At 36.8% G+C, this 60,957-nt stretch overlaps 1 protein-coding gene across 2 annotated transcripts; it reads right to left on the minus strand.

The window, feature by feature from the left end:
- Nucleotides 1-5,786: 5,786 nt before the first annotated feature.
- LOC307056818 (zinc finger protein 33B-like) lies at nt 5,787-55,954 on the minus strand. Of its 2 annotated transcripts, XM_079709780.1 has the most exons (6): nt 55,845-55,954; nt 54,610-54,745; nt 39,961-40,105; nt 39,215-39,310; nt 13,543-13,647; nt 5,787-7,136 (listed from the first exon to the last, which is right to left on the minus strand). In XM_079709780.1, the coding sequence occupies exons 2-6, from the start codon at nt 54,622-54,624 to the stop codon at nt 6,997-6,999; spliced, it is 501 nt and encodes a 166-aa protein (XP_079565906.1). In that variant the 5' UTR covers nt 54,625-54,745; nt 55,845-55,954; the 3' UTR covers nt 5,787-6,996. The 2 variants fall into 2 exon arrangements, with proteins under 2 accessions (XP_079565906.1, XP_079565905.1); XM_079709779.1 differs by lacking the exons at nt 5,787-7,136; nt 13,543-13,647 and adding an exon at nt 28,081-28,131.
- Between the last annotated feature and the right edge of the window lie 5,003 nt (nt 55,955-60,957).

Consider the following 60,957-nt stretch of genomic DNA (forward strand, 5'->3'; position numbering starts at 1 on the left):
ATGTATCTATCATTATGGTATCACATAGAATAATAAACAGCTTCACCAATCAGGAAAAAATATTCTGTGCTTCATCTATCTAACCCTCCCAACGTCCCCCTAAAGGTCTTGCAAATACTTATCTTTTTACTATCTCTATAGTTTTGCCTCTTCCAAGGTCATATAATATGAATCATACATTGTACAGCCCTTTGAGACTGGCTTCTTTCACTAAGCAATATGCATTTAAGATTCCTCCATGACTTTTAGTGACTTAACACCTCGCTTCTTATCAGTGAATAATATTCCATTGTATAGATGTACCACAGTTTGCCTAACCATTCACCTACTGAAGCATATCGTGGTTACTTCCAATTTTGGAAATAAACCTGCTATAAATATTCGTATGCAGGCTTCTGTGTGAAACTAAATTTTCAAATAAGTTGAGTAATTACCCAGGAGAGCAATGGATGAATTGTATAAGACTAGGTTTACTTCTGTAAGACATTGCCAAAGTTTGCAAGTATCTTCAACCTCAATTTACAGTAAGAAATACATTTAAATTCATGATCCAATACAAACATTCGTTCAACATTTTTTTTTAAAGATTTGTTTTTGGCTGCGTAGGGTCTTACTTGCAGCACGTGGGATCTTCATTGAGGCACGCAGGATCTTAGGTTTCAGCGTGTGGGCTCTTCGTTGCGACGTGCAGGTTTTCTCTAGTTGTGGCGAGCAGGTTCCAGGGTGCATGGCCTCTGTAGTTGTGGTGCGTGAGTTCCAGAGCGTGTGAGGTCTGCTGTTTGTGGCACGCAACCTCTCTAGTTGAGGTGTACGAGCTCAGTAGTTGCGGCACGCAGGCTTAGTTGCCCCACGGCATGTGGGATCTCAGTTCCCCGACCAGGGATTGAACCCGTGTCCCCTGCACTGGAAGGCAGATTCTTTACCACTGGACCACCAGGGAATCCCCCCACTCATTGAATATTAACAATGTGCCAGTTTTAGGCACTGGATTCACAGTAGTGTGTAAAATAGATAAAACTCCCAGTTCTGATGGAGTTTATATTCTAGTGAGGGACTATAAAATAATAAAGAGACTAAGTAAAATATTTTGTATACTAAATGATACCTTGGCAAAAAACTAAAGTATTAAAGTGGGATAAAGAGTTTACAGAAAACGAAAAACTATGGAGACAATAAAAAAATCAGGAGTTGGGGGTGGAGATGGAAGGACGAAAAGGCAGAGTGTGGAGGAATTCTAGGGCAGTGAAAATACTCAGTATACCATAATGATGGATAAATGTCATCAATACATTTGTCCAAACCATAGGATGTACAATACCAAGAGTGAACTGCAATGTAAATGATGGACTTTTACGATGTGTCAATGTAGGCTCATCAATTATAACACACACCACTCTGGTGCAGGATGTTGGTAACACAGGAGGCTGTGCGTGTGTGGGAAATGGGAACTCTCTGTACCTTCCCCTCAATTTTGCTAGGAACCTGAAACCGCTCTAGAAAGATTATCTTCGTTTTTTAAAAAAAGCTGCCAGAAGACTGATTCAATCTTTAGTACACACACGTACTAGTCTGCTAAGGCTACTGTCTTAGTCATTCAGGCTGCTATAACAAAATACCACAGACTGGATAGCTTATAAACAACAGAAATTTATTTTGCACAGTTCTGGAGGCTGGGAAGTCCAAGATTAATGCACAAGTATGGTTGCATTCTGGTGAGAACTGTCTTCCTGGTTAACAGACAGCAATTTCTCACTGTGTCCTCACATGGTGGAAAGGCTGGGGATCCCATTCATGAGGGCTCTACTCTCCAGACATAATCACTTCCCAACTGCCCCACCTTCTAATGCCATCACACTGGAGATTAGATTTCAACATATGAATTGGGGTGGTGGGACACAAACATTCAGCTGCCATAACAAAATATCACCACAGACTAGGTGACTTAACTGAAATTTATTTGGCTCAGTTTTGGAAGCTGAAGTCCAAGGTCAAGGTGTTGGTAGATTTGTTTTCTCCTGAGGCCTCTCTCCTTGGCTTGCAAATGGCTGCATTCTCACTGTGTCCTTGCATGGCCTTTTCTTTGTGCAATGATCGTCCCTGGGTCTCCTCCTCTTCTTATAAGGACTCCAATCATGTTGGATTAGGGCCCCACCCTTATGACCTCATTTAACTTTCTCTCTTTAAGGGCTCTACCTCCAAAACAGTCACATTAGGATGGATCTGGAGGAAAACCACTTCAGTCCAGGATAACATATAACTGACTTCAAATATTTTTCATAAAACAGTATTTACCTATATCTATAATGAATTCTGATATTATGTTTTATTTCTTTAAAAATATTAGCTCTGATTCATTGAACTGATTTCACAGTTCCTTCATAGGCCAATGTGGTTGCTTTGTAATGTGTTACCTAGGCGAGGCTGAATTACATTTCCCAAAATTCCTTTTCCTATTATGTTTCCCATGGGGTGGACCACAAAAGAGATTCTTGTGCAAGACTTGGAGGGCATAAGTGATGTAACAGCCATTTTGTATCACATGCTACTGCTGATCTACTGACCACTTCATTGGCATGAGACACCTCTAGGACTGTGTTCTACATGGATCCTTCAGCTCCTCCGATGCACACACCACCTCAGTGACTAAGGGACCAAGCTTCTGTAGGACACCATACCATCAAGGTCAGAGGCAATGAGAACTGACTCCAGTTTTAACCCATCCTCGTCGGCGCTACTCATGGTTGTGAGTTCTCGTTTGTTTTTGCTCTTTTCCCATTACATCCACCTTCCTTTCCTTATTGTCTGCCTTGTGGACTTCAAGTGCCTTCATCAGACATGAAGACAACAACCTTATAGAGACTGCTCAACCAGTTCCCACAGCTGTAGAAAGCCAAAGCCCTGTAATAAATCCCTTTAGATATACACACTCTTCTTATGGTTCTATGTCTCTAATTAAATCCTTCCTGAATCATAAATTTGTACCAAATTGGATCTGGCTTTTCTGAACTGGGTCTGTTTTTTCTTAATTAGATTCTGTTATCTGACTAGAGTCAGATTTAAAGCTATTAAAGATCCTGTTTCAGTTGTAAAGGGGCAGTGATAGTCCATGACATGCAGTGGCAATACAGATACTCAAATTATTACCTTTAGATACCTGTAATCAAGTGCCTATAGAAACCAAGGCTCTGGGAAATCAAGTATTTTCTCCCCTAGATATTTTAGTGAACACAAGGAGTAAAATGGAACTGGTTGTTACTTCTAAATGTGCTGGAGAACTTTGGGGAAAGAAGATGAGAAGCTTGGGGATTTAAATTCCCAGCTCAAGATCCACACAGGGACCTTAAAGCTTCAATGATAATCTTGAAAGCACCTCATCCCCTAAAGCTGCAGGGCTGAGATTTATGAAAGGAAACCCAGTGACAAATCTGTTGGGTAGCTTAATTACTATGTAAACTGAATTTCCAACCTTGCACGGCCTCATTAAAAGTTAGGGCACTGACTGGTAGGGAACAGAATCCTAAAAACTGGGACAGGAAAATAAGAACAGATTTCAATGGGGCTGAGATCCTCAATGCCTACAAATGCTTTCAGTATATCTGTTAACCCCACGCCCCCCCACCCATCACCAAAATCCACAGCTATGGCCTCATGAGGAGTTCCCTATGACCAGATGACTGAGAAAGAAAAAACCTCAGGCTTGGGTTAGATGATTCTGCACAGTATGCAGCCCCACTCTGAGATGGTCCTGAAAGTCAGTGGTAAAAGGAAATCATCCAAAGGGGCAGAAATTTGAGCAGTGCACCTGGTTTATTTTGCCTGGAAGCAGAGATGGCCAAGTTATGGGTCTACACGTATTTATGTACAGTGGCTAATGGTTTAGCTAAATGGTCAAGGACTAAGAAGGGGTACACTGGAAAATTTTTGAAAAGGAGTTCTTGGGAAGAGGTGCATGCCCAGACCTTTCCAAATGGGCAGAGTGAAGGTATTTGTGTACCATGTGAATGCTCACCAAAGAGTAACTTCACTGGAGGACTGAATAATTAAGGACACATTCTGTGGATGCCCATCTCCTTCTGTCAGTCAGACCTTTTTCCCAGACACTTCTGGCATTGCCCAGTGGGCTCATGAATGAAGTGGCCACAGCGGCAATGAAGGAGATTATGCATGGGCTCAGCAAAACAGACTTACTCTCGTCAAGGCCGATCTGGCTAAAGTCACTGTTAAGTGCCTAATCTGCCAGCAGTAGAGACCACCAATTACCAACCAACTTGGCACCATTCCATGGATGGACTAGTTCAGCTACTTGTTATCAGGGTGACTGCATTAGATCATTCCCATCACAAAACAGATAGTATTTTATACCTACCATCAAAAGATTTAGAGTACATGGATTTGCCTTCCCTGCCTGCAATGCATCTGTCAAAACCAACATCAAGAGATTTACAAAATGCCTCATCCACCAGCATGGTATTCCTTGCAGCCTTGGTTTGGATTCCAGGAGGCATGAGAGGAGGCTGCTAAAGCCCCCACAGTGAAAGAGTCTCTGAGGGCATGAATGGGAGTACCTGTTGATTTCAATTTGGACTGATTCTTGAGCCTGCTTTTGGAGGAGGCCCTATACAAGTTGGGCCAATTTGAAAGTAACAGCATCAGTGAGATTAAAAAAAAATTTTAAGTGAGGAAATGTTGCCTACAGAACCCAAAAAGGACTAAAGGACATATGTGTATTAACACTGTGTGTGTTAAGAACACACAATGAAAAAAAAAAACAGTCGATAGCTGTTTCCTGACGGTGTCAGGGATGGGGCGGCCCTTGGTTTACAAATAATTTTCAGGAACTTAACTGAGGGGGTAGATCTTTGTGTTATGTGTGGTGATATAACTTATGCCTCTTTTTGTGAGTTCTTTTGTGGGTATTTATATGTTCCAAATGGATTTGTGAAACGAATTTCCTCAGAGGAGGATGTCATCAATGTAATGTCATACCTGTGCTCCTGGAGAAAACTGGATGCAGTTAAGGTATTGCCCACGAAGACTGTGCAATAGCAGAGTTGCTGAGGTATCCCACGGGTAGCCTGGTAAAGGTGTCTGGTGTCCCTTCAGAGGTGAAGGCAAACTGTGGCTGAGAGGCTGTTGAAAAGAGCACTGAACAGAACATATTAGCCAAACCTAGAATAACAAAATATTTACTACTTGCTATTTGGATGGAAGCAGTAATTTTAATAAATTGGGTACTGGGTCCTTAACAGATGGGCCATAGCATTAAGGTTGTGATAATCCCTTGTGAAGCACCATCACTATTTCCAGACTAAGAATAAGCTAAACTGGACCATTAAACAGAGAAGCAGAGGTGATAACCACTTATCTAGATAGGTCTTTATAATGGTTTCAGTTGGGGTATATGGTACACGGGGTCCCATTTTGTCAATCCAATTTGTAAGTGCCAAAAATATAATTTTATTATTATAAAATTATAATAATAATCAGAGCATCCATGCCTTCTATGGGATTATGTTAAAATTAAATCAATGGGTACTATGAATCTTAGGATGTTTCACCTTAACCAACAGAAATACTGTCTATTTGTCCTAAATGGCTCAGTCTGTTTGGGCTGCTATAATAAAATACAATGGACTGGGTGCCTTATAAACAAAAAAAAATTATTTCTCACAGTTCTAGAGGCTGAGAAGTCCAAGATCAAGGTGCCAGATGTCTGGTGAGGACCCATTTCCTGGTTCACAGATGGCTGTCTTTTCCTAAGTCCTCATATGACAGAAGCAGCAAGGGAATTCTCTGGAGTTTCTATTGTAAGGGCACTAACCCCATTCATGAGGGCTCTGTCCTCATAACCCAATCACCCCCAAAAGCCCAACCTCCAAATACTATCACACTGGCGATTAGATTTCAATATTACGAATTTGGAGCAATACACAATTGAGTCTATAGTATTATTTTATGTTCAGTAACTCCTCTAAGATTTTAGGGGGTGACGTGATTACATTTAGTGGGATGCCCAGGTATAGCTATAAATTGAAACCTGTATTAAGGCCATGAAAGTTTGCCAATGGTACATTTCAGCAGATACTAGAGTTAACATTAAAGTTAATTTGGAAGGTATAAAAGCCAATCAGCAACCTTTTATCTTTTGTTGTATAAATTATTTTAGTAAATTCTGGATTTCCAATTGGGTCAAACTGTGGACCTAACTTACATAATATTGTACAGCAACTATACCTCAATTAAAAACAAAGACAAAAAACTGTGGACCTTTGTATCAGTTATTTTGTTGTTTCCTCTCCCTGTGTCTAAGTCTGCCTCCCTCCCTTCATTCTTTCTTTCCATTTCTTTTCTTTTTGTGGTTACTGGGTATACTTCTGAGGAGGGGGTGTTCTTTTTACTCTAATCAAACTTACAAATTTCCATCTCCAGAGAGCCTCCGATCAGGATCGTCAGGGTTAGGGGCCTGCTCCATGGCAATAGTTTCTGCATATGGCTTAAGGATCCCAGGCTTAAGTTGCATTTGAATTAACCTCTTTGCTGTGCCACAGGATGGGAGTTTTCCCCTCTAACTATGAGCACAGAACTTTTTTTCTTTTTCTTTTTTTTTTTTTTTTACGTCATAGAAATAGGTAGCAGGTTGTGCAGCAAAAGCATGCTGGGCCCATAACCCAGTGGCTGATTGATTGAACATCCTCTGTCTACCATGGCTGTGGTCTTTTTTTCTGCCACACAGGTTTCTTTCTCCCTCAGTTTTCTCTGTGCAAATTTCCTCGGTTATTTTGGATTTCTAGCCACATAAAGTCTTGGCTTTCAGTTTTTGTCTCTATCCAATCACCCATGGCATGGACCTTCTGGGTGGTTACAAGGGAGAGTATCAGAGTCCAGGAGCCGGCCTCATAGGTAGCTCAGAGACCACCTGCCAAACAGACTGAACCCAATGGCAAGCCACACAGGGGCATAGCCAATTACTAATTCTCTCTTAGCGACAACAGCCTCTCAGAGTGGGAAGGGAGAGCGACACTCCAAAAAAAGAACACAGAGCAGAGCAGGCCAAAGTGCAAGTCTACCAGCAATTGGTGGTTCTATCCCAAGTGGCCTCTGCCACATCACAGAACCAGTTAGCCAAGAGCAATTAGCTAACACTGGCTAGGTGACCTGTCTTGGATGGATAATCCTGCTCATGATGCCAACTGTATTAACTGCCTTCTAGTCACTCTGTTGGTGGCGGGATTCCTGCCCTGGGGTAATGGAATAGCTGAACACATGACATCTCACACTGGACAGGTGAGATCTACATAAGTTTACTAGTTATGCATATTCACAGGCCAGGCAAGAGGGCACCACGTGCCATCCAAGGTCACACAGGTAGCACACTTGGGAACAGAGGGAACAACTAGGGGTTGTGGGAAATGGCTCTGTACTATCAAGAGGGTGCAGCGACCCCTGGTTCCTGTGAGAGGATGGGACTGGCTTTTCTGAATAATCTTGCAGGCTGGTAGGGAAGTGAAACTTGCTACTCAGGGAAAAGCAAGAACCACAGGTACACCCGGTCGCCTTGGTAAGACAGGAGGATTGTCTGATTACAGGACCTTATCTGTGGGAGTAGAATGGGGAGGGAAATGTGCAGTTAGGACATTAGAGGCCCTTTTAGTTTCAGGTGTTAAGAGACTATTACACTGGGCCTTAAGTTGCTATAATTTAAAGTATTTGGGGGACTTCCCTGGTGGTCCAGTGGTTAAGACCCTGCACTCCCAATGCAGGGGGTCCGGATTCTGCAACAAAGATCCTGTAGGCTGCAACCAAGACCCAGCACAGCCAAATAAATAATTAAATAAATATTAAAATAAAGTATTATGAAGACTATAAAAACAACCCAAATATTCATTAGTGGTGATTACAGCTGCAGTGCAAAAACATATGACTGACAAACAAAAACTTTAGTACAGAAACAAGATGTTATAATGAGAGGTAAGGAATTTAAGATAATTCAAAAAAAGGTAATAAGCCTTAGAAAAGCAGAAAGCTGTAATTGAAGATATGCTTCAGTGGTTGTCAATATATGATTTCTGAGAATGCATTCCCCTCCCCAGCCCAACCCCACATGGGAAAATTGGTAGAGTGATGTGAGTTTTCAATTTTGTAAATATGTAAGAAAGCATCCTCACAGATTAATCTATACTGTTATATGCGGCAGTGTTGTTTATTTATTTAATACACTCCATTTTTTCGAGTAGTTTTAGGGTTACAGAAAAAATGAGCAGAAGGCACAGAATTCCTATATACCCCTTCACCTCCACCTCCCTCCACAGTGTTCCGTATTATTAATATATTAGTGTGGTACATTTTTACAACTGATGAGCCAATACTGATACAGTTTTACAACTGAAATCCATAGTTTACATTAGGATTGACCCTTTGTGTTTTACATTTTGTAGGTTTGACAAATCAATAACATGTATCCACCATTACAGTATCCTACAGGATAGTTTAACCGTCCTAAAAATTCTCTGTAATCCACTTATTCATCCCTCCCACCTTCACCCTGGACCCCTGATCTTCTTGCTGTCTCCACAATTTTGCCGTTATGAGAATGCATTACAGTTGGAATCATACAGTATAAAGCCTTTTCAGATTGACTTCATTTAGCAATATGCATCTAAGGTTCTTCTGTGTGTCTGTTACTTGATAGTTCATTTCTTTTTATCATCTGCTTGAGCATTATATCCTGTAACCTTGTTGTAATTGCTTACTAGTGTCAGGAGGTTTTGTTGTTGTTGATTCTCTGGAATTTTCTACAGACAGTCATGTTATCTGTGAACATAGATAGTTTTATCTCTTCCTTCCAAATCTGTACCTTTTATTTCCCTTACTTGTCTTACTGCATTAGCTAGGACTTCCTGAAGGATGCTGAAAAGGTGTAGTGAGAGGGAACCTCCTTGCATTGCTCCTTATCTTACTGGGAAAGCATCTAGTTTCTCACCATTAAGTTTGATGCTAGCTGTAGGATTTTTATAGATGTTCATTACCAAGTTAAGGCAATTCCTTAGTATTTATTTATAGTAAGCTAGTATTCCTAGCTTACTGAGAGTTTCTTATTTATCACGAATGGGTGTTAGGATTTTTTGAAATGTTTTTCTGCACCTATTGTTATGATCATATAATATTTCTTCTTTAGCCTGTTGACATGATGGGTTACATTAATTGATTATTAAATGTTGAACCAGTTTTGCATACCTGGATAAATCCCACTTGATCATGGCATGTAATTCTTTTTATACATTGTTGGATTCAATTTGCAGATATTTTGTTGAAAATTTCTGTATCTATGTTCATGAGATATTGGTCTGTAGTTTTCCTTTCTTGTTATGTCTTTGCCTGGTTTTATAACTAGGGTAATGCTGGCCTCATACAATGAGTAAGAAGTATTCTCTCTGCTTTTACATTTTGTTAGAGATTGTAGAGAACTGATACCACTTCTTCCTTAATTTGGTAGAATTCACCAGTGAAAACATCTGGGCCTAATATTTTCTGATTTGGAAGATTAAAAATTGATTCAATTTCTTGAATAGATATATGCCTATTCCGATTTATCCTTCTGTGAGTTTTGGCAGATTGTGTCTTTCAAGGAATTGGCCCATTTCATCTAGGTTATCAAATTTGTGGGCTCAGAGTTGTACATAACATTTCTTTATAATCCTTTTCATACTCATGGGATCAGTAGTTATGGCTCTCTTTCATTCCTGATATTAGCAATTTGTGTCTTCTGCTTTTCTTAGTTAAACTGGCTAGAGATTTATCAATTTTATTGACCTTCTCAAAGAACCAGCTTTTGGTTTTACTGATTTTCTCTATTGGTTTCCTGTTTTCAATTACTCTGATATCTGCCCTAATTCTCATTATTCTTTTGTTTTTTATCCCTTGGACTTAATTTGCTCTTGTCTAGTTTCCTAAAATGGAAGCTTAGACTCTGTGTGCAGTCTAAGATCATTTGATTATGTAATCTTAGATTATTAGCTTAACCTAATTATTTACAAAATCTGATCATGTAATTTAGTATATCACCTTTGCCCCGTCAATAAAAGCACCACTCTAGTTCTACTCTGGCCCTGCTCCAGGCTCAATCCTCCTTCTCACAGAATCAATAGTCATTAAGGACCCAGATCTCTGGGTACACCAGACCCTTGAATTTACAGTCTAATTTACAGCCCTGAGTGTCATCTAGTCTGAGGCTTCTTTCCTGGACCCTGTCTTGGAAAGCAGTTGCTTACACAGGGTTTGGATAAATTTAGGCTGAAGGCTAGAGTATTTACATATGTATACTCAAGGCACATACATCACAGTTTGCGATGCACCACGGGTGAAAAGAGAAAAGGGGTAATGGGAGTAGGGCCTAGATATCCCCTTGCATAGAATACATTTTATTGAACATTCTGTTATTTTGATATATATTTTAAAATGTTAGACATTAGCTTTGTGGGCTTCCTTTTATTGAACTGTTCCTCCAGGCCCTACACACATGGGAGATGTGCCTAATGTTGTTAACAACTGCTAAACTAGGAGTATCTATTTTCTATTCACAATTTCATTAAGTTCTGTTTTGTGTAGGAAACATATATAGTTTATATAACGTACATACTTAAGCCCTGTGAACTTAAGGAATACTTCACAGGTGTTTAATGCTGTTGCCCTAATTACTCAATTTATCTCTGCTTTTAAAAAGCTTCATATTCAAATGGTTGCCAGAATCAGGGTGGCAGAAAGGCTGTGATTATTAACACAAGGGAACTTCTTACTGTGAAATCCTGATTCCTTTATAATCTTAATGTAATACAGATTCGATTCCTTTTTGATTTTGCAACCTGTGAAGGTTAACTCAAATATATAAACCACAAAATTTCATAGACATACACACACAAACACACAGACTACATGGTGAAATATGAATAAGGTGTGTATCTGACTTAGTAGTAGAGTACCATCAATTTCTTGTACTTGAGAATTGCTATGGTTATGTAACATTACTATTAGAGGAAGCTTTGTAAAGGGCACATGAGAATTTTATGTACTATTACTGCAACTTCTTGTGAGTCTATTTTACTATTCTTTTCTTTTAGTTTTTAAACCTTTACATTGTACAATATACATCTATAAATTACAATGTTTCCTAAAAATAATTATGACATCAAAACCAAAACACAACTTCTAACTTCTAATGTTAGATTACCTCTAAAGAAAATCTTCAAGCCATGTCTCAAATGGACAGACTTCTCCCCAACATAAATTATGACATAACCTAGTTTGTATTTTTGCTAAAATTTTTACAAAATCAAAATTATCTGTGAGGTTTTATGCCAGTATTAGTTACGAGACGTTCAGTGGAATGTTACCTCTTAACAAGACTGTCCTATACTTGTTGCAGTCTAGAGATTTGTCCCATGTCATTACTTTGGAGTAAAATAAGGCCAGTTTGTGGATGAAGGTTACTGAACATTCAAGATGTCAACAGAGCTTTCTCCATGGTGTGAATTCTCTGAAATGCTCAACATTTCTAATATTCGCTTCAATCATAAGATTTTTCTCCTGTGTGTGTTCTCTGATGTACAATGAGGTTTGACTTCTGAGAGAACGTTTTCCCACATGTGTTACATTTATAGGGCTTCTCCCCTGTGTGTGATCTCTGATGTTTAGCAAGGTCTGATTTACGGTAAAAAACTTTCCCACATTCATTACACTGACAAGACTTCTCCCCTGTGTGAGCCCTGTTATGCACCGTGAGGGATGATTTGTGACTGAAGGATTTCCCACATTCATTACATTCATAAGGCTTTTCCCCTGTGTGTTTTCTCTGATGCAAAATAAGTCCTGATTTCACACAAAAAGATTTTCCACATTCATTACATTTATAGGGCTTTTCTTCTGTATGTGTTCTCTGATGTACAATTAGAGCTGACTTATGGCAGAAAGCCTTTCCACATTCACTACATTCATAGGGTTTCTCCCCTATGTGAATTCTCTGGTGCTGAGTGAGCTGTGATTTCTGGCAGAAGGTTTTCCCACATTCACTGCACTCATAGGGTTTCTCCCCTGTATGTGTTCTGTTATGTTTAGTTAAGTATGATTTATTATAGAAGATTTTTCCACATTCATGACATTCATAGGGTTTCTCCCCTGTATGGGTTCTATAGTGTTGAGACAGGGTTGACTTATGGCTGAAAAATTTCCCACATTCAGGGCATGCAAAGGGTTTCTCCCCTGTGTGAGTTCTCTGATGTACTGTAAGGTCAGACTTCAAGCAGAAGGTTTTCCCACATTCGTAACATTCATAAGGTTTCAACCCTGTATGAATTATCTGATGCCTGGTGAGTACTGACTTGTGGTAGAAAGTTTTCCCACATGCACTGCATTCATAGGGTTTATCTCCTAAGTGAGTTCTCTGATGTTGTGTAAGATGTGACTTCTGACAGAAAGATTTCCCACACTCAGGACACTCAAAGGGTTTCTCACCTGTATGAGTTCTCTGATGTACTGTCAGGTGTGAATTCATACAGAAGGATTTCCCACATTCATAACATTCATAGGGTTTCAGTCCTGTGTGTGTTCTCTGATGTTTAGTGAGGTCTGACTTCTGGTAAAAAGTTTTCCCACATGCGTTACACTGATAGGGTTTCTCCCCCGTATGTGTTCTCTGGTGTAATGTGAGGGCTGACTTGTGGCTGAAGGCTTTCCCACATTCACTGCATTCATAGGGTTTCTCCCCTGTGTGTGATCTCTGATGTTTAGTGAGGTTTGACTTCTCCCAGAAAGTTTTTCCACATTCATTACATTGAAAGCGTTTCTCTCCTGTGTGTATCCTCTGATGTCGAGTGAGGTGTGACTTCTCCCAAAAAGCTTTCCCACATTCATTACATTCAAAGTGTTTCTCTCCTGTATGAATTTTCTGAAGCTGTGAGAGGTACAACTTCCTTCTGAAATTATTCCCACTTTCCTCACATTCATAGTATTTCAAATGTGCCCCATGATGTTTCAAAAGGGTGGACTTCACACATAAGGATTTCCCACAATTACTAAGTTCATAGTGATTTTCCTTTGGGGGAGTTATCTGATGGAATAAGAAGGATGAGTTATCACAGAACCTTCTCCCATATTCATCATATTCACAGTCATTCCCTTCAGTGATCTCTCTTTTGTGTGTATACAATACTGCCTTTTCAAGGAAGGTTTCTTGATATATGCTATATTCAAAATTTTGCTCTAAAGTTTGAATCTTCTCAAGCTGAACAGGGTCCTCATTATGACTGACCATTTTCCCATTTTTAAAAAATTCACTTTTTTCTCTAGTGTGAGTTTTCTCATGTTTAATATTGAGTAGCAATTTTCCACAGGCATTAAATTCATCAGTCTTTTTTCCTAAATAGTTTTTCTTATTGATAACGAATTCTGAAACATAGTTGAAGTTCATTCCACATGAGTCACACCCACAGAGTATTTTTCTGGAAGGAAAAGAATCTGTGTCCAAGTTAAGTGGTTTTCCTATTACATTACCTTGTTCTTTAGTCAGCATTTTGTTATTGATGAATACAACTTCCCACACATGTTTAGGCTGGTTTTCTTGGCTCCTTTCGTTCATGTGATCAGTCTTCCAGACTTCTAGAAACAAGAAAAATTAATCTCATCACATGAACATTAACACATTTCTTATGCAACGACACCTATATACTATATACAAATGCCCTACATTGTTTGTAGCTGACTTTGCTTTCTTGTCTATTCTCCAGGGATGAAAATAACTGCAAGTATGTATTTTTTCTATTTCTAGGGTTTCATGTGAAAATACAAAAACAAGAAAGAAAAAGGTCAGTATAGTGGAAAAAGGGAGAGGAAACTGTTATTAGAACACATACATTTGGTTTCCAACATCTGAGGAATAACAGAAACTCTTTTAATTTGAATCTCTCCATGAATCCTCCAAAAAACTAAAAAGGTCGATATAAGGAGAACAAATAGAATTACCAACAACAATCCATGACTTTGGCACAACTAGGAGATACAGAATACTACTAACTTCATATCACCACTAAGTAAGGAAATAAATATTCAAATACAGAAGAAACTGAAATAGAGCTCATATCAATGAAAAGAGTCAGCTGGAGACTGTAGCAAACACATGTAAAAGAAGAGACAGAAAACTTAGAGGTGATTAACCACAAATAAAAATCACTCCCAGCAAGAAAAAGTTCCACTGTGAGTGGGAAAATACTGAGATGATGTCACAGTTCTGATAGAGCTCGGACTACTGGGAAACCCAAATGAAGGGACTTGTAGTATGTGGGACTAAGGAGACAAGCAAGGGCTGGTCAAAACTGTAAAAAAGACAAAGTGACTTTAGGACTTAAATTACAAAGAATCAGATACAGACTGAATTGTGTCCCCCTCCCAAATTCCTATGTTGAAGCCCTAATCCCCAATGTGGATGTGCTCGGAGACAGAGACTTTAAGGAGGTAATGAAGGTTAAATGAGGTCAAAAGGGTGGAGCACTAAGCCGATGGGAATGGGATCCTTATAAGAAGAGGAAGGGACACCAGAGCTCACTTGCTCTCCATATGTACACAGAGAAAAGGCCATGTGAGGACACAGTGAAAAGGCGCTGTCTGCAAGCTGAGGAGAGAGGCCTCACCAGAAACCAACCCTGCTGGCACCTTGATCTTGAACATCTAGTCTCTGGAATGTGAGAAAATAAATTTGTTTTGTAAGCTACTCAGTCTGTGGTATTTTATTATAGCAGCCCAAGCAGACTAATAGCCCAAAGAGAAAACAGACTTGACTGAAATTTTAATAAACAGCAATGGAAAAAAAAAAAGGCAAAAAAGCAGCAAAAACGCAAGAAAAAACTAAAAAAAGGAGAAAACTGAATAAGAAAGTAAATTCTGGATTAAAAAAGGTAGTCTAACTGTTAGTGGGAAAGTAAGTTGGTGCAGCCACTATGGAAAACAGTATGAAGGTTCCTCAAAAAGCCAAAAAATAAAGTTACCACATGATCCAGCAATCCCACTCCTGGGCATATATCCAGACAAAACTATAATTGAAAAAGATACATGCACCCCTATGTTCATAGCAGCACTATTCACAATAGCTAAGACATGGAAACAACCTAAATGTCCATCAACACAGAAATGGATAAAGATGTAGTACATATATACGATGGAATACTACTCAGGCATAAAAAAGAATGAAATAATGCCATTTGCAGCAATATGGATAGAACTAGAGAGTATCATACTAAGTGAAGTAAGTCAAAAAGAGAAAAACAAATACCATGTGATATCACTTATATGTGGAATATAAAATATAACACAAATGAACTTATCTACAAAACAGAAACGGACTCAAACAGAGAACAAACTTGTGGTTGCCAAGGGGGAGGGGGTTGGGGGAGGGATGAAGTGGGAGTTTGTTGTTAGCAGGTGCAAACTATTATACATAATATGAATAACAGCAAGGTCCTACTGTATAGCTCAGGAAACTATACTCAATATCCTGTGATAAACCATAATGGAAAAGAATATTAAAAAAAAGAATGTTCATATATGTATAACTGAATCACTTTGCTGTACAGCAGAAATTAACACATTGTAAATCATCTATACTTCAATAAAAAAATAAATTAAAAAAGAAAATACAGAGAAACAAATGGAAAAAATAAACACCTCTAATTTCACCATCCAGAAAAAAATGTAGTCTGTGAAAATGTAATAAATAAAAATTAAAACTGTATGTATGTGTGATTGTAGTCTCTAAAGACAAAAAATAGGGACTTCCCTGGTGGCGCAGTGGTTAAGAATCTGCCTGCCAATGCAGGGGACACGGGTTTGATCCCTGGTCTGTGAAGACCCCATATGCCATGGAGTAACTAAGCCCGTGTGCCACAACTATTGAATCTGCACTCTAAAGCCCGTGAGCCACAACTACTGAGCCCATGTGTCACAACTACGAAGCCCGTACGCCCTAGAGCCCGTGCGCCACAACTACTGAAGCCCACACGCCACAACGAGAAGCCACCGCAATGAGAAGCCCGCACACTGCAATGAAGAGTAGCCCCCGCTCGCCACAACTAGAGAAAGCCCGTGCACGGCAACAAAGACCCAGCGCAGCCAAAAATAAAATAAAATTTAAAAAAATAAAGAGGAAAAAATAGAAAATAATGGAATAAATCTAAAATTAAAAACCATAATCTGAGAAAATTGTCCAGAGATAAAAGACCTAATCCACATATTCAAAAGGACCACCATGAACCTGGAAAAACTGAGCTGCAAGAGTCCTAAGACATACCTTAGTAAAACTACTAAAATGAAGAAAAATCCTCTGGACAAAAAGACTAAGTCTCAACAAAAACATAAATGTAGGTTTTGCAATAAACAAAACAAAGCTCAGTGGAGCACCATTTTCAAGAAAAGGAAGTGGGAGTCATCAAGCGGTTTTATCCTTTATTTATAATCCTTTAAGTAAAAGGCTATGGAAAAAGGCAAACCAGTTTAGATATTCACGAAGTTAGGTAATAACTGTAATCATGAAACCTTCTAGAAGAGAATAAACTTCAAGCAACCGAGATCTGACAGGAGACACTGGCAGAAAAACTGAACACTGAATACATTTAACTGTAGCTCTACGACCAAAATAAGGATGAAAACAAGGACAGAATAATAACACATAAATGTTACATGTCCTGGTGAAGCAGAAATAATGTAATTTAAAAACTACAGGAAATAGGAGAGAAAAAACAGGAAATAAGAATAAGCTCAGAAATAGCCACACGAAAAATAGAGTCTAAAGGATGTCACTAAAACCTGAAAAATCAAATAGAGGGTTAAGCAAGGAAATGGGTAACTAATGCCATTATATCAGTATAAAAGTAAAACAAAAATGTCAGAATTTCCTAATTGCCTCCCCTCCAAAAACAACAAAGGAAAAAGAACAGAAAAATTCAGTAAATGTGATACACTCATTAAATGTAACAAGACAAAATTGAGACCAAACATATGAGTCATACCAATAAATATGAATGAGCTTAACTCACCAATAAAACCAAAACGCTTTTCAAAGTGAGTCACAGACAAAACCGAAATCTATACTGTATAGGGAAAACACCCTTAGGGAAAATGACACAAGAAGGCTAACAACAAGGGGATGGACAGTATCATTCCAGACAAAGGGAAACAAGAAGGAAGCAGAGGTGCAATCTTGATATCAGGAAGGACAAAGAAACACTTTACAATGCTAAAATCTCTAACTTTGAGTGCAGAAATAACAGTTATGAGTACCTACACAGACCAAACAACTTTATGAAGCAGAACTCAGAGAAGCAAGGAAAAACAGAAAAATGCTAATACGAAAAGTATTTCAAGACGGATTAAAGCAAAAAGTGAGGGGTATAGAAAACTTAAGTATAATAATTACACACATATTACAAATTCATATCTAATTTTATAATATCAAAACTTATAACAGAAAATATACTTACATCTCAAGGGTACATGAAACATTCACAAAAACTGATATAGATAACATGCATGGGTAATAATACGGTAAAAATAGAAATTAATGGGGAAGAATGACCTTTCATCTGGACCTGAAAAACAACTCTGTAGTAAATTGCTCTTTGGTGAGAGGGGAAGCACAAACCAAAGCTGAAGAAGTTCTAAAACGAAAAACTAATGAAAATATTACTTATAAGGATGTATGGGATACATGTACTGGTCAGAAGGAATTTCACAGCATTAGATATCTCTACCAATGAAAAAAGAAAGAATGAAAACAACAATTCTTGACTCAAAGAAACTAGAAAAAGACAACAGTAGTGTAAAAGAAAGTAGAAAGTATGAAGAAGGAAATAATAATGGTAAAAACAGATAAATATAATAATAAATTAAAAATAATAAAGATAAAAACATCTTCATTTTTAAGGTCTAGAAGTTTTATTACGGTATGTCTTAGGACTATTTAAGGTATGTTTCCCCAGATTTCTGGTGGTCTCTTTGAATATGTGAATCAGGTCTTTCATTTCTGCACAGTTTTCTTAGATTAGAAGTTAATAAAACAAACAGAAAAAAAGAACACATTAGGTCAAAAGCCTGGTTCTTTGAAAAAATTCACATAGGAGGCAAATCACTGCCTAACCTAATCAACAAAACAAGGGGGAGAAATCCCAACTATACAAAACAAGAAATGATAAGGAAGAAACAATCACTGAAACAAGGTATGAAGAAATCTTAAAAGACTATTTTTGTACAACTTGACACAAACCCATTTGAAAAAGAAGTAAATAATTTCCTTGGAAAATACAACTTATCAAAATTTACCCTGGTAGAGACAGAAAATATAAACAGAAAAATTTCCACATAAGAAGCAGAAAATAGCAAGTTTGCCGAAGCAGTAGAATAAGCACCTCTAAACCTTTCACCCAGATTCACAAATTGTTAAACTTTTGCCACATATGCTTTATCTTTCTCTATATAAACCCTTCTTAACCATTATCTATTTTAGTTAAATACTAACATCATAACCCATTACTCCAAATACGTCAGCATTCTATCTCTTAAGAATAAAGACATAGTCACACTCAAGGAAATTGTACCCTGATAATGTATCATCCATTATACAGTCCATTCAAGAAGAGCAGTATCTCTGAAAATACCTATGTGGTTTTCAGCTATATAAATACCTTCCTTTCACTGAAAAATCCTCCAAAAACAGAGGTATTGCTATCATGAAACTGGATTTCATCAAAATTGTTTTATTTTAAAAATTTCCACATACATTCTGAAATTTATTGAAATATTATGCTATATTTCTTTGACTTATTTTTTTCACTCTAAGTTTCCAAAATTCATCCACACTGTTGTACACAGATACATATACAAGACCACTGTGAGAATGTACTGTAATTTACATACTGATTCCCCTATTTGATGGATAGTCTGGTTGATCCTAGTTTTTCTGTTATTATGAACAATATAGAGACAGACATTCTTCTATACATCCCTGGTGAATATTTGGAAAAGTGTCCCTAAAGCAGTGCTACTCAAAAGTGGGGTTTGCATATCACTGCCGGCCAATATATGTATATAACAAGATGTGATGACATAAATAAACTGAGAGCAACCATTTAGAAACTTTCACAGCAATCTCAAAATAGCTTCAGTGAGGCACAGCTGATGAATCAACTGAATATGTTTAAACTATATAATTTGATAAGTTCTGACATAATATATATGAATGGATTTATTTCTGGGCTCCATATTCTGATCGACTCCTCTATGTGTCTTTCTTGATGCTAACACCACACTGTCTTGTTTACCATAACTTTATAGCAAGTCTTGAAATCAGGCAGTGTTATTGCTACAACTTAGCTTTTATTTTAGGAAGTTATTTGTTATTCTAGCTCCTTGGCACTTCTATATGAAGTTAAGAATCAGCTATTCAATTACTGTAAGAAAACCTGCTGGGACTTAGATTGGGATTGTTCTGAATCTACAGTTCTTTTTAATGAGAAAAATGTTAAACTATATTGAGCACCTAGATACATGAACATGTATCATATATAAATGTATACATGTACAGAACATGAAGGTATCTCTCTCCATTTATTTAGGTATTCAATTTCTCTCTGCAATGGTCTATAATATTCAGTGAGATCTTTCACGTCTTTGCCACATACATCAGCCAGAAAAATATTTTTCATGCTATTGCAAATAACACTTTTTAATTTTTCATTTTCCAATCAATCACTAGTAGTATATAGAAATAAAACTGATTTTTGTATATTGATTTTTATCTTGCAACCTACACGCACTTAAAAGTTTTAGCCTTTTTTTTTCTTGTAGATTCCATTCTACATAATCATTTTTTTGTGAATAAAAACAGTTCTACTTCTTTTCCACTCTGGCCTCCTTTTCTTTTTCTTCCCTGATTACACTAGCCAGGTTACATTATATTAATGAGTGTGAGTAGACTACTTGTCTCATTCCTGATATTGTTAAGAAAACTATTCAGTTTTTAAATATTAAGCACAACATTGGTCAGTTTTCTATAAGATGCCCTTTATCTTATTCTTCATTTGAGAGCTTTCATCAGGAATAAATGCTGGATTTTGTCAAATGTTTTTCCTGTATCTATTAAAATGATCATATAGGTTTTTCTTTTGTTTAGTTTTAAAATACGAGGTAATGATAACTGCATAATTGATGGGGGACAGTGCAAAATGAAAATGTGGGGCCACCTGGTCAAATATCATAAACAAAATTATACTTAAAGCTATTAAAATTATGCTTTAGTCTAAAAGTATTTCATTACTTGTAAGACTCAATAGATATAATAGTGATAGAGAACTATATAAAGTTACAAACTGCACAACAGACAACATGGGCTAAATTTCTGATACATTATTTCAAAACATAAATTTTAGTATATCTAGAGATAAAGATTCTTGAGAAACAGTTTTCTAAAACCAACTCTCTAAATAATAGGTATATGTAAGAGTTTAATTTTATATATTTTTGAATTTTTTTCCTGTGATGAGAATACTTAGGATTTACTCTCTTAACAACTTTCATATATAACACACAGCAGTGTTAATTATATGTATCATGTTGTACATCACATCCCTAGTACTTATTTATCTTATAACTGGAAGTTTGTACCTTTTGATTGCCTTCATCCAATCCACCCCACCCCACCCCCACCTATGGTAACCACAAATCTCAGCTCTTTTTCTATGAGGTTCTTTGTCTGCCTTTGAAATATAATTGACCTATAATGTCGTGCTAGTTCCTGTTATACAACGTAGTGATTCGATATTTTTATAAACTTCAAACTGATCACAAAGATAAGTCTAGTTATATTATGTCACCATACAAAGATATATATAGTTATCAACTATTTTCACCACACTATACATTTCATAACTGTGACTCACTTATTTTGCAACTGGCAGTTTGTTCCTCTTAATCTCCCTCACCTATTTCTTTCCTCTCCCTACCTCCCTCCCCGCTGGCAAACACCTGCTCTCTGTTATCTGTAACTCCCTTTCTGTTTTGTTTGTTCATTTGCTTTGTTTTTTTAGATTCCATATATAAGTGAAATCATACGACTTCTTCGTCTGACTTATTTCACTAGGCATAATACCCTCTAGGTCCATCCATGTTGTTGTTAGTGGCAGATTTCATTTTTTAGTGGCTGAGTAATATTTGTGTGTGTGTGTGTGTGTGTGTGTGTGTGTGTGTACTACATCTTTATCCACTCATCGATGCGTGCTTAGACTGCTTTCATATCTTGGCTATTGTAAATAATAAACACAGGCACATATAGTTTTGCAAATTAGTGTTTTCATTTTCTTCAGATAAATACCCAGAAGTGGAACTGCTGGATCATATGGTAGTTCTATTTTTAAATTTTTGAAGAATTTTCATACTGTTTTCCATAGTGGCTATACCAGTTTACAGTCCCACCAACAGTGCACAAGGATTTCCTTTTCTCCACATCCTTGCCAACACTTGCTATTTGATAAAAGCCATTCTGACAGGTGTGAGGTGACAACTCATTGTAGTTTTGAGTTGCATTTCCTTGAATGATTCATGATGTTGAGCATCTTTTCATGTGCCTGGAAGCCATCTGCATGTCTTCTTTGGGAAAATGTCTATTTAGATCCTCTGCCCAGTTTTAAATCAGGCCGTTTGTTTTTTGATGTTGGGTTGTGTGAGTTCTTTGTATATTTTGGATATTAACCCCTTGTCAGATATGTGGTTTTCAAATACCTTCTCCCATTCAGCAGGTGGCCTTTTCTTTCTGTTGACAGTTTTTTTCACTGTGCAAAACTTTTTAGTTTAATTAGTTCCATTTATTTTTTTGTTTCCTTTTCCTCAGGAGACATATCCAAAAAATATTACTAAGACTGATGCCAAAGAGAATACTGCTTATGTTGTCTTCTAGAAGTTTAATGGTTTCAGCTCTTACAGTTAAGTCTTTAATCCAGTTTGAATTTATTTTTGTGCATGGTGCAAGAAAGAGGCAAGTTTGATTCTTTCAAATATAGCTGTCCAGTTTTTTCAAAACTGTTTATTGAAGAGGCTGTCTTTTCCCCATTGTATATTCTTGCTTACTTTGTCATAGATTAATTGACCATATAAATGTGGGTTCATTTCTGGGCTCTATTCTGTTCTACGGATGTATGTTTCTGTTTTTGTGCCAGTACTATACAGTTTTGATTACTGAAGTTCAGCAGTATAGTTTGAAATCAGGAAGCATAATACCTCCAGCTTTTTTTCCCCTCAAGATGGTTTTGGCTCTTTGGGGTCTTTTGTGCTTCTATACAAATTTTAGAATTATTTGTTCTAGTTCTATAACAAATGCCACTGGTATTTTGATAAGTACTGCACTGAATCTATAGATTGCCTTGGGTAGTATGGTCATTTTAACCATTAATTCTACCATGGGCATGGTATGTCTTTCCATCTGTGTAATCTTTAATTTCTTTCATCAGTGACTTTTAGTTTCCCAAGTACAGGTCTTTTACCTCCTTAGTTAGATTTATTCCTAGATATTTATTCTTTTTGATGCAAATGTAATGAGAATTTTCTTAATTTATCTTTTTCATAGTCTGTTGTTAGTGTATAGAAACGCAAAAGATTTCTATTGCAAAATTGGTATCGAATTTTGTATCTGGCAACTTTACCAAATTCATTGATGGGCTCTAGTAGTTTTTTGGGAGTGTCTTTAGAGTTTTCTATGTATAATATGATGTCACCTGCAAACAGTGATAGTTTTACTCCTTCCTTTCCAATTTATACTCCTTTTATTTCTCTTTCTTGTCTGACGGCTGTGGCAAGGACTACCAATACTATGCTGAATAAAAGTGGTGAGAATGAGCATCCTTCGCTTGTTTCTGATCTTAGAGGAAATGCTTTTAGCTTTTCACTGCTGAATATGTTAGCTGTGGGCTTATCATATATGGCCACATCCCTCTACACACACTTTGTTGAGAGTTTTATTGTAAATGGATGTAGAATTTTGTCAAAAGCTTTTTCTGCATCTAGTAAGATAATCATATTATTTTTATTCTCCAATTTATTACTGTGTTGTATCACACTGATCGATTTTTAGATACTGAATAATCCTTGCATTCCTGGGATAAATCCCACTGGATCATGGTGTATGATCCCTATAATGTACTGCTGAATTCAGTTTGCTAATATTTTGTTGAGGAATTTTGTATGTATATTCATCAGTGATACTGGTCTGTAATTTTTTGGGGGGGATATCACTGACTGGTTTTGGTATTAGGGTGATGCTGATGTCCTAGAATGCATTTTCTGAAAGCATTCCTTTCTCTGTAATGTTTTGGAATAGTTTGAGAAGGATAAGTGTTAACTCTTCTCTAAATGTTTGGTAGTATTCACCTGTGAAGACATCTGGTCCTGGGCTTTTGATTTTTATGATTTTTTTTTTTTTTTTTTTTTTGCGATATGCGGGCCTCTCACTGTTGTGGCCTCTCCCGTTGCAGAGCACAGGCTCCGGACGCACAGGCCCGGCAGCCATGGCTCACGGGCTCAGCCGTTCCGCGGCATGTGGGATCTTCCCGGACCGGGGCACGAACCCGTGTCCCCTGCATCGGCAGGCGGACTCTCAACCACTGCGCCACCAGGGAAGCCCTATGATTTTTTTTAAATTACTGATTCAATTTCATTACTTCTAATTGGTCTGTTCATATTCTCTATTTCTTCTTGGTTCAGTCTTGGGAGATTGTACATTTTTAGCAATTTGTCCATTTCTTCTAGGCTGTCCAGGACTTTAATTTTAAATGTAAATTTATATAATATCATTTTATGTTTCCTCTGACACTTCCTATAATCTGTACAAGAAACCAAAATTGGCTTCAGGATTTGTATATAATTCAAAACACCTGTTTATGCAGTCTATTGCTGTATCTTCAAAAACAAGTTAAAAGGGCTTCCCTGGTGGCGCAGTGGTTAAGAATCTGCCTGCCAATGCAGTGGACACGGGTTCAAGCCCTGGTCTGGGAAGATCCCACATGCCGCGGAGTAACTAGGCCCGTGAGCCACAACTACTGAGCCTGCGCGTCTGGAGCCTGTGCTCTGCAACAAGAGAGGCCGCAATAGCGAGAGGCCCGTGCACCACGATGAAGTGGCCCCCACTTGCCGCAACTAGAGAAAAGCCCTCGCACAGAAACGAAGACCCAACACAGCCAAAAATAAATTAAAAAAAAAAAAGTTAAAAGTAATTTCAGGGCTTTCCTGGTGGCGCAGTGGTTGAGGGTCCTTCTGCTGATGCAGGGGACCCGGGTTCATGCCCCGGTCCGGGAAGATCCCCCATGCCGCGCAGCGGCTGGACCCGTGAGCCATGGCCACTAAGGTTGCACATCCGGAGCCTGTGCTCCGCAGTGGGAGAGGCTACAACAGTGAGAGGCTACAACAGTGAGAGGCCTGCGTACTGCAAAAAAAAAAAAAAAAAAAAAAAAAAGTAATTTCAAAACTGACTTCCTTGTTCATAGTTGGTTCATCCAAAATTACATATGAAAATAATATTCTTTTCCATCAAGTTTAATTTCTATTTCTAAACCTGTGATACCAGCTTTGCAATGTAGCAGTTGTTTTCAAGACCAGAGTCTACACTCTGAAGAATTCTAGTGACTACCTGGTACACCCTAATGCAACATCTATGTGTATGCTTTTATTTTGTAATACCTTATTGACTATGATTACTGCCTGAGTGCCAGAGTACAGTCCCACTACTTAGCCCAGAAAGTTAATATTTTATGCAGGTGCTAAAGGGATAGGCTCCAGGGAGAAGAAGCAAGCTAGCCTCCCGCTGTGGGTTCTCTCTTGGGCCTGCAATCATTGCACTACTGCTCTGGTTCTGCTGCTGCTGTCACCAATGAGGACATGGGTCTTGGTCACCCACTCAGGAATACAGGACACCAGACTGCACCAAGCAGCCAGACCAAAAGCTTAGTGAGCACACTGCCATTCAATGTATTCTGTCTGTTCACACATAATGCTCCACTGTCCCATGAGACTTGCCACACAAATCACAAGTTCAAAGACAAAACTGTTAGGAATTTTGAGATGGCAACTGCAGAGCATTAAACCAAGTACAGGGCCCCTTCTGAGAGTGCAGTACTGTGTTACTAAACAGGCTGCATATCCATGAAGTTGGCCTTTATACAGAGAATTACACTGACTGCTTTCCAAATGTCAAAAAAAGCCTTCCTAGGATTAATTCCACTTGGTCATGATGTTGATCCTTTTAATATATTTTTGGTTTCTAATTGCTAAAATCTTATTTAGAGTTTTTGCATTTATGTTCAAAATACACACCAGTCTGTAGCTTCTTTTCTTACAATGTCTTTGTCTAGTTTTGGTATTAGGGCAATGCTGGCCTCAAAGAATGAATTTCCAGTATAGCCTCCTGAATTTTCTGGAAGCATTTAGGTAGAATTGGTATTATTTCCTGTCTGGCAGAATTCACTAATAAAGCCATCTGGACCTGAGATCTTCTTTGTGGAATCGTTATCTATTTCCTTTGGAGTAAGCTTTGGTAGTCATTTATTTGAAGGAAACTGCCCATTTCATCTAAATTGCTGAATTTATAAAGTTACAGGCACAATATTCCCTTATTTTTCCTCATAATATCTGTACAATTTTTAGTGATATCACCACTCCCATTCTTGATATCAATAATGTTTCATCTAGAAGTTTATCAATTTTACTGGTCTTCTCAAAGAACCAGCTTTTGATTTCACTAATTTTCTCAACTATCTTCTCTATTACATTGTTTTCCACTTTGTTTTTTATTACTTCATTTCTTCTGCTTACTATGGGTTTAACTTGTTCTTTTTTTCTGGATTTTTAAGGTAGAAGCAGCTGAAGAGACTGATTTGAGAATTTCCTTCTTATCCAACACAAATTTCACATGTGTATGTTGGATATATATTCCCATATGCATGAAATTTACATTATATATTAAATATATTATATAAAATACACTACATGTATGCCACATACACAGAATTCCATATATATTTCTCTGAGATATACACACACAAAATTAATTTGGTTGCCTAAGAAGAAAGGTCCCAAATCAATTACCTTAGTGGCTTCCACTCTAAAAAACCTGAAAAGAGCAAATTAAATCCGAAAGTAAGCAAAAGAAAAGAAGTAATAAAGATCTGGATGGAAAATAATGAAATCAATGAAATATTATATCAATTTTATGTTACCTATATAAAAAAACCTTATATGTAAATTTCCCACAAATTCTTTTTTCCATTTTTTTTGGCCGTGTCATGCAGCTTGTAGGATTTCAGTCAGTTCTCTGACCAGAGACTGAACCTGGGCCGTGACAGTGAAAGCCCAGAATTCTAACCACTAGGCCACCAAGGAATTCCCACCCACAAATTCTATTTTCATTAAAAGTTCAGTATACTTTCTAATTTCCCCTTTGAATTCTTCTTTGAACCATGGATTATGTAGAAGTGCGTTACTGAGTTTCTAACTGCAGTTGATTGACTCTTGAACAATGCAGGGGTTAGGGGCACTGACCCTTCACACAGTTGAAAATCCACAGGTAACTTTACCATCAGCCCTCCATGGCCAGGGTTCCACATCCATGGATTCAACCAACAATGGACCATGGAGTACTGTAGTATGTAGTGAAAAGAATCCGGTATAAGTGGACCTGTGCAGTTCAAACACATGTTATTCAAGGTTCCACTGTATTTAGGGATTTTATAAATCTTTCTGTTACTGATTTTTAATTGAACTAGATTTAACTCTATTTGGGTAAGAGAAAATACTTTAAATGATTTGTATCCCTTTAAATTTATTCAGACTAGTTTTATGTCCAAAAATGTAGTAATCTACCTTGGTAAATATTTATGTGCCCTTAAAAAGAATGTGTATTCCACTGGTTTGGGGAGGGGAGGAATACTTTATAACTGTCAATTAAGTCAAGTTGGTTATTTAGTGTTGTTCAAGTCTACTATATATTTGTGCTCATTTGCCATTTCCTTCTTCTATTGGTTACTGGGAGAGAGAGGCTGAAACATCTGACTATAATTATGGATCTGTCTTCTTCAAGTTGTATCAGTTTTTCCTTCACACACTTTGAAAAACTTTAATAGTGGCATTAAAGTCTAGGATTGTTAAATTCTTTTGATAAATTTAATCTCATCATTATTTTAAAAATCGTTTCACTAGCAATATCCTTGGCTTTGAAATGTATTTCATCTGATACTGACACAGCACTGCAGCCTTTTAAATAAGTATTCATTCCAAGGTGCGTTACTGATCACTCTGAGGCAAGACTTTTCTAAGTATTCTACCTAACACTCTGTGAATTATGACTTTTTCCACTCTGGCTGGTGAAAACAGTCCTTTTCTGGGCCCTCTGTGAGTGCTGTGCACTGTGTCTTCCAGTTATTTTCAAATTTTCTTTAATTTCTTCACTATATGAGCTGACCAATATTCTGCTGAATACTCAAGGACAATCCACTGTAGATATCCAGACTTTTCTCTCTGTGCAGTTACTGCCTATTTTGTCCTCTATCCTGTGAACCATAAGCAGCCTTAATCTCTTTGGACTGTCAACTCCAATTCCTAATTTAGCAAGAGTGCAAGGCTCTATCAGGGTTCAGTGGCCTGGTAGGGTTATCATAGACCTCAAGTCCTATGTTTTCTGGCTCTAAGTAATTTCTGCCTTTGGTTGGTTGATGACTACTGTCTTGAAATTCACTGTTTCATTTACTTTGTCTGATCGTTTTGGTTGTTTCAGATGGGACGGTAAATCCAGTCCCTATTATTCCATCTTGGCTGGGTGTGGAAAATTATTTTTTTTAACAGAAACTTTAAAGCATAATTTTACATTTGAATCTAATACAGGAATACCTCATTTTACTGTGCTTCACTTTATTGAGATTCAGTTACTGCATTTTTTACAAATTTGTGGCAACAAGTTGTAAAAGGAAGGTCTGTGGCAACCCTGCATCACTGTCATTTTTCCAACAGCATTTGCTCACTTCCTGTCTCTGTGTCACATCTGGTAATTCTTACAATATTTCAAACCTGCCACCAGCAAAAAGATTATAACTCACTGAAGGCTCACATAATGGTTAGCATTTTTTAGCAATAAAATATTTTTAAATTAAGATACATATATTGGCTTTTTTTTTAGACATAATGCTATTGCACACTTAACAGTCTACAGTATAGTATAAATAAAACTTTTATATGCACTGGGAAACCAAAAGATTGTTACGACTCACTTTACTGGGATATATCGCTTTAGTGGAACCAAACCCACAATATATCCAAGGTATGCCTGTAATAAAAAAAGCAAAGCCTATATTTTGTATGTCTTTGCTCTGTATCTTTTGCTTATGTTTTATGAAAATATTTATCAATAATATATTTTAAATCTTTAAAGAAAACAGGAACACCAGTTCCTCATCACAGTTTGAGATATAGAAGTGTATCTCAAGGATATAAGTATAAAGCTAGATCAAAGGGAATGTGCATATTTAACTATAAAAGGTAATAACAAATTGTTTTCCAACGTGATCTGGCCATAGCACTGAATAAAAACATTCATTTCTCTGCACTATAAACAATATTTGGTATTGTAAGAATCTACAATTCTTTTTATTTAAATAGATATAAAGTGGTATTTAATTCTAGTCTTATTATGCATTTCTCTATTACCAATGAAGCTTTGCATCTTTGCCTTATGACCATTTTTAAAAAATTGAGCTGTATATATATATATATATTTTTGGCGATACGCAGGCCTCTCACTGTTGTGGCCTCTCCCATTGCGGAGCACAGGCTCCGGACACACAGGCTCAGTGGCCATGGCTCACGGGCCCAGCCACTCTGCGGCATGTGGGATCTTCCCGGACCGGGGCACAAACCCGTGTCCCCTGCATCGGCAGGCGGACTCTCAACCACTGCACCACCAGGGAAGCCTGAGCTGTATTTTTATATTAACTTATAAGAGGCTAACATTCATCACATTTTTGAGTATTTACTATGTGCATTATTCTAGGGAGTGGAAACATAGCTGAAAAGATAACAGGCAAAATCTCTGCTTTCATGGACCTTACATCCCAGTGGAGAGACACAGTAATGATACATGTAAGTAACACACTACATGCATTAACTGCAATTTAGAAAACTCTCCTATCTTTTGACAATGATTTGCAGTGCCAAATCTATCCAAAGATCAAGTTCCCATACATGGAGAGGTCATCTTCCAGGCTCTCTTTGAACCAAACCAACAAACCAAATTACCACAGGCTTATTATGTATCTCAATCATTTTCTGGGTTCTAACTTTTTAAGGGGTAACTTGACTTCTTGAAAACAAAAACAAACACAACAAAGTTCATAGGAACTCCAATTAGAATTAATTGAATAGATACATGAATTTAGAGAGGAATACATCTTTATGATGTTGGCCCTTCCAGTGATCAGCCAGATACATATATTCACATATATGAAGCTTCTTTAAGTTTTTCAGTAACATTTTATATATTTTATATAAAGGTACTCCATGTATGTTTAAAACAAGCTATCAGAAACATACACACATTTCCTACTGATTGTAAAACATGCTGTAACTTTGAGAAAAGCAGGACACTGTTCCAGCTCCTGGCTCCAGAGCAATGGTGCAGTGCTTTCACTGAGAGATAGAGGCAGGCCATAAGAAGAGAGAACTCAGAAGCTCTTCTCAAGAAAATTCACTTTGTGTGGAACAGAGTGTAGGTAAGTTCAAGCCTAAGGTCACCACTGAAAACAATGAAATTTCAGTGATAAGTAATTAAGAGGCTAGTAGCTCCATGAGAGCAAAAAGCTAAGCCACAGACCAACTAAAAAATATACCAGAAGGAACAAGGGAGAGAGACAAGTAAGAAGAGGCATCTAAAGCTATTGGATTTGTTCCTATCTACCAAAAAACACTCATGTAAATACACTCATACACCCAGATTTCCTACAGTAATAATTTTCTTATATTTTCTGGGAGGTGATTTCCTAAATGGTGACATGAAGGGCAACATCAAAGACTACCATCTGAAAGGGGCTCAAATTTAATTGGACCAATCTGTACAGCAATATATGACACAGGACATTGTTGGAAACAGCAGAGCAATCAGTTAATTAGTAGAGGCTAATAAAAATAAATGAAATTGGGTCATTTGTAGATATGTGGATGGACCTAGAGTCTATCATACAGAGTGAAGTAAGTCAGAAAAACAAATATCGTATATTAACGTATATATATGGAATCTAGAAAAATGGTACAGATGAACCTAGGTGCAGGGCAGGAATAGAAACGCAGAAGTAGAGAACGGACGTGTGGACACGGGGGGAAGGGGAGGGTGGGATGAATTGGGAGATTAGGTTTGACATAAATGCACCACCATGTGTAAAACAGATAGCTAGTGGGAACCTGCTATATAGCACAGGGAGCTCAGCTTGGTGCTCTGTGACAACCTAGATGGGTGGGATTGGGGGTGGAGGGAGGGAGGTCCAAGAGGGAGGGGATATATGTATACATATAGCTGATTCACATCATTGTACAGCAGAAACTAACACAACATTGTAAAGCAATTATACTCCAATAAAAAAAGAAAAAAAGAAAGGGACAGGAAAAAAACCAAAACACAATTAGCAGAGGCTAAATGCAAGGTGTGATACCAACAGAGGCAGACAAGTTAACAAAGAGATCAGAGAAATAGATTATATTAATCAGGATTCTGCAGAGAAAGAAAACCAATAGGAGATACATATACATAAATACATATATGTATATATCTATCTACAGATAGATACAGAGAGAGAAAGAGAGGTTTATTAAAGAAATTAGTTTATGCAGTTAAGGCCAAGAATTCTCACATCTCCTGTCTGCAAGGTAGAGAACCAGGGAAGCCAGTGGTAATTCCCTAGTCCAAAGGTCTGAGAACTACGGGAGCCCATAGTATAACTCCCAGTTGAGGTCAAAGGCCTGAGAACTAAGGGACTGCTGGTATAACTCTCAAAGACTGAAGACCAAGAACCAGGAGCTCTGATGTCTGAGAGCAGGAGAAGATGGACATCCCAGCTCAAAAAGAAACAATGTGCCCTTCATCTGTCTTTTTGTTCCATTTGGGCCCCAACAGACTGGATGATGCCCATGTTGGTGAGGGTGGATCTCGTTACTCAAGTCTAGTGAATCAAATGCTAATGCTTCCAGAAACACCTTCCAAGATACATCTAGGAATAATGTTTTAGCAGCTACCTAGGCATCCTTTCAGCCACTCAAGTTGACGTGTAAAATTAACCATCACAGAGACACTCAATGAGCACCCTGTTAACATCACTGTCATTCTAAGAACAGTGTATATGTCCAAGGCAGAGATCTATGACAAGTGACATCAGAGACAGCACACTGTGGGAGAAAAAGATTTCACTCAAATAGTCCAGCCAAGTCACTAAACAAATATTGATAAGTAAGCAAAAATAACAAGCTCTGCAGAGAAAGAAGGAATCACCATGAGGGTAGGTACAAAATATTATCTAAAGTATTTTTTTTTAATTACAAGACATACAAAGAAACAGGAAAATTTTACATATAGTGGAAAAATAGCAGAACTAGAAAGAATGGAAACCGCTTGTGAGAGGATGCAGATACTGGACTTAGCAGACCTCAAAACAGCTATTATAAATATGTTCAAAAAACCACCAAGCCTAAGGAAGTAAATATTGGTATGAAGACACCTTGTCACACAGAGAGTAAGAATAAAGAGAGAGAACAAAATTAAAATTCTACATTTGAAATTTATAATAACTGCAACAGAAATTCACTGGAAGGGCTCTAAAGTAGATTGAAGCTTACAGGAAGAAGAATTAGTAAACCTGATGATAGATCGATCAGCAAAATGCAATCTAAAGAACAGAGAGAGAAAAAAGAATGAACAAAGCCTCAAATAAATGAAGGACACTGTTAACTACATTAACATTCATAATGGGAGGACCAGAAGAAGAGGAAAAGAGCAAGGAGCAGAAAAAATATTCAATGAAATGATGGCGAAAATCTTGCAAATGTAAAGAAAAATATTAATCTGCAAATTCAACAAGATAAACTCAAAGCGGGTAAACACAGAGATCCACGCCAAGAAGCAGCAGGTAAAAATATTTAAAAAAGAAATACAAAACTTCAAAAGCATCAAGAGAAATTCAACTATTAACATACAAGGAACTCCAATAAGATTAACACCTGACTTCTCATCAGAAACAACAGAGTCCAGGAAGTGGGATGACATATTCAATGTGCTGGGGTAAAAAAATCTGCCAACCAAAACAGCAGAAATATTGAAAACTGAAGATGAAATAAATCCACAGATTAAAAAACTAAAAGAAAGCAAAAACAAAAAAACAAACAAGAACCCACTGCTACTAGACCAGCCTTACAAGAAATAAATTCTTCAGACTGAAAGCAAGTGATCCTAATCACTAGCCTAGTCACTAGTTCAAATCCACAAAGATTGTAGGTAAAAGTAATTATGTAATTTTAAAGGACAGTATAAAGGCAAATTTCTTCCCCTAACAATTTTACCAAGGCAGTGAATAAGTCAGCACGCATGTAATTGTATTGTAGTGCTGGGCCTGTAGCATATAAAAATGTAACATATTTGACAATAAAGCAAAATGAGGCAGAGGAACAAAGCCATGCTGGAGTAAGGAAATGACCCTGGATGGTAATGTGAATCCACAGGAACAAATGAAGCAGAAATGGTGAACAAGCAAGTTAATGTAACAGACCATAAATACATACTTGCTATCCATTCTTGTCTCAGTCCCTTTAAGAAACTTCAAATTATATAAAGTAATAAGTACAACAATGTATTGTTGGGATTTAAACATATTCAGATGTACTATGTACAAAAGTAGTAACACAAAAAGAGAAAAGAAAATATAGAGCTATATATGAGTAATGTTTCTATACCTCACTGGAGGTAAGGTAGTATAAACCTGAAGTCATTCTGAAAAGGTAAAAATGTATTAAGTAAATCCTATAGCAACCACTAGGAAAATAATTTTTTAAGTAAAATTATCATTAAAGGAATCAACATGCTATACTAAAATATACCCACTTAATGAAAAAGAAGGCAGTAATAAAAAGAACACAGGCTCAAAAAGGCACACGTAAACACCAAAAAGTAAAATGGCAGGTGTAAATCCAACTATATGAATAATAACAGAAACTTGGAATGCACTGAAAAATCCAGTAAAAAGACAGCAATATTCAGGTTGAATAAAATGTGAGAATCCAAACACATGCTGTCTACAAGAGATACTCTTTATATTCAAAGCTACAAATAGATCAAAAATTTGAAAAACAGAAAAACATGTAACAAGTACACAACATCTATAAGGCTGGAGTGGCTATGCTAATATCAGACAAAATACACTTTAACATAAAAGATGTTACTAGCGATAAGGAGGAACATTATATAATGATAAAAGAGTTAACTGATAAAGGAGACATAAATCTCAGTGCATATATGCTGCTAACAACACAGTTTCAAAATGCATGAAGTGAATACAGAATTGAAAGGTGAAACACACACATCAACAATAATAATTAGAGAGTTTAATATCCCACTTTCAGTAATGCATAAAACAACTGGGCAGAATATGAAGAAAAAACAAACAAAAAAGAAGGCACGAATAGCACTATAAAGCAACCAGATCTAACATTCATAAATACAAAACTCCACTCCAAAATCGCAGAATATACATTCTTCAAAAGTACACATGAAACATTCCCCAGAATAGATGTAAAAAGATTCTGCCAGCATGATGGAAGGAAATTACAAATCAATAATACAAAGGAATTTTGAAAATTCACAAATAGGAGCAAATTAAATAACACATCCCTACATGAAAGAGTCAAAAAAGCAGTAAACAAGGGAAATTAGAAAAATACTTTGAGATGAGTAAAAATGAAGACAAAACATACCAAGATTATGAGACACACATAAACCAGTACTTATAGGGCAATTTATACCTGCAAATAACACTATTGAAGGAGGACGATCTCAAATCAATAACCTAACCCTCTACCTTAGAAAAACAGGGGGGAAAAAAAGCAATACAAACTCAAGGCAAGCAGAAGGAGGGAAATGAGATTAGAGTAAAAATTAATGAAACAGAGAATAGAAAGAAAATAGATAATTCTTTGAAAGGATTAACAAAACTGACAAATCCCTAGTTAGATTGACAGAGAAGATTCAAATTACTAATTACAGATGAAAGATGGTATATACACTAGGGATATAATATACTAACATTACAAAATTGTAATATTTTATACATTACAAAAACAAAAATAATTGTAAAGAAATGTTATGAACAATTATATGCCAACAAATTAGATAACTTTAATGAAAGACAAACATTCCTGAAATTAGGAAAAAGATACAGAAAGTGACTCAAGAATAAACAGAAAAATTTGAAAAAACCTATAACAAGTAAAAACACTGAATTAGACATTTTAAAACTTCCCATAAAAGGGCTCAGGTTCAGATGGTTTCACTGGTGAATTTTACCAAACACTTAGAAAATAATTAATATTAATTATTCAAAAAAATGGAAAAGATCACTTCCTAACTCATTCTATCAGCCCAATATTATACCCTGGTACCAAAATCAAACATCAGAAGATACAACTACAGATCAGTATCCAAGAATACTAAGATCAACATCTTATGAGTATTGAAGACCCACAAATCCTCAACAAAACACTATCAAGTTTTATCCAGTAACATATAAAAAGGATTATAAAGGATGACCACGTGGAACTTACCCCTCTAAAGCAAAGTAGGTTTATCATTTGAAAATGGTAAGTGAGTGGCAACTCTGTGCTCTCCTAACTCACTCCACCTGGAGGGTGACTTCTCTGCACTCTTCCTGTGCCTCACTCCAGCTCATGGGTATCTTCCAGAAAGGAACTTCCACAGTAGTCTGGTACCCTGACTGTTGCAACTGCTACAATCTTAGAGAGACACCTCTAAGATCACCTGGCTCTGGTGGCTAGCAGGGCTTATACCTGTGGTCCCACAGAATTATATATCCACACTCTTTAAAAGGTACTGCCTGAGGGTCTGGCCTCCAATCAGCCTGAATCTAGATTCTGAGTGAGATCCTCTGCTTTGGGACACTGATAGGTCTTGGAACACCCTCACATATTGGGAGCCACTAAAAATAAATTAGGCTGTTTAGACAATAGGAAGGTTTTAAAGGACAACCAAGAGCTAGGGCAGAGTTGAAGAGTAAAACATATCTCTTACATGAGACTACACCTTCAAGAGTGGAGAGAGGCTATTTTATCTAATGCATAGAAGCCAACACAGATCATAAGGATTCAACCCAAAAGAGGATATAACATTTGTAAATATTTATGCATGCAACACAGCAGCACCTAAATATAAAGCAAATATTAAGAGACCTAAAGAGAGAAACTGATGGCAATACAATAATAGTAGGGATGATAATATCCCACTTTTGTCAATGGATAATCCAGATAGAAAATCCATATGGAAACACTGGACTTAATCAACACATCAGACCAGATTAATTAACAGATATACACAAAACATTCCACCCAAAAGCAACAGAATACACATTCTTCTCAAATGTAAAAGGAACATTCTCCAGGATAGATCATGTGTTAGCCCACAAAATACGTCTTAACAAATTCAAGAAGACTGAAATCATATCAAGCATCTTTTCCAACCACAATGATATAGAATGAAAAAAAACAATTACAAGAAGAAAACTGGAAAGTTCACATATATTTGGAGACTAAACAAAACATAATACAGGCCATGTATGACAGGACCACTGCTAAAATCATACTCAATGGTAAAAAGCTGAAAGATTTTTCTGTAAGATCAGGAACAAGACAAGGATGCCCATTCTTGACACTTCTATTCAACATGGTATTGGAAGTCCTAGTCAGAGGACGTAGGCAAGAAAATGTAATAAAAGCCATCCAGGGACTTCCCCACCAGAGAAGATAAGACTCCACGCTCCCAAGGCAGGCGGCCTGGGTTCAGTCCCTGGTCAGGGAACTACATCCCACATGCATGCCACAACTAAGAGTTTGCATGCCACAACTACAGAGCCCACATGCCGCAACTAAGGAGCTGGCAAGCTGCAACTAAGGAGTCTGCCTGCCACAACTAAGACCTGGTGCAACCAAATAAATAAATTAATTAATTTTAAAAAAAGCCATCCAAATCAGAAAGGAAGAAGTAAACTGTCATTATTTACAGATAACATGATATTACACATAGGAAACACCAAAGACTCCATCAAAAAACTTTTAGGACTAATAAATGAATTCAGTAAAGTTGGAAGATACAAAATCAACATACAAAAATCTGTTGTTTCTATAGATTAATACAAACTATCAGAAAAAGAAAATAAGAAAACAATCCCATTTAAAACTGCATCAAAGAGACTGAAATATCTAAAAATAAATTTAACCAAGTAGATAAAAGACCCACATATTGAAAACTATAAGACACTGATAAAAGAAACCGAAGAAGACACAAATAAACGGAAAGTTACTCCATGCTCATGGACTGAGAGAATTATATTATTAATATGTTCATATGACCCAATGCAATCTACAGATTCAAAGCAATCCCTATCAAAATTACAACAGCATTTTTCAAAGAAGTAGAACAAACAATCCTAAAATTTGTATGGACCCACAAAAGACTCCAAATAGCCAAAGCAATCTTGAGAACAAAGAACAAAGCTGGAAGTATCACACTTCCTGATTTCAAACTATACTACAAAGCTATAATAATCAAACAGCATGATACTGGCATAAAAACAGACACACAGATCAATGGAACAGAACAGAGAGCCCCAAAATAAATCCATGCATACATAATCAATTAATTTAAGACAAAGGATCCAAGAATATACAACATGGAGAGGAGAGTCTCTTCCATAAACAGTGTTGGGAAAACTGTACAGCCACACGCAAAACTAACTCAAAATGAACTAAAGATAGGAACATAAAATCTGAAACCATAAAACTCCTAGAAGAAAATATAGGCAGTAATAAGCTCCTTGATAGTGGTCTTGGCAATGATTTTTTTTTTTTGGATTTGAAAACAAAAGCAAAGTCAACAAAAGCACAGTAAACACGTGGGACTACATCAAACTTCAAAGCTTTAGCACATAAAAGGAAACCATCAACAAAATGAAAAAAGCAACACACTAATAGGAGAAAATATTTACAACTATGTATCTGATAAAGGGTTAATACCTAAAATACATAGAGAACTCATACAATTCAACAGCAAAAGAAAAGAAATCTGATTTAAAAATGAGCAGAGGATATGAATAGACATTTTACCAAAGAAGACATGCAGATGGCCACAGAGTACATGAAAAGGTGCTCTACATCATTAATCATCAGGGAAATGTAAATCAAAACACTACTTTTGGGCCTCCCTGGTGGCGCAGTGGTTGAGAGTCCGCCTGCCGATGCAGGGGATACGGGTTCGTGCCCCGGTCTGGGAGGATCCCATATGCCGCGGAGCGGCTGGGCCCGTGAGCCATGGCTGCTGAGCCTGCGCGTCCGGAGCCTGTGCTCCGCAACGGGAGAGGCCACAACAGTGAGAGGCCCGCGTACCACAAAAAAAAAAAAAAAAAAAAAAAAAAAAAAAAAAAAAAACACTACTTTTTCTAAAATTAAAATATATTTGACATACTTTATAAATTTAAGGTGTACAACATGTTACCTTGACAAATTTATAAGCTATACTGTGACTGCCACTGTAGCAATAATTAGCACACCTATCATGTTACATAATTATCATTTCATTTTAGTAGTTAGACGAATTAAGTTCTAGTCTCTTTAAGTTCTAGTCTCTTAGCAAATTTGATGATTATAATACCATACTGTTGCCTCTATTCACTATACTGTTCACTAGATCTCTAAGGCTTATTTATTGATTACAAGTTGGTACCCTTAAATAGCATGTCCTATTTCCTCATCTTTCATCCTCTGGTAACCACCACGTACGTCACTCTCTTGTTTTTAAGAGTTTGGCTTTTTCAGACTCCACATATAAGTGATATTATATAGTAACCTGTCTTTCTCTATCTGACTTATCTCACTTAGCATAATGTGTTCAAAGCCCATCCGTATTGCAAATGGCAGGATGACCTCCTTTTCTCGTGGCTAGATAATATTCCACTGTGTATACATACTGTACACATCACATCTTTTTTATCCATTCATCTGTTGATGGGCACTAAGATTGTTTCCATACCCTGGCTACTGTGAATAATGCTGCAATAAACATCAGAATGCATATATCTCTTCAATATCCTGTTTTCATTTTGGGGGCGTATACAACCCAGAAGTATAATACTGGGTCATATTCTAGTTCTATTTCTAATTTTTTGAGGAAACTGCATACTGTTTTCCAAAGTGGCTGAACCAATTTACATCTTAACCAACGGTGTACAAGGGTTCGCTTTTCTCCACGTCCTTGCCAACACATCTTAACTCTTGTTTTCTTGATGCTAACCATTCTAACTGGTGTGATGTGATATGTCATTGTGGTTTTGATTTGCATTTCCCTAATGATTAGTGATGTTGAGCATCTTTTCACATGCCTGTGGCCATTAACAAAACTACTTCTATAAACTCATTAAGACACATTATTTTTTTCACACTACACTCTCAGCTCTTACAGTACAGCAGGTACTCAATAATTATTTAAGTCAAAAAATGGCCAATAACAATAGGAATGCAGAGCAATGGAGGTAGTAAGGCAGGCAACTGAAATTGCTTTGAGAATCATAGAGTAACCAAGAAAAACAACAGTAAAGATGAGATGGGCAAAAACTGGACTACTGACAAATTTCAGAATGATGAATATTCAAAAAGTGAATCCAAAGGAGAACATTTTTTGTAAGAGTGGTATCTGGAGGTTTGATTCAAAAAATCAGTATTTTAAGTCACTTATAAGGATTAGACTCTCTAATGTGATATTCTTCAAAACACATTTTAAAGTTGTCACCCTCTGGACTAATAAATTCCCTGATGTTCATTTGTTCAGTACACATTAACTCACCTGGGAAGCTCTGTCTTGGGAATTCTTCCTCCAGTATCCATGGCTCCTCTCCTTGCTCCAGCCTAAAGATCACCTCTGGTTTGGTAACACAATACCCTGTCAAAATGAAATAATTTAGGACTTGGACCGGGTGGCCTAGACTTCAGGGCCTCTGAAAGAGGAGGAAGCTTCTAGAGCTGGTTAATGAAAGTGCCACTGAACATTTCCTTAGAGAAGTAAATACAAATGTCTTCCTGGTGCCCAAAAGTGACCAATAAACATTGACTCCTAACGTCCAATCTTAAATATCATTAAACTCTACAGAATGTCCATATGCTTCTTAACTAAAAGCATTTTTTTCATTATAAATTTGTGGCCAGGATGAGGGTCTGATTTAAGATTCTCATGCATTTATTATTACTTGATGCCTTAGTCAGTTCGGGCTGTTATAACAGAATACCACAGACCAGGAGGCTTAAACAACAAATATTTATTTCTCACAGTCTGGAGGCTGAGAAGTCTGAGATCAAGGTGCCAGCATGGTCAGAATCTGGTGAGGCCTCTCTTCCCGGTTTGCAGATAGCTATCTTTTTGCTGTGTCCTCACATGGTGGAGAACGCAGAAAGATCCCTTTTCTCCTCCTGTTTTTGTAAGTGCATTAATCCTACCATGAGGATCTAATAATTTAATCTAACCCTAATTGAGGATTAGGGTTTAAAAGAAAATTTTAAAATGCCATTTAGAATTACATAATAAACAGACCTTACCCACTGAGACAAGGTTACTGTAGTTCTCCAGCATCACATCTCTGTAAAGGGACCTCTGAGTTGGGTCCAGGTGCTGCCACTCCTCTTGGGTGAAGCCCACAGTCACATCCTTAAATGATACCGATCCCTGGAATTTCTGTTCAATCTGAAATGTTCAGAATTAAGGTGACATGGAAAAAGATGTATGGTAACAAATCCTTACCATAATTACTGTTTACAGATTGTCAAATTGGTTTGCAGAATGTTTCTTTTGCTTTATACTCTGGGAGAAGAAGAGAAATCATAGTAGAAATATTTTGCCATTGCATTAATTATTAATTATCAAGCCCCCACAATGGATCTGGAACTATGCTAGTTCTTGGAAATACTAAGATTACTAAAAATCATCCTGTATTCAAGAAGCATATAATCTGGTAAGAAAACTTGCAGTAATATGTTACAAGCACTATTGTTAAAGTACACACATAACAGATTAAATGAGAAGCAAAACTAGTTCTATTTTGAGCTTCACTGAGGAAGAACAGCTGTTGGATAAAGAGTAACACTGTGTTCTTCATGAACACAAGGCCAGGGCACAGGCAAAGGCAGCGGCCCTCTAACATCTTCAGGAAATGAGCAAAAAGGCAAACAGCAGAGGAGGAGTTGAGATAAGAAAAAGGGCCATGGACGTATTTAAGGAACAGATTACAGAGTAACTTCAGACCAATAGTCTCCAAAGTATGTGATAACTTTCCACGTTAAAGAATATTTTTGAACACTACAGAAGTTTATATTTATAAATTATAGAAATAAACTAACAATAAATTTATTATGAACTTTAGCTCTATTCTTAGACTTAAAATGTAAAAAAAGTCTATTATTTTATTTCACTACAATACATATTCTAGGTTCCAATCCTTCAATTCAGAGACAATAATTAGGATGTGTAGAAAATGAGACAGGAAAGATTTTGGAACTACTGAACTTGAAATGTCTGTAGAACATATAAGAGAAGATATTCAATTGTATTGTTTTTGATATCATCCAGAGTTCATGCCTCTACTTGAGGGATCACTGCTGCAGAGAAAGAGGAGCCAAAGAAGAGATTCAAGGATATACTGAAAGTATGTGACCAGGTTTTTATATCAGAACCAATTCTCTGTTTTAAAAAAAGGGAAGGGAAAACTAAAGGACAAAACAACACCATTTACATAAACTACTAAGGTAGAAACTGGGATGCAAGTAGAGCACTGATAAAAGGAGATAGAGGGCTTCCCTGGTGGCGCAGTGGTTGAGAGTCCGCCTGCTGATGCAGGGGACACAGGTTCGTGCCCCGGTCCGGGAGGATCCCACATGCCGCGGAGTGGCTGGGCCCGTGAGCCATGGCCGCTGAGCCTGTGCTCTGCAACGGGAGAGGCCACAACAGTGAGAGGCCCACGTACTGCAAAAAAAAAAAAAAAAAAGTAGACAGACAGCAACAGAATGTGATCAGCAATTCCCGGGCAGAAAAGGAAATGTTTTCTCAGGGTATATGCATGAACAGCTGTACAGATACTAGAGTCACAAAGCAAGCCAGCAACATTAGAAGAAAATAGGTTGGGCACTGTACTTTAGCAAGATATGTCTTAACTATAATAAATCTGAAGCATAATACTGGAGGTGTAGAATGAAAATAAGGACTTGGTAGACATTAATAGTTTAGTAGTGTTTGAAGTCATCAAGAATGAATCAGAAGGCTCTCAGAAAATTAAGAGTGAAAATAAAAAAGACTGGAAGCTGAGGGAAAATCACTTTTTAACTAGCTTACAGAAAAAGAACAGGTCATGAAGGCCACGACGGAATTTTCTGAAAGGTAGAATTACAAGAAAGAATAGTTTTTAAACCTAAGAGATGATGATATGACCAACTCAGTAAATACAGAAAAGCAGGATTAAAAAAAAAAAAAAACCTCTTGGCAAACTAGAAATAGAAAGGAATTTTCTCAATGTGATAAAGGATTTTTACAAATACCTCCAGCAAATATCACACTTAATGGTAAAATATGGAAAGTGTCCCACTTAAAATTAGGAGCAAGATAAAGACACCTACTATCTCCAATTTTATTCAACATTTTTCTGAAGTTCTTAGAGTAATATAGTACAACAGTCAAGTACACAGAAAATCCAAATAAAAGTATCCAGAATAAAAGTTTTAGAAATTAGATACAAGTTCAGTATAGCAAATTTCAGAAAATTAAATATTTTAAAGGTACAACTCACAATAGCAAGAAAAATACGAAAATCTTCTCAAAAAATAAAATGAAGGAAAATAAGAAGACCCAAATAAATGGAGGGATGTAACAAATTCCTGGATAGACAGGCTCAATATTATAAAATATTATAATATTATAAAAATATCAATTCTCTCCATGCTGATGTACAAATTCATAGCAATTTCAAACAAAATCCCAGACAAGCTAATTCTGAAATATGTGAAAATCGACAATCTTGAAAAAAAATTAAGCCAGAAAGAGTATCATTTATCACGTATAATTATCAATATACCGTAATTAAAATAGTGTGATACCAGCATAAGAATTTTCATATCAACAGAATGGAAGAAGAGTCCAAAAACAGACCCACACATATATGTCACTTGATTTATGACAAGGGTAATGGAAGGACAATCATTTGAATAAATGATGCTAGTTTAATTACTGATATAATGAACATTTATTGCTACCTTAAGTGTAAAGAGAAATATATTTTAGACAGTATATAGATCTAAACTTGAAAAGTAAAAGAATAAAAATTTTAGAAAATGCCATAAGAAATACCTTCATGACCTCAGGATAGGCAAAGATTTCTTAAACGGGACACAAATTATATAATAACACTATAATATTAAGAACCTACCCTTATCAAAAGACAGAAAGAGAATAAATACTCAACACACAGAGTGGGAGAAGGCATTTGGAATACATATACCTGACAAAGAAGTCCTATCCCTAATAAAGAAAGACATTTTATAAATTAACGAGGAAAAAAAAGGGCAAGTCATCTTGGTAACTAAACTGACAGCAAACCCTTCAACAGAAACTATGAAAATGAGAAGACACTGGGTAAAAATCTGAATAGGCCATTTGCAAATAAGAAAACAAAAATGGAATGTCATTTTAAGCAGCTAGGAAAAATGCCACTAGAAAGTTCCAAATCCAGCAAAAGCATTCTTCTGAAATGAATATATTTTCCACATAAGGGTTGAAAAAGTTATCAACAGTACACACAGACGAGAAATACTACAGTTATGGAAAATGATACCTGATGGAAGCACAAAACTTCAGGAAGTAATCAATAAAACTGAAAATGGACTTTAAAGCAACAAGTAACGTCTTCTGGAATCTGTGACAAACACAAAAGTAAAATACAGCAAAACACTAGTAAAAGGATACTTAAACTGTTTTAAGATTCTTGTATTGTCTGTCAAGTGGTAAAGCACTATTAAAGTAGGCAAAAATAAGAAAACTATAGAGGAAAAGCTCAATTCCTCTGTTTTACTCTACTCAGGTCACCAAATTTGTGGGAGTTTTTCCCACTCCAAGGAATTAACTCTGACACTATAGTGTCAGAGCCCAGGCTCAGTCCCACAACACTACTCCCACTTCAGACACGAATTGAAAATGCAGATTGTCACCTGTACATCTCACCAATGGATATAAATCAAGGTTCCCACACCCTCCTCTTTTGGGTCAATAATTTGATAGAGTGGCTCACAGAACACAGAAAAATGATTTACTTACTAGATTAATGGTTTAATTATAAAAGGATACAACTCAGGAACACCCAGAAGGAAGAGATACACCAAGCAAGAATGGGTAAAAGGATACAGAACTTCCATGCCCTCTCAGAGCTCGCCACCCTCCCAGTACTTCCACATGTTCAACAACCTGGAAGCTCTCTGAATCCCATAAATTCAAGGATTTTTATGGAGGTTTCATTATATAGCCATGATTGATTAAAGCACAGGTCATTAGCAACTAATTCAGCCTCCAGCCCCTCACCCCTCCTCAGAGAGTTCCAACCCTCTAATCACATGGTTAGTGTTCCTGGTACCCATACCTCATTCTTAGAGGCATTCCAAAAGTCACCTCATTAACACAAACTCAGGTGTGGTTGAAAGCAGCTTGTTATGAACAGCAAAAGACACCAATTCCACCTTAATTTCTCTGGAGCTACTTCAGGAACTGGGAACAAAAACTAAGTATTATAACAACAGATGCCCCTACAGCTCTTAGGGATATTATTAGAGTTTTAGGAGCTAAGTTAAGGAATCCTGGAGGAACACCCAAATAAATATTCATTACATATAACAACATCACAAATACAAACTGTAATATCTAGAGTAAAAACTAAAAAAATACAAAATTTTATAACTAAAAAGCTACTAGATATAAAAAGAAAAAATGCCTTTCAAAAGGAGAATGGGTAAGTAAATTATAGTATTTTCATGTAGTAGAACACTATGCAGTAATACAAGGAATAAACTACTGGTACAGGCAGCAACATGGGTGAATCTAACATATATTGAATGAAAAAAGCCTCATATAAAAGTGTACACACTAATTCTATACATCTAAGTTTCAATAACAGGCAAAATTAACAAATAATGATAGAACAGTGCCACATAAGGGAAGGGAAGTTGTTAAAGATTGGAAAGGTCATAAAGGAACCTGAAGGGGTGGTGGAAATATTAAATATCTTGACCTAGTTGGTAGTTACTAGGACATATATGTGTTTTTTTTTTTTAAAGCAGTATACAGTTATGATGAATGCACCTTACACACTTTACTGAATCATGACATAGCAAAAAACAAAACCAAAAGAACCAGAATGCAAACAAGGAGGAAAATGGCATATATGAAATGGTGAATGAATTCATAAAAGCAGCAATAACAAGATGCTAGTAAAGTGACAGCCAGCAGCTGTAGGAATTTGCAACAGGATAATTTATACCTTCTGAAACAAAAGATATGAAGCTGTGACAATTTCTTATGCTGCTAATAAAGAACATGTAAATAAAAATTTTTTATCTGTTGATGCAGATACATATCATGAGTAACAAGGCTGAGATTCCTTAAATATCTGAAGAGGGAGAGTACACTGAATGAGAAGTAAAGTAACATAAGTTTACGAAGAGGTAAGGTGGAGAGAGATGATAAAATTTAGGTATCTTATGTTAAAACAGAATATTGCATTGTAAGCTCAGTGTTGAAAAAACAAAACAGAATAAAATAAAACATGTAATGAACAACCAACAAGAAAAAGTACAAATAAATATACCGTGGATGGAAGGACTAAAACCAAACAACAATAAATGAAAATAGGTTAAATCACTCAATGTAAAAAACAGTTATCTTAAGCTTGAAAGTCCCACTTTTTCTTTTTTTTTTTTTTTTTTACCAGAAAAATATCCTAAGGAAAACAAAACAGGATTTTGTTTATATCTCTACTGTAGGACTTGTAATAATACAAAAATTATGTGTTTGTTTTAATGCCCTACATAATTCTAAGAGTTTCTCCTTATAAGGAGTTATAAATATATATCTCATTCTTCTTAAAATCCTCAGCCTCTGGCACACAATAGGACATATAATAAATATTCATAAATGGTTTCTGGAAAAATGAATAAAGAACCAATTAAGTTACATTAAGTGAATATTAATTTCAGGGAAAGGGAGACTTATCTGTGATAAAAATAGCTGTGGTCAAGTGGAACAATGAGCCCAGACATAAACCCACACTTATGTAGTCAACTTATTTTTGACAGGGTGCCAATAATACACAATGGGGGAAAGGACAGTCTCTGCAGTAACTGGTGTTGGGGAAACTGGATATCCACGTGCAAAAGAATAAAACTAGACCCTGATCTTACACCACTCACAATAATTAACTCGAAATAGATAAAAGACTTATACATAAAAGACCTGATACCATAAAACCCCTGAAGAAAACATAGGGAAGAAGCTCCTTGACATGGTTCTTGGCAATGATTCTTGGATAAGACACCAAAAGCACAGGCAACAAAAGCTAAAATAAACTAGGAGAACTACATCAAACGTAAGAGCCTCTGCACAGCAAAGGAAACAATCAAGAAACTGAAAAGGCAACCTACAGAAAGGGAGAAAATATCAAAACATGTTTCTGATAATGGGTTAATATCCAAAATCTATAAAGAACTCATACAACTCAAAAGCAAAAAAGCAAATAATCCAATTGAAAAATGGTTAAAGGACCTCAATAAGCATTTTTCCAAAGACATATGAATGGCTAACAGGTACATGAACAGGTGTTCAACATCACTAATCATCAAATGCAAACAAAATCACAAGGAGATATCACCTCACACCTTAAAATGGCTATTATCAGAAAGACAAGAAATAACAAATGCTGGCAAGGATGTAGAGAAAAGGGAAGCCTTGTGCACTGCTGGTAGGAATGTAAACTGGTGCAGCCACTATGGAGGACACTATAGTGGCTCCTCAAAAAATTTAAAATAGAACTACTATATGATCCAGCAATTCCACCTCTGGGTATAAACCCAAAAGAAACAAAATCACTATCCCAAAGAGATAGCTGCACCCTCATGTCCATTGCAGCATTATTTACAATAGCCAAAACATGGAAACAGCCTAAGTGGTCCATCAACATATGAATGAATAATGAAAATGTAATGGATATATACAATGGAATATTATTCAGCGACAAAAAGAAGGAAATTCTGCCACTGGAAACAATGTGGCTGGACTTATGCTAAGTGAAATAAGTCAGACAATGAAAGAAAAATACTACTGGTGGCACTTATATGTGGAATCTAAAAATAACAACAAAAACAACAATAAAAGCCAATTTCATAGAAAGAGAATGAAATGGGGGTTGCTGGGGGTTGCCAAGGGCTGGGGGAATGGGGAAATGGAATGATGTAAGTCAAAAGGTATAAAATTTCAGTTATTATAACTTCAGAGGATCTAATGTACAGTATGGTGACTATAATTAATTATACAGTGTTGTATACTTGAAATTTGCTGAGAGTATATCTCAAGCATTCTCACCGTCAAAAAAAAAGAGTTAACTATGTGAGATGATCAATGTGTCAATTATCTTGATCCTGGTTATCATCCCACAATATATATGCATATCATATCATCACATTGTACACTTGAAATATGTACAATTACATTTCTTGATATTATTATATTTATTGGTATAATTATATTTGTTGATGCAATTATATTTGTTGACCTAATCCCCATGTATAAAATAAGTAATCTTATTCTGACTCCTGGTTTTGGCTTAATGTTATTCTTCAGACTTCTTTAGATAACTTAATTTGTCATTGTCACCTCTTTCTTTGTGATTTTTGTAATTTTTATTGAAGTATAATATATATACAAAAACAATGCACAAGTGTACTTAAGTGTACAAATGGCTCAATGAATTTTCACAGTGAACACACCCACCTAACCAGAATCCAGGTCAAGAAACAAAACTTTACCTTAAATCCAGAAGTTCCCTCATGCCCCTATCTACTGCCGACATCCTATCTTACTCTCACATGATAACCACAATGACATACCACTATACACACTTAGATGTCTAAAACGAAAAAGTCAGAAAACACCAAATGGAGATTATTGGCAAGAACATGAAGCAACTGAAACCTTCATACCTTGCTAGTGGGAGTATAAGTAAACATATACACATTGGAAAAACATTTGGGAATTTCTTCTCAAGCTATATATAGTAATTCCTCCCCTAGTTACACACCCAACATGTGTGTTTTTCTTAACCAAAGGCCTGTAGAAAATGTTCACAGCAGTTTTGTTTATAATAGCCAAAACCTAGAGAGAGCCCAAATGCCCACCAATACAATGGAGAAATAAACGGTAGCACAGTCATATAGTGGAATACTATACAGCAATAAAAAGAAATAGATATACTTAGCAAAAGGAATGAATCTCACAGAAACTATATCGAGTGAAAGCCAGACATAGAAGCAAAAGAAATCAACAATAACAGAAGTCAGAATAATGAGGAACTTGGAGCACCAGGGAATCTCATGTGATACTTAAGTTTGACACTTAAGTTATGTACACTTTACTTCAATGAACTGAGGAAAAAAATACAAATATTTTTTGGAATTTATAACATCCGTTTGACTGAAAGTCTCTGAAATAAAACTGATATACTCTTTGTGAAATGAATAGCCTGAAACAAAAAAGTATGAAATATCAAAACAAAATCAAGGCACTTTTTTAGGAGTGACGTGGAAATAAAAAATTTTTCTGAAGTTCTTCTCTAGCTTGGATGAAAGACGAGCAATGGACAATCAAAAAATCTTGATGAGAAAGTATTATTTAATATACATGTTAATAAAGAAATACAGATTCAATTACAACAGTTACTAATGTGTTGGTAATCAGAACCAAAAAGCAGCAATCTACCAAATTAGAAAAAAAAGAAAATAAATGTGACTAGCAGTGCATAAAGAACCAGAAAGTATGACAAAAAATATAATATGAAGAACATAAAAAATATCAATGATGTCATACTAAGATATATATTAAACTAAATAGCAAAAACAGCAACTAAGCTATAAGATGGCATATGAATGTGCTGAATTTCTTATCGGTGACAGACATACCTGACTTGAAAAACAAAACCTGCCACAGGTTATTTGTAAGAAAAGAACATGAAAATTTGAAAATAAAATGATGGGCAAAAAATCAAACATGCTGCAGAAAATATAAGTAAAATAAAAGTAGGTTTGGCTATATTTACATGAGATAAGGTAACACTGAGGGCCAAAAGAATTAAATGAGCAAAAATGATTCTCCAAGGAGAGAAATACACTAAGTCCCCGACATATGAACGAGTTCTGTTCTGAGAACACATTCGTAAGTCCAATTTGTTTGTAAGTCCAACAAAGATAGCCTAGGTACCCAACTAACACAATCGGCTATATAGTACTGTACTGTAATAGGTTTATAATACTTTTCACACAAATAATACATAAAAAAACAAACACAAAAAATAAAGAAAACATTTTTCATCTTACAGTACAGTCCCTTGAAAAGTACAGTAGTACAGTACAACAGCTGCCATCCAGGGGCTGGCACTGAGTGAACAGGCAAGAAGAGTTACTGACTGGAGGAGGGAGAGGAGGTGGGAAATAGTAGAGCTGAAGGATAGTCAGCAATAGGAGACGGAGGGCAAGCTACATGTGACAATGTAAGCTAGACATGTGAACTAACTTACATGACTGGACATGGGAACACACATTTGCATCTTTGAAAGTTCGCAACTTCAAGGTTCGTATGTAGGGGACCTACTGTAATTTGGGTAATTTTCTTTTTGGCACCAGATATCATAAAAGCCAATAACATAAGGAAAAAACTACTGTTAAGTATAAAGATACTATGATTAAGACACACTCACATATCCATGAAAATACAGGAGGTAGGAAAACAAAAGAAAATGTTATATGAAATCCCAGAGGAAATAGATGTTTTCTTTAGAAACTTTAAGAAACTACCAAAATTGATTTAGAAATAGATGGAAAATTAGTCTAAAGATCAAAAGCCAAAAATATGATTTAATAATCAATTGAAGGGCTTCCCTGGTGGCACAGTAGTTAAGAATCTGCCTGCCAATTCAAGGGACATGGGTTTGAGCCCTGGCCTGGGAAAATCCCACATGCCGTGGAGCAACTAAGCCCGTGTGCCACAACTACTGAGCCTGAGCTCTAGAGCCCACAAGCCACAACTACTGAGCCCACGTGCCACAACTACTGAGGCCTGCGTGCCTAGAGCCCATGCTCTGCAATAAGAGAGACCATGACAATGAGAAGCCCGCACACCACAACGAAGAGTAGCCCCCGCTCACCGCAACTAGAGAAAGCCCGCGCATAGCAACGAAGACCCAACACAGCCAAAAATAAAATAAAAAAATATAAATCAATAAATTTATTTTTAAAAAAATCAACTAAAGATCTTAAAGATCTACCACAAAAAACCCACCAGTGCCAGTTGTTTTTAGAATTAAAAGTCTAGCCAGCAATAAATAAAATGGCAACCCATGTTGTAATTTAAACAGCCCATACCACAGGAAAATACATAACTATCACATACTTAATACCAAAACAAAATATTTGTCAAGAACAGGTCATATTTAATTCTGATACAAAATTGTAAATAAAACTTCGGCAATCTCAATTCACACCAGTCTATTAAGAGAGTAATTCAGCATGTCCAACCAGAACACTCCAGATTCCAACTAGGTTTCAGTAAAGCAGATTATTTTGTTCCCACTATGTTTTCCAAACACTTAAAAACAGTCTATAATTTTGAACTAAAGTTCAAAAAATATTTGCTGAATGAATAACTTAGTATATTTTTTCCAAAAACTCAAGCTTAAGTTAGATACATGGGAGTTTCAGGTGTTGGAATTACCTGACACAGATTTAACAATTGTTTAATCTGTGGTTAAAATAATGAAGGAAAAAAAGATGGCAAGATGGATCATGGATGAAAACTATGAAAGACTGAAGATAAATGGAAAATCTTAAAAGCAGCTAAAGATAAATGAAAAAATGCACCCTAAATTGCAGAATATATATACTTTTCAAGTTTACACAGACCTTTTGTACCAAAATTGACCACAGTCTGGGACGCAAAGCAGATTTCAACAAACTTCAAAGATCTGACATCACACAGAGAATTTTCTTTTTACACAGTTTTTAAGATACAAAACAGTGGGTTGAATCATTTTTCAAAAATGATTATAGATAAACTGCATGGGGAAAAAAGTAACCTGATCTCTTCCACATACAAAAGTGAACATCAATTCCATTAAAACAGGCATAAATGTGAAAGCCAAAACAATAAATATTTTTAAAATAACAAAGGAGATTAACCTCACGACTTTGGAGTAGGAAAATTAATTTTAAACAGGATACAAATAACACCTACACTAACAAACTTAATAAACTAATCTAGAAATTGGCAAACTTTTCTTTGTAAACAGTCAGATAGTAAATATTTTAGGCTTTGAGGGCCCACTGGTCTCTGTCACTTCACTACTGAACTTCTCCACTAAAGCCACAGATTATATGTAAATGAATCACCAGGGAGGTATTGGGATGGTGAGAGGGGCACAAGGGAAGCTTCAGGAGTGCTAGTAATATCTGTTTTGACCTATGTGTTAGTTACATGGGCAATGGATTTGTAATAATTCATTGAGTTCTATAGTTAAGATCTGTGACTTTTCTATAAACCTGCTATACATATACAAATAAGATTTATTAAAAACTAAGATACACTTTAATTTATTGATCAAAGAAGGCATGAGAATAGAAACAGAAGCCTGCATATAAAAAAAAAAAGCACTACATATTGATACTTGGATTTTGAAGTTAAAGTGGTACACAGAGGGTAATTACATCTTTAAATGCATACACTTAAAAGCTTTAAAATAAACTCATCTTCAACAAAAAGTTGGAAAAAAATAGCCTATAACCTAAGACAGTTGAAGCAAGGAATAAAGGTAAAAGTAGAAGTTAATGAAAATTATAGATCAATGAAGCCAAAAGCTGGTTCCTTGAAAGACTAATACATACATATCTGTAATAAAAATTAGTCACAAATGAAAAACTGTTAGAAATAAAAAGCAACATATTAAACATTTTAAAAATAATAATACTATAGACAAGTTTATGGAAAAAATACTGATGAACAGAATTATGCAGATCATTAAAAGAATAATGTTTCTTGACCTAGTGGGCCTTGTTTCAGAACACAAAGATTAGTTATTAAGAAATGTGGAAATATCCCCCATAAAATGTTAAGAAAGCATTCGGAAAAACTCAACTCTCATTCTTTATAAGACTCAGTGAATACTTTGTGAACATGACAAAATCTACCCAGTCCAAGCCAGCAGCATGCATAATGAAGAAATATGGCAGGCACTCCCACTCAAATCTGTTTTGTTGGTGCTTGGTCAAGAAGTGTTATCCTTTTATTGTGCTTATTCTTCACAGACAGACAAAATAAAATTAGGTCCTTTAATCACATTACATATATATATATATACACACACACACAAACACACACACATATATATATTTTTTAAACTCCAGATGGATTAGGATACTATATATTTTTTTTAAAAACATGCTTGGTATTTTTAGACAAAATAAAGAAAAATTTCATTAGGCCCTTGGGGTAAGGAAAACAGAATTAAAAATAGAAAGCAGGGACTTCCCTGGTGGCACAGGGCTTAAGAATCCGCCTGCCAAAGCAGGGGACATGGGTTCGAGTCCTGGTCCAGGAAGATCCCACATGTCACGGAGCAACTAAGCCCGTGTGCTACAACTACTGAGGCTGTGCTCTAGAGCCTGCGAGCCACAACTACTGAGTCCGTGTGCCACAGCTACTGAAACACGTGCACCTAGGGCCCGTGCTCCACAGGAGAAGCCACCGCAATGAGAAGCCCGCGCACCACAACAAAGAGTAGCCCCCGCTCGCTGCAACTAGAGAAAACCCTCGTGCAGCAACGAAGACCCAATGCAGACATTAATTAATTAATTAATTAATTAATTTTTTTAAAAAAGAGTCCGCCTGCCAATGCAGGGGACACAGGTTCGGGCCCTGGTCCTGGAAGATCTCACACGGCGTGGAGCAGCTAAGCCCATGAGCCACAGCTACAGAGCCTGAACTCTAGAGCCTGCGAGCCACAACTACTGAAGTCCGTGTGCCTAGAATCCCTGCTCTGCAACCAGAGAAGCCACCACTGAGAGAAGCCTGCACACCTCAACAAAGAGTAGCCCCTGCTTGCTGCAACTAGAGAAAGACCGTGCGTTGCAACAAAGACCCAATGCAGCCAAAAATAAATAGAAAGCACAGGAGGATTGTATCACAACATAAAAGTTACAGAAAATATACCATTAAATTAAAAGACAAAAAACATACTGAGAAAAGATAATTAGTAACAATTATAACGAAAGATTATATTTAGAATACATACGGAATGCTTACAAAACTCAGTGGAAGAAAACAACCTGAAAAGCCATAAATTTATGAAAACTGCACAACCTCAGTAATCAGTCACAAAATTAAACAGTGAAGTTTTTCACCCATTACTGAGGAAATAACTTTTATATCTGGTGAGGAGGGAAGAAAAGTAGTCTGCTAAAGAATAACAAGGTACATAGAAAAATTAGAAATCCTCATATCCTATAACTCAAAAATATTAATCGTAGAACACTAGAGCAGTGATTCTTAAACTCAGCAGGTATCAGCATCACATGAACACCTTGTTAAAACAGACTGCTGAGCCCCACCCCTGAATTCCTTTTCCACTACGTTTGAGATAGGGCATGAGAATCTGCATTTCAAACAAGTTTCCAGGTGCTGCTGCTGCTTCTGGCCAAAGAGTCTCACTTTGAGAAGCACTGCTCTAGAGTCTAGAGATACACTCGTATTTGTGCGGAGAGAATGACACGGATATTCATAGCAGCACTGTTCATATTACTGAAAAATGGAAATCATCTAAATGTCTACCAATAAAATACCTAGAATGGGAAAACATAACTTTAAAAGGAATAAAATAAACTACATATGGATAGATCTCAAATTATTAGTGAATTGGGAGAAAAATGTGTATCATACATACGTTAAAATAATTTACATATTTTTTAAAAGCACCCAAAACAATATACAGTATTGTTCAGCTAACTATATATTTTTCCAGTGTACATACAGGGGTAAAATAAGAAGACTAGTAAAACTTGGAACTAGACTCGGAACTGAACTATGGGGCATAATGAGGAAGACTCCAGGAAAAAGCCATCAGAAAAGTGGTATCAGAAGTAGACAAAGGAGACTTTCCAGGAGAGAGCAGTCAGTAGGGTAATGTAGCAGTTGTTCAAGGAAGGCAACTACAATTAAGTCACTGGTGACCTGAATAGATTCTGAAGTGGAGAAGAACCAAGACAGAATGCTATGGGATGAAATCTGACTGAGAGGCTCAGAAACATTTACCAGAGAATTTAACTTTGAACCATCTGCTGCAGAACTTGTACACACAGCTGGGCTAAGATAAAGTAATTTTGTAATAGGTGTGCAGGCCATTTATTCATCTAAACACACTAAGTTGTATACCAAAATTAGTAAGACTATCATAAAATTGATTATTTGAACCCTCTCTTGGACCCTTTTACTCCCAGTAAGGAATGGTTCGAGGCACTCATTTCAGGGAAGGTTACTCACTATGTGAGTCCCTGGAAGGTGACTCACTATGTGTCCCTACGTTAACACCAAGAAGGATATCTTCCAGTAATAAAATATGTCTTTATGTCTTGAAAGGAAACTGTCTGTATCCAAGATACAGTGTCTCCCTTTCTGCCATGGTCATCAGAAACGTATCTGCAGGTCAACTTAGAAATTAACTTAGAAACTATACATTATATAATGATCAGTATGTATCTGTAAGCCAATTTGGTCCTGCAGAACTGTGAACTTTATATTTTCTATTAAGTTTGATTTTTATCTATAACTAATTTTCCATCTTAACATATGGACTCTTACAAATCTCACAAAATCCACTGTTAAATAAAGGAATGAATGAACAAACTTACCTGGGATTTATTCATTTTCTGCTGTTCTTGGAAAAATGTAGACAACTCTCAAGATACGCTGGGTTAGAAGAGGAGGACTGGGATCATGAAAGATCTGGCCTGTGTGGCAGCTCCTGAATTCTCCTTCCCTATAAAGCTAAACACACCACTAGATAAGGAAAAACCTCAATGTCCCTTTGACCTTTAGAAGAGTCAGAGAGACAGATGGTGGAAGACCACCTACCTAATATGACTCTAATATAGTCAGGTAGCTCTTGGGTATAAAGTTGTTCAGAGTTAGGTATTTACCTTCTAAGGATATTTTAACAGTTTAAATCTCCCCTGGTGTTCACAAAAAAAGTTTAAATGATAAAATTGGTTAAAACGAATTAAAAAACACATTATGAAGTAAAATTAACTCTTCACCAAAGCTGCTGTTATAAAAAAAAACACTCAAGAGTAAAGAAAAATAATAAAACTCAAAACTAAGCTGTTTATCAATTTCCCCACTGATATTACTAAACCTATGGTTACTGACTCCACAGAAAGCTATAAAAATCAGTGCTTTAAGGAAAGACCCGTGTTTTAATTTATCTTTGTTGCTGTTTCTCAAAAGGATCTTTCATAAAAAACTTGCTTTTAGTTATATGGAAAAGTAAACAGTACTGGCTTAGGAGTCGGATCTTTTAGTCTTCGCCACTAACTGATCTGAACAAGGCACTAATCTTCAGAAACAAACAAACAAAAAAGAAATTCTATAACATGATACAAAAACCGGAAAATTCTTGAAGATCCTTCCTGAACGCTAGGGCAGGCAGAACAGAGAGACAACGTATATCAAGATGAAGTGATGGACATGACTGAAGAGCAGTTCGGAATCCAAAAAGCATAAATGGAGAACCACGGGCATGGGTATGTGTACAAAGCTAACTATTGTATTACTCAGCCTCGCGCGCTCTCCCCGCAGCACCGCCCACCTACCCCGGGGGGCTCGCTGCACCCGTCACGCATGCCTATTAAACCCTCCTCCTGCGCCCTCAAAAAGGGGACCTCTCAGACAGCCGCGCCCGCTCAGTGCTGGGGCTAGTCAAGGAGGGGCTTTGGCTCCTTTCCCTGACTGAGACGCCAGCTTCCCGCCGTCCCGGGGGTCCGCGGAGCTCCTCCCCACCACCGGGCACCGACCTTCTCCCCCCCCCCCCCCCCGCCCTCCAAACCGAGGGCTCCCGTCGGCCCTCACCCAACCCTCCCGGGCTCACCCGCCTCTCCCTCGTCGTGTAGCACTGGCCCTAGAAGAGCGCACAGACTCGCCAGCCCCGGAACCGCTTCCCACGCAAGGCCTGAGGAAAACAGAAAGGCTGCAGTGCACAGAGGCGGAAGTGCACAAAGGTGGCTCTAGGCATGCGCAGATGGCCCGCACGCAGGGCCAGACAGTCTGCGCCGAACGTCAGAACTTGAGCCTGTTTCCCTTGAGCCTCCGCGACTGGCGGTTCGGGATTGGCTGAGAGTGCAGCCGGCTTTACCTGGCAGTGGGAAGTTTGGAGCTTTAAGTTCCCTAAACTTTAAGCCGGTCAGGGACTCCCCCAAAAGTTACGGATTACAGCTGAGTTCTCTGTGCAGCCAGAATGCTAATTTACACACAGAGCTGTAAAGGAAACGGAACCTGTATGTCAATTTCACTTTTTTTTAATACTGGGAAATAGACCCCATTAATAAAAGAATAATATGCGCCATCCTCAGCGATTTGTTCAGGAATTAAAAACCGGAGGAGGGGCGGACAAGAAAGCCAGTGTAAAATCATGAAAGCAATAAATGAAAATTGTAGATAAATAAGACACAATCCAAAAGAAAACAGTCATTTATATAAACATTCTTTCATTTGTGACATTAAAATTACTTGAATAAAGGGAGATATACCCTTTCATAAAAGATTCAAAAATTTTGGACAAAATTCGAATAAGAATCTCAACAAATTTTTGCATGTACTTTTTTCTCCTTGACTTTTTAAAGTATTGTGTACTTTACAAAAGCATTCTCAACTTCATCTGGAATAAAAATAAATCTAAATTAACAGCCAGAAAGCATTTCAAAAAGGAGAAAATTGCCTAAGAAATATCAATACGTATAATAGTTGCTCAATTATTAAAATAGTTTGGCCCCTGCTTCATGATAATACAACGTCCATGATTAAGAATGTTTTTTAAATGTAGTATAATAAACGTAGCATTTCAAAACAATGAGGGAAAGAATGAAGTATTCCAAGCATCAAGTCATTCCCAACAATTGGGAATAATGTTTATATCCACAGATCACATGTGATTCAGTTCACATGGATTCAAGGTTTGAAATGTTTAAAGTAAACCACTAAGTTAGTAAAAGAAAATAAATTGAGATGAGAAGTTGTGACACAAAGAAACCCATAAATTTAATGTGGTACATTTTATTATAAAAAATAGCAAACAACTCAGTTCTAGTTTTTAAAAGATGTTAAAAGCAAAGAAGCTAGGAAATTATATTTTTACTATATAAAAGAAAAGATGTATTACTTAGTAAGATCTTTAAATCAATAGAAAGAAAAAACTTAAAATGGGCTACAGAGCTAAGCAGCAATATAATAAAAAAAGAAAATTCAAATGAATAATATGCGTTTGAAAAAGTTGATTATGAGAATTGAAAGAAATGTAAATGTTTATGTAAAAACATAAGATATCATTTACTGAGATTTAAATTTTTTAATTTAAAATTTATATATATACACAGAAGTTCATTTTAGCTGGTACAGTTTTATGAGTTCTGACACGTGCATAGATCTGTGTAACCACCACTTCAGTCAAAATACAGAACTGTTTCATTACTGCCCCCCCAAACTGCTTCATACCCTTTTGAAATAAAAACCTCTCAGCACTCTTAACTTCTGCCAACCACTATGTATTCTTCATGCCTATAAGTTTGCCTTTTTGAAAAAGTATTTTTACAAATACCTACAACAAATATTACACTTAATATGGACAGTGTTCAACTTAAAAGTAGGACAAAAATAAGGATGCCTGCTATCTCCAACTTTATTCAGCATTTTTCTAAAGTTCTTAGAGTAATATAGTAAAACAATCATATACACAGAAAATTCAAATAAAAGTATCCAAAATAAGAGTTTTAGAAATTCGATACAAGTTCAATATAAAAAATTTCAGAAAATTAAATTATTTTAAAGGTATACCTAATAAAACATGAAAAATACAAAAATCTTTACAAAAACTATAAAGTATAATGAGGGGTATAACAAATTCCTGGATAGGAAGTCTCAATGTCATAAAAATATCAGTTCTCTCCATGCTGATGTACAAATTCATAGCAATCTCAAAAAAAATCCCAGTAGGAACTCCATGACTGGGGGAAGGGATTATATCAGGAAAGAGCCAAATAAGAATATCAAAGGGCATTAATGGATGTGGTTCCTGTGACTGTGCTCAAGATTTCAGCAGGGGCTTCCCTGGTGGCGCAGTGGTTGAGAGTCCCCCTGCTGATGCAGGGGACATGGGTTTGTGCCCCGGTCTGGGAAGATCCCACATGCCGCGGAGAGGCTGGGCCCGTGAGCCATGGCCACTGAGCCTGCGCATCTGGAGCCTGTGCTCCGCAATGGGAGAGGCCACAACAGTGAGAGGCCCACGCACCGCAAAAAAAAAAAAAAAGATTTCAGCAGGAAGTCCACCCGTGAGCTTGTGGGTGTAGCTCAGTGAGGATCTCCCCACTGGGTCCACAGGCACCACCAATGCCTCAAGTGCTAAAACACACTTCCCACCACTCTGCAGCCAGCTCCTTGTGCGTGCTCCCAAGAACAATGGCAAAAGTAAGTCCAGTAAACAGAGCGCTATCAGGAAAACAGACCAGGATCTTTTATTTTTTTTTTTTAAATTTTTTGGCTGAGTTGGGTCTTCATTGCTGTGCATGGGCTTTCTCTAGTTGTGGAGAGCAGGGGCTACTCTTTGTTGCGGTGCGTGGGCTTCTTATTGCAGTGGCTTCTCTTGTTGCAGAACATGGGCTCTAGGCACATGGGCTTCAGTAATTGCGGCATGCGGGCTCAGTAGTTGTGGCTCACAGGCTCTAGAGTGCAGGCTCAGCAGTTGTGGCACACAGGCTTAGCTGCTCTGTGGCATGTGGGATCTTCCCAGATTGAACCCATGTCCCCTGCACTGGCAAGCGGATTCTTAATCACTGCGCCACCAGGGAAGTCCCAAGACCAGGATCTTTGAGCAAGGAAAAAACCACAAACTTGACGTATAGTGCCATCTTCTAGAAAAAAGAGGTTTGTAGTAGCCAGCTTGGTGACTGATAAAATTCAGAAGAGACATAAAAACTTAAGAATCCTTCCACAAGAGGGTAAGAAGAGTGGAGAAGATGTAACCATACAAAGGCAGGGGAAAAAAAATCCCTGATATATAAAAAAACTCTGAGCTCAAAGGTACAGTATAACCCACCTGAAGACAAATAGTAAAGAATTTAGAAGGTGTCTGCTACTTCAAATGTGAAAGCAGCAATGCAAAACTACAAGGAACATGAAAAATCAAGGAAACATGTCATCACCAAAAGATAGCAATAATTCTCCAAACACCAGGCTCAAAAGCAAAGAATTTTGTGATTGAGCTGACAAAGAACTCAAAAGAGCTGTTTTGAATAAACTCAAAAAGCTCCAAGAAAACTCAGAAAGCCAATCCAATGATATCAGAAAAAAAAATCATAACCAAATGAAATATTTACCACAGAGATAGAAATCTTTAAGAAAACAAAACAGAAATTCTGGAGCTGAAGAAGTTAATGAATAAAATGAAAATGCAATAGAGAGTATCTACATCAGAGCAGATCAAATGTAAGATAGCCTAAGTGAGCTACATAATAGGAACTTTGAAATAACCCAATCACAAGAGACAAAAGGAAAAAAATGAAGTAAGCCTACATTATTGATGGGACTCTACAAATGTACAAGTATCAGAATAACTTGGGTTCCAGAAGGAAAAGAGAGGGAAAAGGGGCATGAAAGTTTAAAGAAATAATAGCTGAGAACTTCCCAAACCTGGGGAGAGATATGGACATACAAGACCATGAGCTAATAGTTCACACTATTCTCTCAATTCAGAAAGATCTTCTCCAAGACACATTATAATGAAACTGTCAAATTCAAAGATAAAGAGAGAATGCAAATAGCAGCCAGAGGAAAAAAAAAGATTCAAACCTATCCAGGAACCCCCATTAGGCTACCAGCAAATTTCTCAGTAGAAATTCTATAGACCAGGAGAGAATGGAATGTTGTATTCACAGGATTGAAAGAAAAAATACTCCAGCCAAGAATTCTAACCAGCAAAGTTATGCTTCAGATATGAAGGAGAAATACTTTCCCAGACAAATGAAAGCTGAGGGGTTTCATCACCACTAGACATGCCTAGAAGAATTGCTGAAAGAAGTTCTTCAAGCTGAAATGAAAAGACACTAACCAGAAACATGAAAACGTGAAGTATACACACATTGGTGAAAATAAATATACAATTAGACTTAGAAAACTCTAATTCTATAAAAGAATGGTGTGTTAACCACTTACCTAAAGTATAAAGCTTAAAGAAAGGAGTATGAAAAATAATTATAGCTATTATGTGCTAATGAATATATAATATAAAGAGGTAAAAAGTGATATCAAAAATATAAAAGGGGGAGTAAAAGTATGAAGCTTTTGTAGGCAAAGTTAAGTTACTATCAGCTATAAATGGACTTTATTATCTATGAGATATTTCATGTGAGCCTCATGTTAACCACAATGTAAAAACCTAGAATAAATTCACAAAAGAAAAGAAGAAATGGGAAACAGAGGATACCACCACAGAAAATCACAAATTTACAAAGGTAGGCAAGAATAGGGGAAAAGAATATGTGGAAATACAAAACAAGCAGAAAGCAATTAATAAGATGATTTCAGTAATTCCTTACATACCAATAATAGCTCTAAATGTAGATGAATTGATTTCACCAATCAAAAGGCAGAGTGGCTGGATTGATAAGAAAAACAAGACCCAGTTATATGCAGCCTACAAAAGACTCACATCAGCTTTAAGGACATATGGTCTCAAAGTGAAGGAATGGAAAGATAAATTCTGTGCAGGTTGAGAGCAAAAGAAAGCAGGGATAGCCATACAAGCCAAAAATGGTAACAAGGCAAAGAAGGTAATTACATAATGATAAAGGGGTCAATTCACCAAGAAGATACAATTGCAAATATATATGCACCCAACATCAGAACACCTAAATATATTAAGCAAATACTAACAGATCTGAAGGAAGAAATACATAACAATGCAATAATAGTAGGGGACTTCAATACCCTGTTTT

Source organism: Hyperoodon ampullatus, assembly GCF_949752795.1.
Source record: "Hyperoodon ampullatus genome assembly, chromosome: 1".
NCBI lineage: Eukaryota > Metazoa > Chordata > Mammalia > Artiodactyla > Ziphiidae > Hyperoodon > Hyperoodon ampullatus.

What these genes read in the sequence shown, in the direction of transcription:
- LOC307056818 (XM_079709780.1), bottom strand. An exon ending in CAGTAACCTTGTCTCAGTGG is followed by an intron (nt 39,311 to 39,960) that starts GTAAGGTCTGTT and finishes TCATTTTGACAG; the next exon opens with GGTATTGTGTTACCAAACCA. An exon ending in CCCAAGACAGAGCTTCCCAG is followed by an intron (nt 13,648 to 39,214) that starts GTGAGTTAATGT and finishes TCTTGTTTCTAG; the next exon opens with AAGTCTGGAAGACTGATCAC.